This window comes from Nicotiana attenuata, chromosome 7, assembly GCF_001879085.1.
Source record: "Nicotiana attenuata strain UT chromosome 7, NIATTr2, whole genome shotgun sequence".
Lineage (NCBI taxonomy): Eukaryota > Viridiplantae > Streptophyta > Magnoliopsida > Solanales > Solanaceae > Nicotiana > Nicotiana attenuata.
Window position 1 is genome coordinate 75,696,521 of NC_031995.1, and position 62,388 is coordinate 75,758,908.

The 62,388-nt window shown below is 38.8% G+C and overlaps 1 protein-coding gene across 1 annotated transcript; it reads left to right on the forward strand.

Moving 5' to 3' along the window:
* Positions 31,495-34,766, forward strand: LOC109229322 (peroxidase 16-like). The gene is made up of 4 exons (XM_019394719.1): positions 31,495-31,778; positions 32,430-32,627; positions 33,246-33,411; positions 33,994-34,766. Exons 1-4 carry the CDS (start codon positions 31,560-31,562, stop codon positions 34,398-34,400), a joined length of 990 nt encoding a protein of 329 aa, XP_019250264.1. The 5' UTR covers positions 31,495-31,559; the 3' UTR covers positions 34,401-34,766.

Sequence of the window (62,388 nt, forward strand, 5' to 3'; positions counted from 1 at the left end):
TGAACAACTACAAAAAATAATATAATTAAAAAAAATAAAAATAATAAATAAAAGAAACCATAAAGCTGGGTTGCCTCCCAACAAGCGCTTGATTTAACGTCGCGGCACGACGCGAATCACTTTTTTGCCTCCACCTCGAGCTTATGAATTGAACCCCCAATTTGGCATCAAGTTTTCGGCTATGCTCCAGGGTGGAGGAACAAATCTAATTGGTCCAATCAACCATTGTACAATTCTACACTTCTTGGCTTTTAGATGAGGTATGTAGTCCTGTCTTTCTAGTAAGAAAAATTCTAGAATATAGGCACCTTGTTCCTCATTCCTTGACTTCTCAATCGGCTCGGATGACTCTATTTTCATATCGTCATCCAAGCACAATGTAGAAAAACGTTTGGAGTGAGGACCAATGCGCTCACACACATGAACTTCAGGACTTTCAGCATCCTCAACATCAATGATACTAGAGTCGACAAAATTTGTATCCTCAATGTCCTTGGCTGACTCTAGTCTCACTTCTTCAATATTGACATCTTCAAATTCTAGTTGGCTAGGTTGTTGATGTTCTACTTTGACCTCCCCAATTAATACCTCAAATTCATGCTCTTCTTGGCTGCTATCATCAATATTGGATTGTTGAGCATTAAAAGCTCCAACCACTTGACTCAATTGAGCCTCCAACTTGCGAATAGTTGCCTCTTGCCTTTCTATGTGCAATTGTTTCTCATTGTTTTGTTCCAGAAGGCACTTTAGCATATCCTTGATCTCCTTCAAGTTCGCATTCCCAGGTTCTTTGTTCCTATTAACTTCACAAGAAAAGGTAGAACCATCATAGTAAGGGGTTGGGAAAAATAAGAAATATAAGCACAACCGTGAAGATGACCATTTTTACCACCACACACATCACACACATTCCACAAATAAGAATGAGTTGGTGCACATAACTCGCTCTTAGGAACGTTTTGAAAATTTTGCCACGGGTGGTTTCCTTCACAATATGTATGGATATCAATAGTAGAATTATCTACACCTAAATTCCCATAATTCCAAGATGCCATGTTTCTCAAATCGATAGTTATATAAAAAAAATAAAAACAAAACAAAACAAAAGAAAATAAAATAAAAGTTCAAACTCGTAACCTAGCAATATATACAGCTACAACTACACCGTAAGTTCCCCGGCAACGGCGCCAAAATTTGATCACACCCAACTCTAGTCCTAAAAAGGATAAGCGGTCGCTGCAAATATAATCCTGTTTACAAGTCCGGAGCCGAATCCCACAGAGAACTAAGGCTTAGCTATAGTTGTTCAATATCGCTAAGAAACACAAGTCCAAACAATTTTCTAATTATAAAGATTATAATATTTATTTTTATCTACTTAACTAACAAATCTAGAAAACCGTAAAACTATCAATTAACAAGGATAATGATTGGAGTCAAGATTAAGGAGGTCTAGAGTTATGATTTCCCCAATCGTCGGAATCCTTCCCGCTACGTTTTCTATAAATTCGCCTAAGTATTCTCTACCGATCATGAGCGCTCTGACTGTCGTAATTCTTTCCCGAATAATTACCACAATTTACTAGACGCACTCTCCCGAGTTACGCTAGCTGGCTTTGTTTATTACAGCTCACTTTAGATTGCACCCAAGGCTTCCTTATCCCTAATCCCGCCTTTAAACCCGTAGTTATAGATCCCTCTTATACTTTGGGAGTGATGTTGTTCAACAACTACCTAAATATGCACTCTCTCCCGAGTAATACATACTAAATAGGCACAGCTAATTGATAGCTCTTCAACCAACCACAATATAAACGTAGTTGAACAAATAGAGAAAAGCTACGGCTCAATTATATAAAGACATAACAAGAATTTGTCCTACAAAAGGTTCTATCAAAACTCTAGATAACAAATTAGTTATTCATAATAGTATGTAAAACTACAATACTAAAAGTCATAACCAACAATGAAAAATAGGAAGAGGAAGGAAAAACTCGTAGAAGAATTCTCAGCATTGCTCCCAATGTGTTCTTGGCTCCTTAGGTCGAATCTATGTCTCAAATCTGTCCAACCTGTGTCAATAGTATGTCCAACCTCTCAAAATAGTGTTTTTACATGTATTTATACCAAGTAGGGTCGGGCCCAGATAAAGAAACCCATTCCTGTGCGAACTAGGACTTAGCTCTGTAAAAATTGGACAGCTGCGCCGCAGGCTGCGCCGCACCATGCGGCGCAGTAGTGCATTTTATCTGCAACTTCATATTTTCGCATCAGGCAGCATTTTACATTGCTGCGCCGCGCCTTGCGGCGCCCCATGCGGCGCGGCAGTGTAATTTTCTCAAAGTGAACTTATTTCGTGCTCTTTTAACATCCGGACTTGGTACACGACCTCCGAACACGATCCCGGCTTAATGTATTGGGCTTTTACTCAGACTTCAAAGCTCCTAATTGATCAATTTAGCTCCAAATTAACTTTTGAGCTCAGGATCACTTCCTGCAAGGCATAAAACACGTACTAAGTGCAATTCACTATCATTTGAACTCAAACGCACGTAAAAAATGCAGTCATTGGTAAGTAATACTACGGCTAAAACACGGGTTTCTAGCCTAACATCAATACTCTCAATTTGGATCCTTTATTTTGACTTGGCGTGCAAATAATATATGCAACATTGGGCGTTTGGACATAAGCATTGTAAAATTCCAAAAAAATGTGTAAAAAAATTTCGAGTGAAAATGATATTTGAAAATTAGAGTTGTGTTTGAAAATGAATATAATTTTGGGTTGTTTTTGAAGTTTTGTGAGTGATCTGAGTGAATTTGCGAAAAATAGTTTTTTGGAGTTATTCAAATTTTCGAAAAATTCCAAAATGCATCTTCAAGTGAAAATTGGAAATTTTATGAACAAACGTTGATTTCGAAAAAAAAATGAAATTTTTTCTTAAAAAAGTGAAAAAATTTCTTATGTCCAAACGGGCATCAATATTAGTAATTGAAGAAAACCGAGATTTAAAATTAAGAATAGATAGTAATAGCACTTTTTATGGAACAACGAAGGATACATTTGGTTTCTAATATTTCTTTTGTTAGGAAATTTTCAGAATTAAACTAATGGCTATGGAATATTGTTCTTCAAATGTAAATTTTAGTTAATTAGAGCCGAAATAACAATGATGATATTAGTAATATTAAGAATAATAATCATGACTATAGACGATCAGGCCTTTTATCACTCGCTCTAGCTTGCATTTGATTGCCACTTCTAAGTAGTTAAAGCAATGCAGCTGTGACGAGGAAACTCTAGGATCTCTAGGAATTACAGGCTCCAGATAAACAAAGAAATTCACAGGACCATAAAGACCTTCACAAATAATTTACCTCATGGTTAACAAGAGAGTAAACTAACTCGGATAGTCCACGATAATGACTGTCACTATAGAAATATTGCTTTATAATATGCTTAGCTCTCACCTAATCTATGCACAGTGAATCAATTCCCAAAGTAATTAAAGAACTCTCCAAAGAGTTGTTTCTTATGCGCATATCTAGGATGTGAAGTTTGTGAGTTTCTATAGTGTCTTTAAGTTAATATACAATAGTTAATTGAGTTTACAGTCTAATATTATAGATTTTTAATGAATTTCTTAATATATAGGGTTTCTATATATATATATATATAGGGTTTAGGCAAAAACTACTAAGTTGCAGTGAACTCATATATGTTACACTTACATCCGCCTCTGCCGATGAGTAAGTATGGGTGTACAAACCAAACCGGAAAACCGCACCAAACCGAAAAGTCAAACCAAACCGATTAAAAAACCTGACTAGGTTTGGTTTGATTTTGTTTGGTATTGAGTAAATAAAAAACCAAACCTACATATAAATATATAAATTTTTATATATACTGTATATAGAATTTTGTTTATAAGATGTCTAGAAATATTTGAGATCCTCTCACGAGATATAATATTTAACAGAATTATAAAGTACATTCATTTTTATTTACTTTAAATAACAGATTTTATTACTTTCTTATTATGCGTTCTTGAAATGCGTCAATCATCTCTTTGTTCTTTCATATTCATATGCCAAGATTTTCTTATATCTTTTTCGAATTTAAAGTGGTATTTCGATAAATTAAAATTACATAGAAGATATCATTATTTAAGTATCATATTGATTTTTATGTCTAATTATAAATTCGATTAACCTTCATAGCGTATATCAACAAAAAATTATTAGTAGATGACTAAGAAAATAAACTATTAATTTTTTTTCCCATAAGAACACTTTAATAAATCATATGTTTGTTAAACTATCATTGGTGCTAGTAGCTTTATTACTTATTTATCTAAAGAGTCGAGAATAAAAATTTACTTAAAGATGAATATATCCAAGTCACTGCCATTGTTGCTTGTTAATCTTGTGAGTTGTAATAAACATGTCTGTTTCGATCAAATTGGCACGTCTTTTGTTTGGAGAAAACAATTATTTGGTCCTATTGTAACTGTCAAGCATGTGAATTTCAAATGATTGGACCTGGATATATTAAATTATTTCCCGTCAATATTCCTCATATATAGCTGAAGTTACGTGTCTTAGTGATCACGTCTTGACGTTGAAAATTAGGGCATGCATCGTCGTGATGTGATATGCGATTGGCTGACTAACGATGGAAAGAAGTTGCTTAATATTAAATCTAAAATTTGGGTCTTTTGGGTTTAAGTTTTAAGTTTCACAGTTCATTTAATGTATTAGGTTCAAAAAATTGTTAGCTATACTAACTAATAAATTTATATACATGTACAAGGTTTGAACTTGAGCAATAGTAAAGTTGTTTTCGTGTGATCTATAGGTCATAAATTTAAGCTGTGAAATCAATTACATATGCTTACATCTAGATTATCAGGGCCGGCTGGAGGGTCAAGCCATTAAAGCAAAGGCTTTAGGTCCCAAGCTTTTGAGGCCCCATTTTTTTAAATTAATAATATAGTTTTTATAGTTAATTTTTCTTAACAAAATATTACTATTGACTATTGTATGGTAAAAAGGTACAGTATAAGATTTTTATTAAAAAATGAAAGAGAACCATTTAGCCATGTGATTGATGGCGGCCGTTCAAATTTTCATTCTAATAATCAATATTCTTTTCTTCTCCTTTCTTATAAGTAATAAAACTTGTACTGTCTGCTTTTCTTTTATCATTCCGTAAAACTGTTTATTCTCTCAAAAATAGGGAAAGGGTATTGAATAAATTAAATTATGCATTTTTTTTCCTTAAAGTTTTCAAGCATTGCAACAAGCAAATTGAAGCAGTGAAATCTTGTAGTGATATCAAGTTATCAACTTGTAGAATCAGGTTATATTATTCTAAATTTTTTATTATCTTATAATTAAATTCTACATCTGGTAAGATATAAAATTTTCCTTATAGGTGTATATTACTTTTTATCGAATATCAGAATTCAAACGTGTCAACTAGGAAAAAAAAATGAAATTACTCAAAACACACAAAAAAGAGAGGAGAAAATTTTTGTCATTAAATAAATTGTCAAGTGAAAAAAATATATAAAGAGAATCGAATGTAAAAACTTATTAACAACTTTGCATCTTCAAAAATCTAAAAAATTTACTTTAAATACAACAACAACAAGAACAATAACCCAGTATAATTCCACTAGTGGGGTCTGGGGAGGGTAGTGTGTCCGCAGACCTTAATCTACTCTGAGGCAGATAGACTGTTTCCAATAGACCCTCCGCATTCTTCCCTCCAAGAACTCCCCACCATGCTCTTGGGGTGACTCTAACTCACAAAGGGTGTTTACCACCATAGCAACCCACTTTGTATAAATAAAAATACATACGTGAAAGGACCCCATTTTTTCTTTTTATTTTTTAATTTTTTAATTTTTTTTTGCAAAAGAGATTAAGACCTCTTAATAAGTTTTGCTCGAGGCTGCCAATTTTGTTGAACCGCCCATGTAGATTATTTACATCACATCCCTTGAGATGCGGCTCTTTTCCATACCCTCATAAATACTGGATACTTTCTTCAATGGACTGCAGTTCATGTACAAGGTTTGAGGTAAAGTTAGAGAGTATATATTGAACATATAGTATATTATGCTCCTGTTAAAAAAAAACAAATAAAAGAAAAAACAAAATGAAAAAGAAACATTTATTATTTCTCCACGCACTAATGGTTTCTTCCTTATTTCACTCAAAAACTCAGCTGATTATGTAGAGGTTGAGTATTTTATTTCTTTACTTTATCAGGAAATAAAGATAATTGATCGGGAACTACTCAATAACAAGGCAGGCAAAGGCAAAGGCAAAAGCAAAATTTTGTTTTGGATCACCAGAGTCGTCGGAAAACGGCCGAAAGTTTCGGTTTTTCAACGCATTAAAATCGATCGGTCGGACACAAATTTCTGACTGAATTTATCGGAAATCTCTGACGAAACTCGAAAGTGGTGGGACTTTTTTTCTTAAATTTCCGACAAAAGCTATCGGTATATTTTCGATCGAATCCGGTCAGAATAATTAAAATTAAAAATATTTTTTATTTGAAGTTTCCGGCCAAAAACGATCAAGATATTTAAAAATTAATATTTAAAAAAAAATTTATGACTGATACGGTCAAAAATATAATTTTTTTTAAAAAAAAAATTTATATCGATCACTAGAAATTGAGATGTTTAAAAAAAATACTTTATTTATTAAACTTATTAATAAGCTAAATTCTTTTAAAATAAACTTATTATATATATTCACGCATAATACTTGGATGGTTTCAATATTAATAAGTTATGTATATGTCAAACACTTTGATTAATACAACTTGGCTTTCTAAGATTAATAATTCGGCCAAATAAGTTCAAATCTTAAGAGTTAATTTTTTGATAAATTACTACTAACATTAATATTAATTAAATAAGTCTCATGATCTTATGTCTCTTTTGCTTAAGTTAAATTTTGTTAGTTACATTAAACTATTAAAAGTAGTATAGAGCTGATATTCAAATTCTTTTACAATTATTAGATATTGGAATGATCTCTAACATTAAGTTTACTATTTTTGAGAGAGTACAGGGTGGTTGGTTAGGTTTTTGGCAAAATTAAGTGGGCGTTTGGAAATAAGAATTGTAAAATTCCGAAGAAGTTAATTTTTTTTAAAAGTAAAATTGTATTTGAAAATTAGAGTTGTGTTTTGGATATGAAGACAATATTTGGATTGTTTTTGAATTTTTGTGAGTTATCTGAAGTTGAAATTTTGTAAAAAATAATTTTTCGAAGTTTTTTAAAATTTTTAAAAAATTCCAAAATTCATTTTCAAGTGAAAATTAAATTTTGTATGGTAAAACACTACTTTCAAAAAAAGGGGAAAAAATGAATTTTTTGTATGGCCAAATAGGCCTTAAGTAGTTAATTGTTGGAAATGTTCACTATCTATAACATGGCTTAAGGAGGACCCTAAATGTGCGCTTTGTTTGTCATTTTCTGAACAAATGATTATTCCATTGGGAGGCACACTTGGTCACTACGCGCCTCATTCTTTTGCTGTGTTCTGTTTGGACTATCTCATGTGCCTCCAATGGTTTTATCCCAAATGGCTGATCCTACTAAATTCCTAAGATAATGACAGATTCATGTGTTTATAATTGCTTCAAAATTCCAACCAGGAAAAATGATATTTCAGTCAAAACATTTTGAGGTGGCATTTCAATTTTCAATAGAGAAAATAAAGAAAAAAAAGGAAGGAGAAGAAAAATATGACCCAAAAGTTTCTTGAGTAGAGCTTTATCTTGCAAATCATATTTGATAAACTACTCAAAATTATATGCATCAAGAGGTACTTTTAAAATAAACACTTGATTTGTAGTTTATTGGAGTATTATTTTTGGCTATTAGTGAAACTTCATGGGATTGAAACCATAGAAAGTGCTTTTTCTATCTCGTTGTATTGACCACACTAGATAGAAGAGGGGATTTAGTATATAAGAGCTTAACTTGACTAGTATATAGTATATCAAAACTAATCGGAAAAAGATCAAAGTACAAACTAGTAGAAAAATTAGTTTGCGGAGAAAATATGATATCTAAAGTTTTAATTCAATATGCTACACGTAATTTGAACTTTTAATAATGTGAAAGTTATAAAATAACAGTATTTATTAGTAGTAGTATTATTTGGTTCAAACGCACACGCAAGTACACCATCGTCAAGTAATAAAATTATAAGTAGTGTATCGTTCCAATCAGTACTTGTGATTGTACTAAACTAAACTATTTATAAATTATTCGTTCAATTAATTTTTGGAGAGATGATTGTGATTTTACTTACTACAACTACTGCAAAATTAATAATAAAGCAAGAAGACAACATTACGAGCAAACCACACAAACAACTTAGGAGCAAGATCAATGAGATGAGAATATTTCAGTGTTATGGGATTAACATCTATCCTATTGAATTTTCGATTGAATTGACCACTTGGTGTATCAAGTTTGTTGATTAATATAGTTTATATTGCTTACGAAGTTCTTTCGACGCCTCGTTCGCCTATTTAAAACGACCCAATACTTATATGTCTAAAGATTCAAAATGACTATACTGCATGTGTAATTCCTGCACAAATAATCAAGTACTACAACTAGAATATGTCTATCCTAATCGCGTATTTATTCTCCAATACCTGGATTCAAGAACTTATTATTTAATCCTATATGTAATCTAAAGTTATACTGTCGAGTTCTACTATAGTTTTGTAGATAGTATTCTATTATTAGCTATGCAGTAAAATAATTAAGAACAAGATTAAATAAATAAATCAATATAACACAACCAAGCAATTTCAACAACCGTTAAACTTAGACAATTAGAAACTACTCATAGTCCTAGAATAAGAAAATTTTATCCCCTCATAGTCATAAGAACAATCACGATAGTGTTTGAAAGCATAAAACAATAAATACTAGAGAAAGAGATGAAGGATGTGACGATTCCGTGCTCCAAGCATGTTCCATAGCCCTTGTTGTCTTCAAAATAAGTCCAACCCCGTCTAAAACAAGTTTATGGAGTATTTATAGGGTAGGGCTAAAGTGTCCAAGTCCAAAATCAAAAAGTAGACTATTTTTTCTCAGACGAGGGGACAACAGTGAGAGGCGCCATATTTTCAAATTAGGGCACCGTCTGCCGTCTGAGGTGCCAAGATTTGGGCATGGGGCACTATGATCACGTCCAACTATGCCTTATAAAAAGGACTCTGCGGACGTTGCAAATATAACCCGAGTATTACGCCCAGGGTCGAATCCACAGAGAGTTAACCTATCAACCACTATCTTCAGACCCACTAATTCTTCAGAACCAGCTTCCCAAATATTCAAATCTCAGTTGAGTGTTCTTTAACAACTAGCTTGCAAGTAACTAAATAACTGTAAACTAAACTAATAAGGCTGTAAACAATTATGTGGAAAAGCTAAGGCAATGATTTCCCCTATTGATGGAATCCCTTCTGTTTATGCTCATACAAATTTACCAACACATCTCTATCAATCATGAACGCTAATCTTACCGCAAATCTCTCCCGAGTAATCACAGTAATTTACTATTGCACTCTCCCGAGATACACTAGCTTAATTTATTTAGCACGATTCACTTTAGATTACACCCAAGGCCTCGTTATCCCTAATCCCGCCTTTAAACCCGCAATTATAGATTCCTCTAATAATCTAGGAGTAGTGTTGTTCAACAATACCCTAAATATGCACTCTTTTCCAAGTTATGCACACTAAACAGCTAATTGAGGATCCTGTCAATTAACTACAACAAACACGAAGTTGAACAAATAGAGATCAAACTAGCAATTTATATTCATATAAACAAGAAGTTCATCACCCAATAGGTTCCATCAAAACCTTAGACAAGGAATTTAGCTACTCATGGCTATGGGAAAATAAACTAAGATTGAATTCATCATAAAAATCAAAAGAAAAGAAGAAAGATGTTTAGAGTATTCTCCCACAATGGTTTTCCTTGCTAAGAAACCTTAAAAATCAATACATGCCTCTCTTGGGCGAAGTCTAATGTTTTAAACAGGGTTTAGGTCTAAAAATCCCGTATTTGACACTTTGACCCCTGAACTTTCTGCGCCTGCCGCGGTTCTGCCGCGATCGCGGTAGAACCGTGGCCAATCACCCTCGCGGAATCTCTGAAGTTCTGCAGCTGCTTCCCACCACGGTTCTGCCGCGGTCGCGGTGGAACCGCGGCCAAACCAGTTCTCTAAATTCTAAGGGCTAGCAGGGCGTGGCTTCATTGGGCATTTACACATTTGGCCTATTTTCTCCAATTTTTGACTCCAAAACTGCTCCTTAGCCTTCCTTGTACATATATCACCTGCAAATCATGAAAAGCACTAATAAGAGCATTTTGTTATCACTTTTAGCATTAAAACTCCACAAGAAGGTGATTATTTAAGGTGTGATTATAGTCAAATTCACCTATTATCAACACCCCACACTTAAACCTTTGCTCGTCCTCGAGCAAACTAAACCACACTTCTAGGCCTAACTGCTCAATGCATTGCCCCAATTTATGTCACACCTGCTATTGTCAAAGATCGACCTAAGCGGTGCACAATCATATCTCAAATGCAGACTCTCATGCCAAGACACACTTGTGCTCACTCTAATTACTCTAGCAGACGTGAAGACTCACTTTTTCTTCCTGAGTCACATGCGCTCATATAAACAAAATTTGAGAGAAGTTCCACACACATAAAATTCAACAACAAGGAACCATATATAGAAAGAATTCACTCACTCTCAGCGAAGAGCATTCACATGCCACACAGACACACCATAAGCTTGCCCCTAATGTAATACTCCACTAATCGAGCCATTCAGTCAAAGATCAAGAGGTCTTTATAGGTTGTAATGTAGGCTAAGGGACGGGTAGGATATATTTGGATATAGTGACTAACCTCCCTAAGCACTTTTAATACACACTTCCTTTTGTTTCACCTTCATGTTCAACCCGATCATTATTCCACATTTTGTTTCACTTGTGACCCCCACTTTTCTTTAGGTACAACTGGCTTCTTCTTTTTCTTTTCTTTTCTCTCTTTTTTTTTCCAGATTTATTGTACACTGCCAGTTCACCAACCAGAACCTTCATTCTTGATTCCCCTTTTTTCACTAACTCTCTCCCACCCCACACTTAGACTTTTGCATATTCTTTAGTGATTCAAGTGCTTCTAGGAGGTAAAGGTTCAAACAATTACCTTATTCAAACACAACAATTTAGATCATTACAGGGTTATCAAAGAACAGGCTTCAGGCTCAAAGGGGGTAACACTATGGTAATATGCACAGGTGGATTCACAAGTATAAAGGGTTGCACAAAGAAATGCCTCAATTATCTCTAAAACCAACCGACTTCTATTTCGCTTTGCAAACACACAGGTCAAGTTCTAGGTATCATATGCAAGCATAGGATGCAAGTAACAACTCACACACACTTTGCATGTAACTCATTCCGAATCAGTTCATCGACACAATCATACGAGTGTTCAAGCCAGACAAGATGTGCAAAATTAAGGCATATATTATGAGTCCACAAACAAGCTTAGACGTCCACTCTCAAGTTCTTTTCTTTGCATGTGTGCACATTTGGGGTTACATTCTGACCTTCACCCATCTAATCCTAAAACTACAAAAGAAAAAATCTACCTAACCCGGTTCAAGAAAAACCCTTGGAAAAGAACCGTGGTCAAAAGAAAAACCAAGGGGGAGGTACTACACTACCTAAAATAAGAAAATAAAATAAAAAAAATTCTACATGGACTACTTCCCTCAAGAGTATTGTCCACCTAGTCCGTCATCAGGAAGAGTCCTCTACAAGTTTTGTTTTTTTTTTCTTTTTTTTTCTTTTTATATCTGACTTTGACCCTCAAGAGACCCGTCAACAAGTGTCCGTCATTGGGCCAAGTCAGCTACTCCTAATATAACACACTCACATATATACAACACATCACTCTAATGCTACAGCACAACAACATACATCTATATACATTACAATACACAGTTAGAGCAAGTCTCCCACCCCACACTTAAAATCATGGCATGTCCCCATGTCATATCAATAAAGTAAAGAGCAAAAGGGTGAGACGACTTCCCTGAGACTCAATCCGAGTCGGAGACGGTGCTGGGGTCTACATGGCAGGCCCTCCCCAATGCACGTAACCAAGCCATAAACCGGCTCTCAGATCTAGCCTGCCTCTGTGACATGGCGTCCATCCGCGTGTGTAGACCATCCACCGAGGTGCGGAGATCCGCGACCTCTTCCTCCAAGGAGCGTAGCATAGGCCGGGAGGACTGTGAGCGTGATAGGTCTGCTCCAGAATGGGGGCGCCGAGAGGGCCCGACACTGTCAACAGACCGCCTAGATGGTGCAAAAGGAACCGGATCATCCTCCTCATCATCAATCTCAATTGTGGTGCGTGTACCCCTGCCCACTCTGATGCCAGAAGCTTTGTAAGCTGCTCTGGGAGGAAAATCTCCATCTGCAGGATTGGTGGGGGTGTTTCTCATCAAGCATAATGTGGTTACCAAGGAAGGGAAATAGAATCCCTTTGTCAGCAGCGGTCCCCGTAAGACCATTTCATCTCCAATTACCCGGGCCGCATCAAAATCCTTCCCTGTCACAAAGCACCAAGTCAACAGTGCCCTATTGAAGTTCACGTCCGTGGTATTGCTGGATGGCAGGAACCTGCTACAGATAACAGTCAACCAACACTTGGCCAAGTGAGTGAAAGAGTTAGAGTTGAGGGTTATTTGGTCACGTATCCAAATGGGCTGCCCCCCTATGCAAAGTACATCTGTCATGACCTCCCATGTCACCCCCGACCTGTCATGGTAATAGTCGATGTCACTGGTGACCGGAGGCAGCCGCAACACCCGGCGAATTGTTTGAATTTGAGCACTGACCACCATACCCCGAACAATCACCTCCCTACCCAAGTTCAATGGGCAGTTGGCATAAAATTCATGAACCAGCATCTTGTTAACTGGTGCAGGGTAAGTAAATAGGAATTCCATTTCCCGCCTCCGTATTTCTTCATACATCTCCACTTTTTCGGCTTGGAGGGCTACCCGATCAATCGAGATCTCATGGATAAAGGTTTTTGTAGCCTTGGCGTTGAAGTTGTCCTCTGCCAGTTCCGATTGAAATCTGGACTCATCATAAGCAGGTTGTTGGGATGTGCCTCCAGAGCGCCTCTGCCTTTTGGGAGCCATGTGACCTGCAAATAATCAAACAAACCATCAACATATGCCCTAGCTAGTGCCAATAAGATGGTTACTCAGACTTCACCACCCAATGACACCAAATATTTCCCCTTAATTCATTCATAACAACCTCCAAAATAGCCTCATAATTTTCTTACCACTTCCGGCATAATACACCCCACACTTACTCCTTTCAATGTTACACATGACATACAACACCACCATATAACAAATACCACCATACCAACAATCAACTACACATCAACAACCATCAACTACAATATCCCAAACCTAGGTTGGGCTTAAACACCCCAAAAATATACAACATAGTACCACAATTTTCGGCCAACACATGACCCAATACCATACTACACCACAAAAATCTAGTTTAGGCCTCCAAACCACCAAAACAACTTCACAATTATGTAATAATGGAAACCCAATTAATTTGGCACCAAACAACCTCACAAACATCAACTACAACAACTACAATAAGGGCAAACATAAAAGAAAGCAAAAAAAATTCAAATTACTACACTACTCCTACTAGGGTTTAAGCAAAAATAATAATTTAACAAATTACACTACTTAAAAGAGAAAGAAATAGAGAGAGAGAAGGATAACTTACTTGAGTTGAAGAGGTGAAGGAATGAAGGTGAGTTAATGGAGGTTTGGGGAGGAAGGTTGTTGTTAATGGAGGTTTGAAGAAGAAGAAGAAGGGGAGTTGTAGGTGAAGAGAGAGAGAAAAAGGAGTGGGATGGGGATTGGGGCGGAATTATTGAGGGGAAATAGAAGGGGGGGGGGGTTTGAGGGTGTTAAAAAAAGAAAGAAAAATAAAAAATAAAAAAAATACTTACCTGGCCGCGTCTGTGACTGCCGCGGTCGCGGTAGAACCGCGAGCAGTGAGATTCCGCGAGGCCTTCTGACCGCGGTTTCACCGCGGTCGCGGTAGAACCGCGGTCGAGGCCCTTCTCTGATTCTAACGCCCTTTTTTTTTTAAAGGTTACAATTACAAAAATGTCATGGGTTGCCTCCCACGTAGCGCCTGATTTAATGTCGCGACACGACTCATGTGAGCGAAATTAAGGTTCGCTCGACCTCTGGGGTTCATTCAAATGCAGCTCGGTCATCTCCTTAGGCTCGTTCATGCCCACATACAATTTCAGCTGCTGACCATTGACTCTAAATGTACGAGAGTCATCTTCAGTAACAACTTCCACAGCTCCGGATGGAAACACTTCAACCACGCGAAATGGTCCAGACCACCTTGACTTTAGCTTACCCGGGAATAACCGCAGTCTTGAGTTATAAAGCAATACCCTGTCCCCAGGTTTGAAATTTCGTTCAATGATGTTCTGATCGTGAAGCCTCTTCATTCTCTCTTTATATAGCCTTGTGCTCTCAAAAGCAAGATACCGGAACTCCTCTAGCTCATGTAATTCAGTGACTCTCGACGTGCCTGCAGCTTCCAAGTCTAAATTCAGCTGTTTCAGTGCCCACCACGCTTTACGTTCAAGTTCTACAGGTAGGTGACAGGCCTTCCCAAACACCAACTTATATGGTGACATACCAATTGGTGTCTTGAAAGCTGTCCTGTAGGCCCATAGTGCATTATCTAGCTTCCTTGACCAGTCAGTTCTTGTAGCATTTACAGTTTTTGTCAATACGCTCTTGATCTCTCTGTTGGACACCTCAACCTGTCCACTGGTCTGTGGGTGGTAAGGAGTAGCCACCTTGTGGCGCACATCATATTTAGCCAACAACTTCTCGAAGGCCCGGTTGCAGAAATGAGTGCCTCCGTCGCTGATAATTGCACGCGGTGTCCCAAAGCGGGTGAATATGTTCTTCTTTAGAAACCCGACTACCACCTTAGTATCATTGGTGGGTAATGCTGCACCTTCCACCCACTTGGACACATAGTCTACGGCAAGAATGTATTTATTGCCATAGGAGCTGACGAAGGGACCCATGAAATCTATCCCCCAAACATCAAACACTTCCACCTGTTGAACTGGGTTCATGGGCATCTCATGACGCCTGGAAATGTTCCCGGTGAGCTGACATTCATTACAGCCCTTAACCCATAAGTGAGCATCCTTGAACACCGTTGGCCAGAAAAATCCGGCCTCTAGCACCTTAGCTGCTGTCCTGATTCCTCCAAAGTGACCGCCATACGCTGAAGCGTGACAAGCCTGCAAGACAGAAGATTGTTCGATCTCGGGGACGCATCTCCGGATCATGTTATCAAGGCATATTCTAAACAAATAGGGCTCATCCCAGTAATACCATTGGCTTTCACGAAAGAATATCTTCCTCTGGACCGATGACAAGTCGTGAGGAACAATACCACTGGCCAGGTAATTAGCATAGTCTGCATACCAAGGCGCTTCCTGATGAGTGGTAACGAGCAGCTGCTCATTTGGAAAAGTTTCCAGAATTTCCTCCATTTCTACTACATTTTCAGCTCTTTCAAGTCGTGATAGGTGATCAGCGACTTGATTTTCAGTGCCCTTGCAGGCACGAATTTCAAGATCGAACTCTTGCAATAGCAACACCCAACGAATCAGGCGTGGCTTAGAGTCCTTCTTTTCTATTAAGTATCTAAGAGCTGCATGGTCAGTGTATACGATTACCTTGGATCCTATCACATAGGACTGGTACTTGTCAAAAGCAAATACCACAGCTAGCATCTCCTTTTCTGTCACTGTGTAGTTCAACTGGGCTCCACTCATCGTCCTACTAGCATAGTAGATTGGGTGCATCAATTTGTCCTTCCGCTAGCCCAGCACTGCCCCTACCGCGTAGTCACTAGCATCACACATTAATTCGAACAGTTGCTCCCAGTCAGGGGCAACGATTATGGGTGCTGTGACCAGCCTTTGCTTCAACTCCTCAAAAGCTACCCTGCAATCATCAGAAAATACAAAAGGGTGATCTTTCTCTAACAACTTACAGAGAGGGTTGGCGATTTTGGAGAAGTCCTTAATGAACCTCCGGTAGAATCCGGCATGTCCAAGAAAGCTTCTTATGGCTTTGACTGACGTTGGTGGCGGCAGATTTGCTATGACATCAAACTTTGCTCTATCAACCTCTATTCCTTTGCTTGACACCCGGTGCCCCAAGACTATGCCTTCTTGTACCATGAAATGGCACTTTTCCCAATTCAGCACCAAGTTAGTCTCGATGCACCGTTTCAGCACACGCGTCAGATTCACTAGGCAGTCCTCAAATGAGTTCCCTACCACTAAGAAGTCATCCATGAACACCTCCGTTATATCTTCTACCATGTCAGTAAATATGGCCATCATGCACCGTTGGAATGTGGCGGGTGCATTGCATAGGCCAAAGGGCATCCTCCTGAAGGCATAAATTCCGTACGGGCATGTGAAGGAGGTCTTTTCTCTATCCTCAGGGGCGATGGAGATCTGATTGTACCCTGAGTACCCATCCAAGAAGCAAAAGTGTGACCTCCCTGCCAATCTATCCAGCATTTGATCAATGATGGGAAGTGGGAAGTGGTCTTTCCTGGTGGCTAGATTCAACTTTCTATAATCCATGCAGATTCTCCAGCCTGTGACGGTTCTTGCTGAGATAAGTTCATTGTTATCATTCTTCACCACCGTCATGCCACCCTTTTTAGGCACACATTGAACTGGACTAACCTAGCTACTGTCAGAGATTGGGAAAATGATTCCCGCATCCAACCACTTTATCACTTCCTTCTTCACCACTTCCTTCATATTCGGGTTCAGCCTTCTCTGATGTTCCCTGGAAGGTTTGTGCCCCTCTTCCAGCAGAATCTTGTGCATGCAGTAGGCGGGGCTGATCCCCTTGATGTCTGCCATGGTCCACCCAATGGCAGTTTTGCACTCCCTTAGTACTTGTAGAAGCTGTTGAACCTGCACATCTAACAAACCAGATGAGATAACAACAGGTAATGTGGAGTCAGGACCCAGAAATTCATACCTGAGGTGGGTTGGCAATGGCTTCAGTTCCAGCTTAGGGGGTTCCTCGATGGATGGCTTAGCTGGAGGGGTCTCTCTCTTTTCTAAGTGTAAGGGCTCAAACTCCAGATTTCTCTCCCAGAACCCTTTACCTTCCAGTGCCAACACCCATTCCGCCAAATCCTCACCATTCACTTCACCCAAATTTGCCAAGCATGCAGCAAGGGGATCCTCAACCGTCAACGCCTCATCATCAGACTCTACAATTACATCCACTGCATCAATAAGAGAACAATTTGCGAACTCACTTGGTCGCCTCATCGATTTCTGCACATTGAATATAATTTCCTCATCATTGAGCCTCATCTTAAGCTCCCCAGTCTCGCAATCAATCAAAGCTCTCCCCGTGGCCAAGAAAGGTCGTCCTAAAATTATAGGAATTTCTTCATCCACTTTGCAATCCAAGATTACAAAATCTGCAGGGAACACGAATTTCCCCACCTGAATAAGCACATCATCAAGGATCCCAAATGGACGCTTAACAGTCCTGTCGGCCAGCTGCAACAACATAGAGGTAGGTCTAGCTCTCCCAATGCCTAACCTCTTATAAATAACCAGGGGCATGAGATTAATGCTGGCCCCTAAATCACAGAGTGCCTTAGCAAAGGCATAGTTCCCAATAGTGCATGGAATTGTAAAACTACCTGGATCAGATAGCTTTTCAGCAACAGGTCTAGATACCACTGCACTACAGGTCTGAGTAAGTGTCACTGTGGACAAGTCTTGAAAGTCAAACTTCCGAGACATCAAGTCCTTCATCATTTTAGCGTATCCCGGCATCTCCTTTAAAGCTTCAATCAATGGAATGTTTACCTGGATTTGTTTGAGCATCTCCAAGAACTTTTTATACTGCTCCTCCTTTTGATGCTTGGCCAACCTTTGTGGAAATGGTGCAGGAGGTCTTTTCTTCCCAATCACTTGAGATTTCTCTTTCTCAGCTACTGTTTCAACTACTGGCTCAGCTACTGTCTCAGTCTCTTGCTGCATATTCTTTTCTTCAGGTGCGGGCTGGACTGTTACCTCTGTCAATCCCGTAGACTCATCCAGCTCAATGGGCACTGGAATGAGTGTCTCAGCCTGTATGTTTTCTCGAGCTCTCTCTTGCTCAACATCTAGATCCCTGCCATTCCGGAGACTCACCGCCATCAGCTGCTTTGGGCCCTGATCTTTTGGATTGATTTGGGTATCTGCAGGTAATGTCCCTTGAGGACGATTGTTAAGTGACATTGAAATCTGGCCCACTTGTACCTCAATATTTTTGATAGCTGCATCATGTGCATCCACCCTTTCATTTATCTTAGCATTGGACCCAATAACCTGCTGCATCATTGCTTCAAGTCTTGCAAACCCGTCTTCCTGTCTTCCACCCTGCTGTTGCTGAGGTGGGTGGTACCCTTGCTGCTGATTGTTGTACCCCTGTGGTCTAGGATACGGTGCCATGTTGTTGGGGGGTCTCATGCCTCCCATGTTTCCGGCGTTATACTGTGGCTGCGGTGGCCTGTACTGCTGCTGAGTCTGCTGACCCCAGTTCTGATTACCTTGCCTCTGACCCCCATAGTTAGCCACATAGTTCATATCTTCAGGGTGCTGATGATGATGATCATGCTCTGTATTCCAAGGATTACCAATTGGCTGGCTAATGCAAGATGTGCACAAGCCCCCATTGGTAGTATCTACTATATGAACCTGCTGCTTCTGCCCTGATTCCTCCACCTTTTTGGTGAGGATGCTCATTTGTGTCAAGAGAGTCGCCATATTTTCAGCCATTGTATTAGAAGGATCAAGAGGCACTGAGTGCACCACTGGAGTGATAGGTGCATTCCTAGATGTCCAACCCGAATTCTGCGCCATCTTGTCGAGCAAATTCTGACCTTCTCTCCAAGTCTTGCTCAAGAATGCCCCACCAGCAGAGGCATCAACGATATTCTTCATGCTGTCTGACAGTCCCATGTAAAACCGTTGTCCCAACATCTGTTCTGGAACACCATGGTGGGGACACATAACCAACATTCCTTTAAACCTGCCCCATGTCTCGTGTAGTGTCTCCATTGGTTTCTGTTTGAAACTCACAATCTCATCAATTTGTTGAGCAGTTTTGTTGGGCGGATGGAACTTGTTGTGAAATTGCTTGACCAACTCATCCCAAGTTTCTATAGAGTTTATGGGGAGCGAGTTTAGCCAAACCTGAGCAGCTCCTGTCACCGAGAATGGAAACAATAATAGCTTGATTGCTTCCGGAGTCACGTTGGGTTGCCTTTGAGTTTTGCATATAGACAGGAAGTTCTTCAAGTGCTGCTGAGGATCTTCTGTTTGTGTCCCAGAAAAGAGTCCCTTGTTCTGCAACAAGTGTAGCATGTTATTTGTGATCTGGAACGATTCAGCTTGTATTGCGGGCACAACAATGGCAGTGGCCAGATTGTCAGCTGTGGGTTGTGCCCAGTCATATAGTGCACCCTCAGGCACGGGAGGTGCCAATTGCTCATTCCTGACGTTTCCGTTGGGGTCGTTTATGTCGCCCATGTCAATTTCGAATTTGTGTGTTTGTTGGGGTTGTTGAAGTCTTTTGTTGGCACGATTCAATGCCCGGAATGTTTTCTCGGGGTCTGAGAGTCCTTCAAGTAGTTCTCCAGTCCTCGTAGAATTTCTAGGCATACACCTGTGCACCCAGATCAACAACCGTCAAATTTTCAATGAAAAAGTTGGTAGAGAGAAAACTGACTACAATAAGAATCTTTGTATTTCTGTCAATGGCAATTGATAATTCCGTTAACTCCCCGGCAACGGCGCCAAAATTTGATCACGCCCAACTATGCCTTAGAAAAAGGACTCTGCGGACGTTGCAAATATAACCCGAGTATTACGCCCAGGGTCGAATCCACAGAGAGTTAACCTATCAACCACTATCTTCAGACCCACTAATTCTTCAGAACCAGCTTCCCAAATATTCAAATCTCAGTTGAGTGTTCTTTAACAACTAGCTTGCAAGTAACTAAATAGCTGTAAACTAAACTAATAAGGTTGTAAACAATTATGAGGAAAAGCTAAGGCAATGATTTCCCCTATTGATGGAATCCCTTCTGTTTATGCTCATACAAATTTACCAACACATCTCTATCAATCATGAACGCTAATCTTACCGTAAATCTCTCCCGAGTAATCACAGTAATTTACTATTGCACTCTCCCGAGATACACTAGCTTACTTTATTTAGCACGATTCACTTTAGATTACACCCAAGGCTTCGTTATCCCTAATCCCGCCTTTAAACCCGCAATTATAGATTCCTCTAATAATCTAGGAGTGGTGTTGTTCAACAATACCCTAAATATGCACTCTTTTCCAAGTTATGCACACTAAATAGGCACAGCTAATTGAGGATCCTGTCAATTAACTACAACAAACACGAAGTTGAACAAATAGAGAACAAACTAGCAATTTATATTCACATAAACAAGAAGTTCATCACCCAATAGGTTCCATCAAAACCTTAGACAAGGAATTTAGCTACTCATGGCTAGGGGAAAATAAACTAAGATTGAATTCATCATAAAAATCAAAAGAAAAGAAGAAAGATGTTTAGAGTATTCTCTCACAATGGTTTTCCTTGCTAAGAAACCTTAAACATCAATACATGCCTCTCTTGAGCTAAGTCTAATGTTTTAAATAGGGTTTAGGTCTAAAAATCCCGTATTTGACACTTTGACCCCTGAACTTTCTGCGCCTGCCGCGGTTCTGCCGCGGTCGCGGTAGAACCGCGGCCAATCACCCTCGCGAAATCTCTGAAGTTCTGCAGCTGCTTCCCACCGCGGTTCTGCCGCGGTCGCGGTGGAACCGCGGCCAAACCAGTTCTCTGAATTCTAAGGGCTGGCAGGGCGTGGCTTCATTGGGCATTTACACATTTGGCCTCTTTTCTCCAATTTTTGACTCCAAAACTGCTCCTTAGCCTTCCTTGTACATATATCACCTGCAAATCATGAAAAGCACTAATAAGAGCATTTTGTTATCACTTTTAGCATTAAAACTCCACAAGAAGGTAATTATTTAAGGTGTGATTATAGTTAAATTCACCTATTATCACACTACAGGAGGCGTCATTATTGGCACCGTGGGCAAAGTAGGGCGCCATCCAGGGCGCTGACTTTCCCTTGCATTGCGTCGTTGTTTCTCTCGTTCTTCACTTTCATATTCAAATGTTTCTATACATAAAATCAATTTAATTAAGCTCAAAATGTCGCACAAATATCATTTATACTTCAAAATATAAGGCAAACAATATCATAAAATATAAAATTATAGCTAAACATCAAGTATTTCAGAAAATAATATTTACACGATAGATGCAAGAGCTCTTGTACCCTTAAGCAAAAGTTAGAAACCTAGTGAAACTAAATGTATATTTTATTTATTGATTGAAAGACGTTATAGCAGTTTTTTTGGTTATAACAGTTCACTAATTGAAATCAGGGATGAAACTACAGATCTACTTACGAGTTCGACAGTAGAACTTAATAGCTTTAGTTAGTAAAAATTGCGGGCGCCCCTCTTTAACCTGTAGCCGCTTTGTCTTTTTGTTTGTATCCGTACCCACTTTTAAAAACTTTAAGCTTCCCTTTATAACTGAGAAACTTCAGCTCTATAGCTGAAGTTTCCGGGTTACTAAACAAAAACTTCAGCTCTTTATAACTAGAGTTGAAGTTTCCGGGTTACTAAACAAAAACTTCAGCTCTAGAGCTGAAGCTTTTATTTTATAACTAGGAAACTTCAGCTCTAGCTGAAGTTTTTATTTTATAACTGGCAAACTTCAGCTTTAGAGCTGAAGTTTTTATTTTATAACATAAAAACTTTTCAGTTACAACACAAAAACTTGAAATTTTTATTTTATAACTGGAAAACTAGAGCTGAAGTTTTTANTTACTAAACAAAAACTTCAGCTCTAGAGCTGAAGTTTTTATTTTATAACTAGAGCTGAAGTTTCCGGGTTACTAAACAAAAACTTCAGCTCTAGAGCTGAAGTTTTTATTTTATAACTAGGAAACTTCAGCTCTAGCTGAAGTTTTTATTTTATAACTGGCAAACTTCAGCTTTAGAGCTGAAGTTTTTATTTTATAACATAGAGCTGAAGTTTCCCAGTTACAACACAAAAACTTCAGCTCTAGAGCTGAAGTTTTTCAGTTACAACACAAAAACTTGAAGTTTTTATTTTATAACTGGAAAACTAGAGCTTGAAGTTTTTATTTTATAACTGGCAAACTTCAGCTTTAGAGCTGAAGTTTTTATTTTATAACATAGAAACTTCAGCTCTAGAGCTGAAGTTTTCCAGTTACAACACAAAAACTTCAGCTCTAGAGCTGAAGTTTTTCAGTTACAACACAAAAACTTGAAGTTTTTATTTTATAACTGGAAAACTAGAGCTGGAGTTTTTATTTTATAACTGGAAAGAGCTGAAGTTTTTGTTTTATAACTGGAAAACTTCAGCTCTAGAGCTTAAGTTTTCCAGTTATAACATAAGAATTTCAGCTGGAAACTGCTTAAGTTTTTATTTTATAACTGGAAAACTTAAGCTGGAAACTGCTTAAGTTTTTATTTTATAACTGGAAAACTTAAGCTGGAAACTGCTTAAGTTTTTATTTATAACTGGAAAACTTAAGCTGGAAACTGCTTAAGTTTTTATTTTATAACTGGAAAACTTAAGCTGGAAACTGCTTAAGTTTCTATTTTATAACTAGAAAACTTAAGCTCTTTATTGTATAACTAGAAAACTTAAGCTGGAAACTGCTTAAGTTTTTATTTTATAACTGGAAAACATAAGTTGGAAAACTGCTTAAGTTTTTCGGTTACAAAGACAAAAAACTTCAGCTGAAGTTTTCCAGTACAAAAGAAAAACTTCAGCCCCGTGGGCTGAAGTTATGTGAAAAAGCGGGTACGCTTGCAATTTTTTTTGCAAAGCGGGCACAAGTTAAAATGTGGCACAAAAAACGGGTATAGATGCAAATGCCCCTTTAATTAGGACTCTATATTTGTAATGTTAAAAAATAAAATAATAACCCTCTTTGTCATCTGGCACAATATTCCAATCAAATTAGGCCCGTATTTTACTTTCTTATTTGGTTTGACCCACTTTATATATAAGTAAATTATTTTCATCACTAATTCTTTTTTTTTCTCTCCTTCATTGTCGATGACTTTACACCCCAAATTTCTCTGCCATTGTTGTTCGATTTACTTTGTTGATTTGTGTTTCATTTTAATCATCGAATTTGAGCTAGAAAATTGAATCACAATTGGCGGGTGTCCAAATCTAAAGTTGAATTTTGCTATAGTGAGACTTGGAACTTCATTAATGGAGCTTCAGAGCTTGAAGTTCAACTCAGATTTTAAAATCTACTCTAAAATAACTAGGTGAAATTAAAATAAAAGCTTGTAGTAACTTGAATCCAGAGTGCTATGTTGATTGAATTTGATTAATGTTGGTTTTGAGAATCATACCAATTAATATTATATAAAATTATAATAAGTGTATATTGTTGTATAATGCTATATACTTGGAGTGTAAACACTATTATACAGCATCGCTCTTTCTGTTTGCGATTTGTATTGGACTTTGGTGTAGTGGTCCGTCTTTTAAGTAAGTTCCTCTTTCACTAGTTTTATTGCATGTTTCTGATTTTATGTTTTGATGTCTTTCCTTTTGCTTTTGTTTTGGTTACATTTTGTTTATATTTTTCTTTAGTTCGTTTTTATGTTTCCTGTTAACACTATTTTTGCTTTTCCGTGTGGTGAAATACTAGTACATTATTATACGTCAGTCTATATAAAAATTTATACACCATTAATTATACATGTACACGTGCAATTAAAATTGAAATTAAAATTTTGTATTTTTTCTTACTTTTTTCCTCAAACAATCCAGCTATGTATAAAGTCGATTCCCTTGTTGATTTTTTGGCCAAATCACGTACTGTAGCAGGAGATTCTATCAATTTTTGTTTCGCTTTATGCTCTTTGGAACTTGGAAAAGAAGAAACGTTAGGTTTTCTCGAGTTGCATTGTGGTTTTCTCTCTCTTCGCTCATGCTCTCGGTGCATGGTAGTTAACCTGCGCTGACTGTTCTCATCCATGGCGAGCGGAAGAGGACGGGGATGGGGACGAGGGCGTGGTAGGCCAAAGAAGAACCCCATAGCTATCTTTGGTAGCTCTGTGGGTGCTCGAACCCAAGCTGATGGAAAGGAGAAGGATCAATTAGGCACACCTTCTCATAAACAGGTGGTGCAGGAAACTGGAATTGCAATGAAAATGACGAGTTGTGAAGCGGGATCTTCATAGACAAGCTCTAGTGTTAAAAAGAGGCTAGACCTGAACAATCCTCCAATAGAAACTGGAGTCAATAACCTCGAGGAACACCAGATCCAACTAAGGGAACAATAATTTCTGGCAATGAAACAGTGAATCCTGTGCATGCTGCTAATGGAACAGTGATTGTTAAGAATAATAGCCCGATAGGGCAGTTGCCGCGGATCTTAAAACATGGACAAATCTATTTCATAAGAACAGAGCAGTTGAGAATGGTATGTCGTCGTCTTACATACTTCCACAAATTATTGATGGCCAAATTGTAGTACAATTAGACAAAGCTGAAATTGATCTAGAGACGGAGAAATGGAGAAGTGGAGAAGTGCACTGATAGCTTATATCATTGGGGAAGTGCCTGGTTACAACACTATGAAGAGGTATATTGGGCTGAATTGGGCAAATGTTGTTGAGCCTGAGTTATACCTACATGAGGAGGGCTACTATATCATTAAATCTAAAAATGAAGCCGACATGCATGAAATCTATTACTCTGGGCCATATACGATCAAAAAAGACCTATTATCTTAAAGCCTTGGACACCAGACTTTGATTTCAATGAGGAGTTCCCTACTGAAATTTCCTTGTGGGTCCAATTCTCAAAGTTGCCTATGAACTATTGGGGTCATGATTCTTTAAGCAAAATGGCTAGTGCAATTGGGACTCCTATCTATGCAGATGAGTGTATTGCAAAGAAAACTAGAGTGTCTTTTGCGAGGATGCTAATAAAAGTAAACATCACTAAAGAGTTTCCTCTAGAGTTGTGGTTATGGATCCTAATGGTAGGAAATTCAAGCAGCTAGTCAGATATGACTGGAAACCTGAGTATTACCGGAAATGTCTATTGGTGGGGCACATGTGTGGAGTAGAGCAACGCCAAACAATCAGCAAGAGAAGCAACCTGTAAGGAGAAGAGAACCTAAGAAGGAAACAATGCAATGGAGATACAAAGGCCCATTGAATAGAGGAGACAATCATGCCAATCAACCAGGGGACCAAGCTTAGCAACAAACACAAGACATTCTTCCTCAGCAGAGCAAAGAAGGTCTACAGGGCAGAGGAAATGTGAAGATAACTGTTGGAGCTCATACACAAGAGAAGCAGGGCAATTTTCAAACTCCTATACAATATCATAAGGACAATTTGAATGCAAGGGTAAAGCTGCAGAAACTATGCCTGAGTTGAATATGGTAAATTTCCTAACACTGTCAGTTATATTAGTGAAAAATGCCTTTGAGCCATTGCAAAGTGGAAGTTGGATTGTAAACACCTTACCACCTGATAAGGGTAGGGGTCACATGACTTGCTAATGAAGTGAATCTTCTGGAATATCAGGGGTGTAAATAAGAGATACAAACAAAAACAGTTAAAAAATATATTAGTATCTAGAAAATAAAGTTAGCTAGTATAGTTGAAACTAGAGTCAAAGAACATAATGCATGCAAGGTGATGCTAAATGTAATCCTAGGGTGGAACTCTTTGACAAACTATCAACATGCACGAAATGGAAGAATGTGGCTCACATGTGATCCTCAATGGTATACTGTTACATTGTTGAGAACAGAAGCTCAACTTATACATTATTTAGTGCAGGATAGGTAGGGTGTGGTGGATTGTGAAATTACAGCTAGCTGTGGATATAATACTCTGCACCAAAGGAAACAACTATGGGAACCTATAAAGGAGTTAGCAGTAAGAATCACCAAACCTTGGCTGCGATGTGGTGATTTCAATGTTGTACTATACCCTAATGACATACTTCTGGGCAATTCTATTAGCTATACTGAAATTCAGGAATTTGCTGATTGCCTGACTTCACTATCACTGAGTGAACTGCCTTGGACATAGGAGTATTACACGTGGTCGAACAAGCAACATGGTGCAGATAGAGTGTGTAGCAGGCTTGACAGAGCATTTGGTAATTTTGAATGGATGATGCACTGGGGTCATATGACTACTGAATATGGGTTGCCATTTATTTCTGATCATGCTCCCATGACACTAACATTACACTTAGCTTCAAAGCATGGCAAAGTACCATTTAGATTCTTTAATGTCTAGGCTGAGCATGATAGTTTTATTGACATTGTGGAAAGGATTTGGAGACAGTCATATGCTACTTGCCAGATGAAGAGTGTTTGGATGAAGCTGAAGGCCCTAAGATCATATTTCAGAACTTTGAATAGTGAACAATTCAGAACTACATGATAGAGTGGAATTAGAAAACATACATGAGAAGATCAATATAACATGTAATGATACACTGCTTGAAAAAGAAAGGAGCCTCTTACAGAACTTTGAAAAATGGCCTCTCATAGAGGAAAATGTATTGAAATAGAAATATATAGCAAAATAGATTAGGCTTGGTGATTCAAACACCAAGTACTTTGCAGTTGTCATGAAATAAAGAAGTCAGAAGAAATAGCTAAATGAAATCGTGGTCCTCACAGGTGATAAGCTTACTCACCCTGACAGCATAAAGCAGGAGATCATTGAGTTTTATAAGTCACTAATGGGATCAGCAGCCCACTCTCTTCCTTCTATAAACAAACTAGTTATGAGAAATGGACCAGTCCTGTCACAACAGCAAAAGATTGCTCCATGTGCTGAGGTTACTGATCAAGAAATCTATGAAGGATTATGTGCTATTGATATTGATAAAGCACCAGGAATTGATGGATACAATGCCTACTTCTTTAAGATAGCATGGGTGATCATTAAAGATGAAGTTACTCAAGCTGTCAAAGACTTTTTTATCATTGGGAAATTGTATAAATCTCTTCACTGCACTACTCTCACACTGGTGCCTAAAATATCCAGTCCTAATACGGTCAAAGATTATAGATCGATTGCCTGCTGCACCATACTCTATAAACTCATATCTAAAGTGATAGAAGCCAGGATACAACAAGTCATTGCATCTGTGAGGCACACGATGGTTTCATTCCTGGCAGGAGAATAGCTGATAACATCATACTAGCACATGAGCTAGTAAAGGCATACATAAGGAAACATATTTCTGATAGATGTATGATCAAGATTGATCTTCAAAAAGCCTATGATTCAGTCGAGTGGATTTTTTTGGAGCAGGTTCTGATAGTGCTGGGATTTCTTATGAGATTTGTAGCATGGATAATGGAGTGTGTTACCACTGTTAACTATACTATCATGATAAATGGTGAATCCACCCAACCCTTTGATGCTGCTAAAGGTTTTAGGCTGGGAGATCCTATCTCCCCTTTCAATTTGCCATAATTATGGAGTATATTAGTAGAAGTCTCAATGGTCTCAAAGAAGTGAAGGAATTTAGATTTCATCCAAGATGTGCCAAACTAGGGATCACACATCTTAGTTATGCAAATGACCTTTTTTTATTTGCTAGAGGTAACCTTTCCTCAATCTCTTCCATTCATAGATGTTTAGCCAATTTTCTCAAGTATCAGGGCTACAAGCAAACCTGGGGAAAAGCTCAGTGTACTTTGGTGGAGTCCCTCTGACAGTAAGAATGGATATCATGCGAAATTTAGGCTTCACATTAGGGGAACTGCCTTTCAAATAGCTAGGTATCCCATTCGCAACAAAGAAGCTTTCATTGACACAGTGGCAACCTTTGATAGAGAAGATAGTTGCAAAGATCTCCTCCTGGACAACAAAGAAATTATCATATGCTGGTAGAGTACAGCTTGTTCAAACTATGCTATTTGGTATTCAATCCTATTGGTCGCAGTTGTTTACTTTGCCTTCAAAGGTCTTAAAGATGATTGATTCATATTGCAGAAACTACATCTGGTCTGGGATAAATACAACAACAACAACAACAACAACAACAACCCAGTAAAATCCCACTATTGGGGTCTGGGGTGGGTAGTGTATACGCAGACCTTACCCCTACCCCGAAAGAGTAGAGAGGTTGTTTCCAAAAGACCCTCGGCTCAAGAAGACAAAAAGACAAAAGAAGATAATATTAGTAACACCACAGAAATAATATGAAAAAAAAATGAAAAATAAGAACAACATGAAATCAAGAAGAATGATACAAAGCAAAAGCAAAAAAGTATTCCTACCAAACTAGTCTCACAAAGTGATGGCATAAGACAAGACTCAACTACCTCCTAACCTAAAACCCTAATACTCGACCTCCACATGTTCCTATCAAGTGTCATGTCCTCGGAAATCTGAAGCATCGCCATATCTTGCCTAATCACCTCCCCCCAATACTTCTTAGGCCGCCCTCTACCTCTTCTCGTGCCCTCCACAACCAGGCGTTCGCACCTCCTTACCGGAGCATCTGGGCTTCTCCTCTGAACATGCCCGAACCACCTGAGCCTTGCTTCCCGCATCTTGTCATCAATGCGAGCCACGCACACCTTCTCCCGAATATCATCATTCCTAATCTTATCCATCCTAATATGCCCGCACATCCACCTCAACATCCTCATTTCTGCTACCTTCATATTCTGGATATGCGATTTCTTAACCGACTAACACTCGGTCCCAACATCATGGCCGGCCTAACCACCACTTTATAGAACTTACCTTTGAGTATTAGTGACACTTTCTTGTCGCACAATACTCCAAATGCTAACATCCACTTAATCCATCCTACCCCGATACAGTGTGTAACATCCTCGTCGATCTTCCTTCCCCCATGGATAACCGACCCAAGGTACTTGAAGCTGTCTCTACTCGGGATGACCTATGATTCAAGCCTCACATCCACGCCCACTTTCCTCTGCTCAGCATTGAACTTACATTCAAGGTATTCCGTCTTTGTCTTACTAAGCTTGAAACCCTTTGATTCAAAAGCTTGTCTCCAAACCTCCAGCCTCTCGTTAACACCGGTTCGCGACTCATCAATCAGAACTATGTTATCGGAGAATAGCATGCACCATGGCACATCCCCTTGAATGTGATGTGTTAACGCGTCCATCACCAGGGCGAATAGTAACGGACTGAGCGCAGAACCTTGGTGTAACCCCATAACAACCGGAAAATCCTTAGAGTCGCCTCCTACTGTCCTAACCCGAGTCTTTTCCCCATCATACATGTCCTTAATCGCCATAATGTAGGGAACCGACACGCCTTTAGCCTTCAAGCTTTCTCCAGAGAAATTCTCTAGGAACCGTGTCATACGCTTTTTCTAGGTCAATAAATACCATGCGCAGGTCTTTCTTCCTATCTCTGTACTGTTCAACCAACCTCCTAACTGGTCTGGGATAAATGTGATCACAAAAATGCTCTGGTAGCTTGGGATAGAATATGTACACCTAAGTCCAGTGGGGACCTAAACTTGATTAATTTGTATCTACGGAACAAGGGTGCTCTAGCTAAAGTCTTTTAGGATGTAGCAAGCAAGCAAGATCGACTATGGATAAGATGGATACATGTTTTCTACATCAAAGACAAATACTTTGAAGAGGTGGCAATTACCTAAAAAGCAAGTTGGATGGTGAGACAGATTCTAAATGCTAGAGCAACACTTCAAAAAGTGCATCATCATCATCATCATCCAAGCAAGAGTATGATCAGAAGCTTTTACTTGCAATTGTTGTGAGACAAACCAAGAGTTATCTGGAAATGCCTGATGTTTCAAATAATTCCAGGCCAAAATCTATATTTACCATGTGGCTACAAATACATGGGAGATTGCTTACTGTAGATAGGTCGATGGGGACTAGTTGTAGATCCCAGGTGCTCTTTATGCCAAGACCATGATGAGAACGGGGAACACGTGTTTGTCAACTGAGATTTACTAAGGAGTTGTGGCATAGAATCCTACAATGGATGCAAAGGCAGGATGTTGCTAGGGATAATTGGGAACAACATATGCACAGGGTTGTACAATATGCTAAGGGTAAACACAACGAGCACAAGTCTTTAGGATGGTATATGATGAGATAACTCATTCCATTTGGATAGAAAGGAACCTGCGGTTGTTTGAAAAGAGAAGCAGAGGAGCTGATAGTATTGCACGTGAGTTAGCCTACATATGTAACTTACGAGCCACCACTGGGATTAGTGGCATGGTACAACATTTATGTTTTGATATAGACAGTTCGTGTAGGCTTTAAGATTTTGCCAGATTAATAGCTGCTGAGTTATAAGCAGGCTATAGATATGTAAAGTTTACTGGTGATTAATACAAAAAGTTATTAGTTACCAAAAAAAAAAATGGGAGTGTATATGATTGATTTAAGCTAGTTGTGTGCAAAGAATAAAAAATCATGGAAAAACGCAGTAGAAGATCTGAAAAATCAATTCAAATGAGAAAAACGTTGATTTTTTCGGACCTAGCCTATTATCTTTGAGCTATAGATTTGCAAAGTGTGTTCAAGTCATCCGGTTGCAATGTATGTGCGTGAGCTATACTTATGTATAATTTTCTCTTAAGAATCTATTTAACATATATAAATAATTTATTCAGAACCTAATAAGTTAGCATTTTCTAGAGTTATGGGATCTAAAGAGTAATGTATTCGTAAAATGAATTATTCTAGGACACGCACTTGGTACTACTTCATGCCTTCTTGTGTGTTCAACATTCTCCTTCCTATCTATTGGCTGAGGTTGTAAGCCATGAGATACCTGGGACAACTATTAGTTTATGTTATTTAATGATCCAATGATTCAAATTGATCTGCCATATTAATAATTTTAGTGATGAAAGAATGTTAGTAATAAAGTAACCTCACCATAACTCAACCACAATCTCATTGAAATCGTGTTGAACAAATGGCCAGAGTGTATTTTGCATAAGTCCAACCTTAATCTAACTGCCCACTTGGATTTATGTCTTTATTTTGTTGGTAGTCAAGGCCTTCTAGGTATGTATAAATACAACACTTCAGCAGCCCTAGAAAATCATGTGATACAAACAGTTTTCTCAAAGAAAAAATTAAAGATAAAGCAAATAGAAGAATGGAGAATCAAAGAAAAAGTTTGCTGTTTCCTTTGGTTATTGTTCTCTTTTTCTTGCTGAATGCTACTGCTTTTGCTCAGTTAAGAACTGATTTCTATAAAAACACATGCCCAAATGTTGAATCTCTGGTTCGTGCTGCGGTTAGACAGAAATTTCAGCAGACTTTTGTTACTGCTCCAGCAACTCTCCGACTCTTCTTCCATGATTGCTTTGTCCGTGTATGTACTTGATTATTTTTTTAAACCTTATTATAGTGTGGTTGGAACGACAGAAGTTATTTTTTTCATGTAATATTTTTTAAAAAATGATTTCCATGCAAATATCTTTTTTTTTTTTTTGTGTTTGGTTGATTAGTGAAAAATATTTTTCAAAAAAAATTTAGTGATTAATTATAATATTAACAAATCGAAGAATTATTTTATCTTCTTCTTTATCTTTTTTTCATTATTAAAAAATTAAATGAAAGTACAGTGTACTTTTTCCGGCTTAGAACGCTAAATATACTTTGAAAACAGAAAACTTCGGAAAATACTAAAAGCTAAGTTGAAATTTCTTTTGTTCCAAAATCTAAATATTCACAAAATGTTCAAGAATTTCCTAAATAATAAATGTAATATAAAAATGCTGCAATTTGCTAGTTCTTTATGCTCTCAGATATTCAAAAAAGATATAAATTCTGAAATAGTGTACTTTTTCCTTGCTCTAGAACCAAAAATAAAAATCATTCCCTTGTTATTTCTGTGCATCGCCAACATAATTAGTTCCCTTTTCTCTAGTATAAAACGTTTTATGTGTTATATATGTCATTCAACTTTTTATGATAATTTTTCTTCTAACATATATAGTATATATTTGTCCATGTTAATTAGGGGTGTGATGCTTCAATGCTATTGTCATCACCAAATAGAAAAGCAGAGAAGGACCATCCAGATAATCTTTCATTAGCAGGTGATGGATTTGACACTGTTGTCAAAGCCAAAGCAGCTGTGGACAAGGATTCCAAATGCCGTAACAAAGTCTCATGTGCTGATATTTTGGCTTTGGCCACTAGAGAAGTCGTTTCTATGGTAAGTGCATGCTTAAGTTTATTTAACTATTATTGATTTTCATAGTAGTCATGACCAACAGCATTAGGTCTCGATCGGCTTGTTGGTAAGATTGATAATTAAGGTAAAAGCTTCAAGCCCAATTTTTTTTTTGGTGCACCTTCCACACAAGCATTACCCGAGGATCATATTTTGGAATTATTAATAAAATCAAATGAAACTTGGACGTAATACATGATCACACACATTTACTTTGAACTTTGAAGCAATGAGCATAGTAAAATTTGTTGTTATATGTTCAATTAATTTCCAGTTCAACGATTCAGGACTTTTTTATTCTCTCTCTCTTTCTCTTTCTTTTCTTATTTAGACATTTTCCTTTTTGCCGAGATACTGAGGGGGAAGTGTAAGGATAATCATTTTCAGGGATGCTTTTTAAAGATTAGTCAGTACTTATTTCGTCGTGAAATTTCAAACTAAAAATTTGAACTTCAGGACAACTCAGAACATCTTTGTACTAAAAAATTAAATTAAAAAACTAAAAGTCAGGACGTGCTGGTCAATTCCTATATAGCAGCTTTTTAAAGTGGCTGCATAGTGTCATTTCTACAATACTTAGTGCCCTTATTTATACTGTAGACTGGAGGCCCATTTTACCAAGTGGAATTGGGCCGTCGTGATGGGAGAGTTTCTACATTAGCAGGAGTCCAACATCAACTTCCAGGGGAAGGATTCAACCTAGATCAGCTCAATACCATGTTTGCCAGACATGGCCTTAGCCAGACTGATATGATTGCATTGTCAGGTATGGACTAAAGTTATGCACTGAAAGTAAAATTCTTATATTCCCTAAGTAAATTGATAGTCATTTTATATTTAAAGTTTTTTGGCATAGATTTATACAAAAGTTGATAGTCTTTAGAGGATTAGGGTGCATAGAATTATCTTTTTGCTATGTTGCATAAAAACTATTTTTAAATTTAATATATCAATTTTTTGTTGACCAAAAAAATAAACAGAAGAAAAACCTTACAACAATATACACTTAACTTCTTTTTAAAATTTAGAAACAAAACTATGAATTTAAATTTAATGCACCAATTTGTTTAAAATATATTTACACAAACAGGTTAATTAAAAGGATAATTGCAAGTATAACATTGATAATCTAAAATAAATAATAACTAATCCTGTCATAATTTTTTTAAGAGAAAGGGTTTATGATTTTTTTAAAGCGGATTTAGGGTTTAGGGTTTAAGGTTAAATTACAATAATAATGTAATTTATCTAACTAACCTGTCATAAAAGGTTAAATTACAATAATCATATAAACAATTTATTATATTGTCTTCATATATAACTCAAATTATCTTTTTATGTCTTATAGGTGCACATACCCTTGGTTTCTCCCATTGCAGTAAATTCTCCAAGAGGCTCTACAATTTCAGCCCAAAAAGCAGAGTTGACCCGACTCTAAACCGACAATACGCCGCACAACTCAGGCAAATGTGCCCAATACGGGTTGACCCGAGAATTGCCATTAACATGGATCCAACAACACCAAATACCTTTGACAACGCTTACTTCAAAAACCTTCAACAAGGAAAAGGTCTTTTTGTCTCAGATCAGATTCTGTTCACTGATCCAAGATCAAGAAACACTGTCAACTTTTTTGCTTCTAACAATAATGCTTTTAACCAAGCTTTTGCTACTGCCATGATAAAGTTGGGTCGGGTCGGAGTTTTGACCGGTAACCAGGGTGAGATCCGATTCGACTGCACTAGACAAAATTAGAGGAGGATGCATTTTGTCGTTTTTCCTAGAGAAAAGAGAAGAATTCTTTATTTTCTTTTAACTTTATTTTACTAAAATAAAGCATAATGCTATAGTTATTTTTCGTAATAATTTTCTCTCATTTATATGATCATGGGATATGTAAGAGTTAGCTTCTGGCTCGTTCAACACACAAGATGATTGCGCTCCAACTCACTCAAGAATGGAATAACATTGGTCCATCAACAAGCTAATTCAGACCTTGGACGCAGTATGTTGTAACTCGAGAATAAAATTGTTTTTCTTCAATTTAATTATTATCCATTTTCTCTAAATCTATGATATGTATATTCATTTTCAAATAAGATTGTGATGCCAATTTGACTAGCCGCAACTTTGAGTTCTTTTCTGAAATCAAGAAAAGACCAATAGCTTGTGATAAAGAGGATAATTATTAGAGAAAATCTTAATAATTTTTTTATAGATTGACAAATGCGTAAGTGTTGCTCCCAAACGCACACGCAAGTATACGTGGTCGACAAGTAATATAGGATTATAAGTCCAGATATCGTACCCACAGGGACTTTTGATTAACTATCAACTAAATTAAACCAAACAATTAATCTATTCAAGTGACTTCCAAAGTATGAATATTTAACTAAAGATATTCTAGAGTAGAAGACTAAGAAATTAAAGAAAACAAGTTGGCGAATTATAGAGATGAATTCAATGTGAGTGTATATTCTAAAGCTATGGGTTAGCTAACAATCCCGTTGAGTTTTTTACCTAAATTTTCTAATTAATTTATCTAGTTTATTGATTGACGGAGTTAATATTGCTCGTAGCCTTCTCCCGAAGTACAACTCGCCTATTCAAGCTAACCTAACGCCTATATTCCTATGGAATTAGGATTAACAAGAACGCATTTATAATTCTACAGCTCACCTAGTCTCTGGGTCGCCCGTGCTGCTACGCCCAATGGGCCAATAGAAATACCTGTACCTGTGCACAAAATGCACAGCAAGTGTAGCATGAGTCGAAAAACAATGTGTACTCAGTAAGTATCCCGCCTAATCTCGAAGAACTAGAGACGAGATGGCAACTTCGACACTTACTAAACTGGTCAAATAATAATAATTATTAAAAGCGAATGACTCACNAAGCAATCAAATAATTAAGCGCAAGATTGAATAAATAAACCAATATGATAAAATAATAAGAACAATTCAAGCTTCAAACTACAACGTTCATGTAGCACCCAAAACTCTAGAACTAATAAACTATGAAATTAAAGGAAGAGAAGAGAAGAGAAGAAAAACTAGTTAGAAGGCTCCTCCAAGCGTGGTGTGTGTTCCTCCACGTGAAATTCCCTTCAAAGTATGTAGGATCGCTCTAAAGTGGTGTCCTCCCCTCAAAAAATATGTTTAGTCTTGCTTTTATACGTGTTGGATAGGTCTAGGGCCGAATAAACCGTGTTCCGGGCAAAATAGGATAAAATTCGCGTCACTGGCGCCCAGCCCGGCGCCAGGCGCCCTCCATAGCGCCCCCATACTTGTGCATACTGTTTTCAGCGCCACAGGTGGCGCCAGGCGCTGCCTGTGGCGCCCAAATGGCTTCCTTTTTCGATTTTGTTCGTTTTAGCTCAAATCTTGTACGTTTCGCCCCAATTGCTCCCGAATTATTCCTACACATAAAAACCCATTAAATTAACATAAATCAACACATTTAACATCCCAAATTCACGAAACAAAAGTAAAATATGAGGCGATATACATAAAAATATATATACTTTAAGCTAAACATCAACACCCCACACTTAGACTCTTGCTCGTCCTCAAGCAATGGGACTATCTAATAGACCCCCAACTACGTACAAGGTTCAATCATAGAGGAGCACCTTAACTTTTAACCACACACTATACCCTTGACTACGATCAATACCGGCACACAAGCATGAACACACAAAAATTCACATTCTTCCCGTTTAAGCAAGCCCAAGTATAACCCTTCAGTTCAACGAATTCCGACAACCTACTTGTCACCACCCAACCTCAAGAGCCGACTTGCAACCACTAAGCACCCTCAACTCATGCACTTACCCAACAAGAAAGTTTACAACATCACCAATCATTCATGAGATCATGTGCTCTTACCAACAAACAAAAGAGTGAATATAGATAGTCCACACATTCAAATATACTTTTGAATATAGATTAAGGGCATCTCACAATTTGAACAAAATTCGCTCACTCTCACAAAGAGTTCATATGCATCCCGTGGTCGTACCATAAGCTTGCCCGTAGTGTATATCTCTACTAATTTAAGCTAGCCAAATCTAGGATCAATTAGGACTTTTAGGTTGTAATGTAGGCTAAGGGACGGGTATGATACAATTAGAAATAGTGGCTAACCCTCCTTAGCACTTTAATACACTACATTCACAATTCAAGCACATATTCTTCTCAACCAAATCACTTGCCATATACAACATAGCCCTCTTTTCAATTAAGCACTTCTCTACTTTTCACTAGCACAAATCAATAAGAATTGGAGGTGTTTTATGTTTCTACATACTTTTCCTATCATTTTTTTAAAAAGTTTTTCTTTCTCTTTTTTTTTCTTTTTCACACACTCCATACAATAAAGTTCATCGGCTAGTGACCTTTAATTTCAACTTTAGTGCACCAACGGGCCCTTCCATGGTTCCACTCGAAAACTACTCCCCAATATCTCACCTTACTTCTTTTAGCGCCTAAGTGCCTTAGGAGGTAAAGGTTCAATCAATATCAAATTAAGAACAAAATAGGGGTATGGCTTGTAATGTGGGTGCCAAAAGAAAGGTCTATAGGCTCAAAGGGGCTATCAACGGAAAATTTTATTTTTATGTGACAAGCACATCCATGATCAAGCAAGAAAATGCCTACGTCATCTCCTAGATTAGCACAACTTACAATTTCGCTTCAATTAACATACGGGGCAAGTTCTAGACTACACAGGATAGCATAGAAAATCACAATTCCTCGCACACACGTTGCACATGACTCAATCAAGACGGTTCTATTCAACTCTCAAGTCAAGTAAGCACACATAATTAAGAAATTTAAGCAATATTGCACTATGTGTCATACAAGTCAAACAACTGAGAAAGAGCATCACAAAATAGGCTATTTAGTTTACTTAGGTTTAACAATTCACCAAATATACGGAAAAACAGAATGTATGGCATAGCCTAATGTGCCAGCATCAACCATGTCAATGAGTATCTCAGAGCGACTCAGTTTTTTCCTAAACTACTCCTAAAAAAAATATAAACAAAGTACCCGGTTCGAGCTACACCCTTGGAAAAGAACCGGCGCCCAAAGAAAAACCAAGGGATACTACCTAACTATCCTAAAAACAAAAAATCTTTTTGGTGCTTTTAAATCGGACTTTATCCCTCAAGAAAATTGTCCAAAAGATCCATCGTCGGGAAAAGTCCGAACTTTTTCTAATTTTTTTTTTAATTTTTTTTACCTAGACTATTTCTACTACGAGTTCTAAAAGAAAAACTAACTTAAAAAATAATTTTATACAATTACACTTCAGAAAGTAGTTTACCCACCTGACACTTATATTATGCATAGTCCTCGATGCATGATCATAGAGAAATATTAAAACAAGGGTGAGAAATACTTCCTGAGACCCTCTCGGACCTAGCTCGGACATGATCCTCAATCTTAAGGGTCGGGACGACCCCACACTTAAGCTCAAACATGCTCCCCAGCTTCAACTTCAGGTACTCAGACTTCCCCTACTCTGCAAAAGAAAAACAACACAAAATTTGACACTAAAAAAAATAATCAATAAATAAAAGATATACAGGTTGGGTTGCCTCCTAACAAGCACCTTATTTATAGTCGTGGCATGACTCTATCACTTTCACCACTTTTCCTTCCACTTTGAAGATATGAATTGCGTCCCCAATTTTGCATCAATTGTTCTATCACGTTCATGGGGCGCTGGTGTGAAAATAAAGGAACCACGCAATAGGTATCACATCTTGCACTTCTTGGCCTTTAAGTGAGGAATGTCGTTTTGTCTCCTTGACATCACAAATTTCAGAGTATAAACACTTTGTTCCTCATCCATTGACTCCTTCATATGCTTGACCAGATCAATTCCCATGTCACCAACCAAACACAATGTTGAAAAATATTTAGAATGAGGTCCAATACGCTCCAACTCCAAAATTACATTATTTTTGACATCCTCAATTTTGAGCTCTTCGTCAACCTTGGCATCATTAATAATATTTTGGTCGAATAGTTGGAATTCCTCTTTCCGCTCCATAAGTTGACCAGTATCCACAACAATTGGTTGTAGGGCATCAGACGCCTCAACCTTTTTATTCATTGATCGTGCAGGTCATGGATATCTAAGCCAAATTGGTCTATCTCTTGCCTGAGCTGAATTCTTCCTTCTATTAGTTGTTCTGTCATATTTGAAAGACCATCACGTAGAAAGTCATGAGATTTTATCACTTGAGCTTGTTCCTCTAGCCAAGATTGGCTCACTATATCTGCTTCTTCTAAATTATCTTCTGGTGGAAACTCACTCTCTTCAGCCACTTCCTCCGCCTCGGCCTTCATTCTCATGATTGTTGCACTAATTCTTTGTGTAGCCTTTCGAGTTTCATCTTGTTGCTCGACTACTTGCCTCATCATGTCCATAATGCGAGTCATGCTTTCCATATCCTCCACTTCCTTGCTCCTATCAAACTCATAAACATTATTAGAAACATTATAATAAGAACTCTGAGAAGGATAATAAGAATTAGGACAACCATCCCAATGGCCACCTTGACCACCACACATATTACAAAAATTCCACACATCAAATTGAGATGCACAATTTTGCCACAAGTGTGGTCCTCCACAATATGGACAAGGATCACTATAATAAGAATAACCAATGTTTGACTAATTCTCATTCCAAGATGCCATGTCAACAAAGATAATAAAATATTACACTAAGATAAAAAAAAACTTGAACAGGCAAAAAGTAAAAATCTAATTTAGTAGAATAGTTAATTTCTAAGTCCCCAGCAACGGCGCCAAAAACTTGTTGCTCCCAAACGCACACGCAAGTATACGTGGTCGACAAGTAATATAGGATTATAAGTCCAGATATCGTACCCACAGGGACTTTTGATTAACTATCAACTAAATTAAACCAAACAATTAATCTATTCAAGTGACTTCCAAAGTATGAATATTTAACTAAAGATATTCTAGAGTAGTAGACTAAGAAATTAAAGAAAACAAGTTGGCGAATTATAGAGATGAATTCAATGTGAGTGTATATTCTAAAGCTATGGGTTAGCTAACAATCCCGTTGAGTTTTTTACTTAAATTTTCTAATTAATTTATCTAGTTTATTGATTGACGGAGTTAATATTGCTCGTAGCCTTCTCCCGAAGTACAACTCGCCTATTCAAGCTAACCTAACGCCTATATTCCTATGGAATTAGGATTAACAAGAACGCATTTATAATTCTCGTATAATAACCAAGCAAGGCGATTAGGTATATTCCTATCCTAACCGCAAATCCGCTCCCCCTAAGAGTTAAGATCTTGCTCTACTCAATCTTATATGCAATCTAGAATTCCCTCTCCCGAGTTCAATCCTAGATTCGTAGATAGTATTCAATTGGTGATCAAGCAATCAAATAATTAAGCGCAAGATTGAATAAATAAACCAATATGATAAAATAATAAGAACAATTCAAGCTTCAAACTACAACGTTCATGTAGCACCCAAAACTCTAGAACTAATAAACTATGAAATTAAAGGAAGAGAAGAGAAGAGAAGAAAAACTAGTTAGAAGGCTCCTCCAAGCGTGGTGTGTGTTCCTCCACGTGAAATTCCCTTCAAACTATGTTGGATCCCTCTAAAGTGGCGTCCTCCCCTCAAAAAATATGTTTAGTCTTGCTTTTATACGTGTTGGATAGGTCTAGGGCCGAATAAACCGTGTCCCGAGCAAAATAGGACAAAATTCGCGTCACCGGCGCCTAGCCCGGCGCCAGGCGCCCTCCATAGCGCCCCCATACTTGTGCATACTGTTTTCAGCGCCACAGGTGGCGCCAGGCGCTGCCTGTGGCGCCCGAATGGCTTCCTTTTCCTATTTTGTTCGTTTTAGCTCAAATCTTGCACGTTTCGCCCCCAATTGCTCACGAATCATTCCTACACATAAAAACACATCAAATTAACATAAAATCAACACATTTAACATCCCAAATTCACGAAATAAAAATAAAATATGAGGCGATATACATAGAAATATATATACTTTAAGCTAAACATCAGTAAGCTACATAAACAAGACTTTAGATCGCTTGTAGGCCTTGCACCAAGGGTATCCAACTTGTGGCTTTTGCAATCAAATGGATAGGTTGATAAGCTTTACTCAGTAGAAAGTTAAGTCAAAAGTTTCATTAAATTATTCTTTGATCAGATAATATTATGAACTAAAAGGTCAAAAAGTTTTGCAATTTTGTACAACGAAAAGGGCAGATGATCCTTTTCTTTTACGTATTGTAACTACAGGTTCGTTGGATTTGAAAATTCTCATCAGCTATATTATGATAATTCAGAGAAAAGCAAATGAAATTTTATTTCGTTGCATGTATTTCACACGCAGAACTAGAACCTGTCTATGTTTAACCTAAATTTGGTTAATAGGCAAAATCAATTAAATTTATAAATTAGGCCATAAGCAATTATTTCAATCCAATTCGGTTGATCTTTGCCAATAAAAAATAGATGAATGATCTAGTAATTATAGACGAGAACAATATAATAGCAATAAAGAAGAAGTAAAGAAAATTCTTATTGATGATCCTCTAAATTGATCGAGACAATTCAAGGGAAGAAGAACAATAATTTTTGTATAATAGCAGTATGAGTGTGTGAATTCGAATGGGTTACAAATGTGGAAAATTTATAGAGTAAACCTAGTAACTAATCCTTAAAATTTTGTCCCCCCCGTTATGAGTATCATTGGTTCGTTCCATGCATTACGCCTGGTGAATTTATAAGCCAAAGAGTAATCTCGAATATTTTGAAATCCGTTAGTTTATGGATCGTCTTATTTGTTTACCCTCAAAATTGGATAACAATTAAATTCATGAGTGGTTTTACGGAAATTTGGATTAAATTGATACAAAGCGATAAATTGAGTAGCAATTGAAATGAAGTATGATAAAGTAAGTTCAAACCACATGAATCGAACAGTTACAGCCTTGGGTGGAGGGCCACCCTTGAACTGGTTGAACTTCGATCATTATCAGGACACAGATTAAATAAGAGTTTAACGAGAAAAGTAATATATTGCTTCTGAATGATTGTTACCATGTCTTTTACAAGTAATGAGACCCCTTTATATAGTAGGGGAGTCCTACTTTAGGTACAATTCTATAAAAGGTAAAAATCTCCTGATTTGCCGGTTCCTTATTGATACGTGCCGAGATTCCTGCAGTGATATCCGACCGGTTACATATATTTCGGCCTTCCTTTATTTCGATCTTCTGTTGGTTATACCGGCAATGTTTCCTCGAGCTCATTCGGGGTCAGGGTCGATTCCGGGATCATGGACTCAATGTTCTCGAGGACAGACACTCTAACCTCGTGTTTTGGTTCGATGAGATTCGGGGTCGATCTTCAACCCCTCACATTCCGAGCCCGACCTGTCATGTAGTAGACGAGCCCGATTCGACCGTATACATATAGTTCCCTCGTTTTTGGTAGAGTAAACGATGAGAAACGATATGAGCTTCCGATTCTCACATCGATACTTCATGTCAGAAACAAAAAAATGAACGAAACGTATCGTCAATCACGTCTTAATGGCATTAAATGCTCGTTAGTTGCTGGTTGGCCACTTCCTGGCTTTGAACCGTTGTTTTAAAATTAAAAATACCCCTTCTTCATTCATTCAAACTTTACATCCAAACCTTCTACTCGTGTTCCTTAGAGATCACTACATTTTCTAGCACTTGTATCTTGATTTCTTGAGGTCTTTACAAGAACTTTCGCTTGTCTTCACTCCAAACCATCAAGTGTACCCCTTTAACTTCCTCTTCTTCATCTTTTACCCTCCATTTAAAAGAAAATGGCGAAGACTTCAAAAACAGTCCCCCAAAAAGAAACTACTTCTACATCACGGTCGGTCGGTGAGGAACCAGCGGCGGAACCTCCTCTTAGCACGTTCATCCCTTGCGGGTGTTCGGTGACCGACGAGTTTAAGGTTGAGAAACCTTCACCCGTACCGGACTGGTGCGAGAGGGTCTCGAGGTACATCTGCTCGATCATAGAAGAAATTCTTCCTATGGTAAAAAAAGACTGCAACTGGGTCGGAAGAGATGTGGTGGTTTCCGGGCGCGAAGAAAATATCACTACCCACGTTGAGGGATAATTAAGTATTTACACTTATCCCTTTACGCTAGGCCCGTTGGACCCGGTAATCATCCAATTCTGTAAAAGGTACGACGTGTGCCTTGGTCAGATCCACCCCTAGTTCTGGAGGGTCATCATTCTTCTCCGGTTCTTCGTGAGCAAGATTGACGGATGCCCATTCATCGTCGACCATCTGATGCGCCTATACAGTCCCCGACTCTTTTGGGGGGACTAATTAAAATTGCGCGCGGGGCTAGTAAAGCCTCATTCTCGAGAATCAATGAAGATCGGGATCAAGGTTGGCTTGCCCTATTTGTGTGAGTGACAACCTCGGACCTGATCCTAGCCGAGCACATGCCGTTCCCCGCGAAGTGGAACACTATACGTAAGTAAAGTTTCGTTTCTCCTAGAATTTTATCTTTTACTCTCTTTTTCATCTTTCTTATCGTTGTTTGGTGGCGATGCAGTTGTTGCTCGGGTCCCGCATGCAGTTCCTCGACTCAAGGAGTGGGTCGAGGGCATTGTGTCACAGAAATCGTATTTCGGGTGCACATGGAACGATCTTTCGAAGGGCCGGTAAGAGGCCCGTTCTTAGGGTGAGATTCCTTTCTTGAGTGGACAACACTTGGGTTTCTTCCATGCTGCTGAGCCCTTACTCATTTCTTTTACTTAGTAGATCTTTCCAAGGATGTCGTAATGAGGCCTCCATCTGGTGATAAGGATTGCCCCGTCGAGTCCTCTACTCCAAGACAGGGTGAGGAGAAGAAGAGAAAAAGGGCTCCGAGTTCTCCGAACTCGAAGAAGAAAATACTGAGAAGGTGGCTGGTGCGCAAACCCAAAGAAAGCACCAGCTCTAGCTCCCATTGGACTCACTCCATCGGCTGAGGGATGAGTCCGAAGAAGAAGCTTCCGAACTGGTGGCCTGCATACGGGTCTACACCGAACTGCCTCAAATTAGGGGGTCCAATGAAGAAGCAGTGGTCGAGGCCTCCGAACCAGAGAGGGGCAAGGCCGTTTTGCCCCAAGTTAGGGAGGCCGGCAAAGAGACTGCAACCCGTGCTTCTCGGGTAGAGGGCAATGCCCCGAAGGATGTACTTGGAGTGATAGATCTCTCTGAGTCCCTTCGTTTACTGATTCCACGATCAGCGAGGCCTAGACGCTGAGAGGATGCTCCAACAAGGGGCCCCAAGGGGTGGCAGACCCCTTCCACAACTTTTTTAATGGTTTAGACTCTACTGCCATGGAGGACGTCATCGGGTTGGGTGACTTACCATAGCCAAGGAAGGGTCCATCTTCAGGAACCAGCGGGCCTTCTTCAAGTCCGAAACTAGTCAACCGATTCCCAGCTCTGAGTGAGAATCCTGACCGGAAGCGGTCGATTATCATGGAGGATGCTCGAGTCCTCTCTGCCCCCGTGGGGGTTGCCAGTTATCTTCTGGTGACTGAAGAGGATCAAGCCAAGACGAACGAGGTGGATGTGCCCTGCCTATTCAACGACGCCCAACATGCGTTAAATCGGGTAACTTCGGATGCCTCCTGATGACTTCTATTTTTGTACTTAGATTAAGTCGTAAATAATCATAACTTTTTTCCTTTGTGTTTGTAGGCCTCGATGCTTCATCATGAGACTTTTCTTCGATATTGGGAAGAGTTAACTCAACATGAGGCCGAGACTCGAGAGCTTATTGAGAAGAGGGATGCTTACAAACTTCTCAGCGAGCAACGTGAGGGGGAGGTTAAGAAACTCTAAGCTGAGCTACAGGCGGCTCGGAAGGAGCATGCTGACCTGGTCGAGCAAGTAAGAAGAGTATTTGAGGTAGTGAGACGGGTCAGATATGGTGGCTAACGGTCCGAACCCGCAGGTCCAAAAGAAGCTTGATTAGATCGAGCAGCTCCGGGCAGAGGTGGATGCGGTAAAGGCCGAGGCCGAAAATGGAAAAAGAACATGGACTGCTTGGCCTTAGAAAAGGAGACTTCTCGGGCACATTTAGCTCCGACGGAGGTCCAGCTTCAAGCTGTAAAGGAAAAGGCCTTGGTGCAGGCCAAATAGATAGAGGAGCTCTAGTCTCAGCTAAATTCGACCGTCTCCGATCGAGAAAATCTGGCCTAGGAGCTTGGGACGGCCAAGTCGGAGGCCAAAATAGTTAAAGTCAATGCCGACGAGATGGTGGCCATTTATAAGACCGATGCCGAGGTGGCTCAGGGTCGAGCAAAGGATATCATCAAGCACGCGAAAGTGGCAATCTCGAAGGGAGGCCCTTGAGAAAATTCATGCTCGGGGTTTCGACTTATCGGACGAGATTGAGAGTGCCAAAGAGCTCGAAGCCAAGACCAAAAAATTGGCCTATCCCGAAGATGACAAGGAGTCTGAAGATTTGGGCGAGTCTGAGGGTGGCGAAGTGTCACGCCCCAAACTCGGGAGGCGCGACCAGCGCTCGATCGAGTGAACCCAACCGAGCAAGCCTCATCACACACTTTCTACCCAACTCATCATGAACGAGGTAACCATGATTCCTTCTTATTTAGGCAAGGAAAGGTAGTACATTCAACAGTGATAATTCATTATATAATACGAACATAAACCGTAGTTAAAGTTAGATTCCGAAATTCCCATAAAGTTACAATTTATAGATAGCATGAGTTTAGAATTACAAAATGGTTCATGGACCCCTCAAACACCCGTACATAACCCACATATATGTCTACGGAGCCTCTAAAGATGTAAGAAAAGACAAGCATGACAGTGCCGGCAACAAGGCCCCGGCTATACCTCAAAAGTAGGAGTCTATAACAAAAGATGCGTAATCTAACCCCTTGAAGGAGAAAGGGGCTCACCAAGACTTCGGAAGAAGGTACTCCGCTACACGCGATCAACACTATCTGCAATGGAGCCACCTACATTCATTTAAACAAATGTAGCGCCCCCGGCAAAAGGGACGTTAGTACATGGAATAGTACTAGTATGTATAACTAAATTCCATCTAGTTAGAAAGAACTTTCATACAAGAATAAAGCAATCATAAGTACTGTAGACATGTGATTTTTGACCATCCCCAAGATTTTTTATATTTTAGCATGTAAATATTTAATGTAAGCCTAATATAGCTATTTCAGCCATTTTTGACTTCTTTCCTTTATTTTCGTCATAAAAATGAAAAATTACAAAAAAAATATTTTAGCTTACGTATCTTTCATAAATTTAAATAAGAATTATACAAAAATAGTACCTTATTTTTATCTTTACATAATCTTGAAAATAATAAAAATATATAATAGTTTCATGTTAGATTTTGCATTGTATAGTATTTTTATCTTATTTTAAAAGGAGTCAATTAAGGTGTTGGATCACAATTTTAAGAGTTTTAGAGCCCAATTCTTGGCCCAATTCGGATTAGTCTGAGTGGGGCAGCTCTAGAGTGGTACACCCGCCAAGATGCTAACAGGTGGTACACGTGGGGCGGTGTGGCTCAGGCTTTTGCCAGGCACTTTCAGCATAATATGGAAATCGTCCCGGATCGCAGGTCCCTCGCCAAGATGGAAAAGAGGCCAAATGAAAGCTTTAGGGAGTACGGGCTCAGATGGAGAGAGCAAGCTGCCAGAGTCGATCCTCCGATGGAAGAAAAAGAGATGGTCGACTACTTTCTTCAAGCTCAAGAACCAACTTACTTTGGGCATTTGATCACGACTGTGGGTAGGCCTTTTAATGATGTGGTAAAAATGGGAGAAATGGTAGAAGAGGGGCTGAAGTCTAGCAAGACCATGAGTTATTCTGCTTTAAAAGTCACAACACAAGCAATTCAGAACGACACAGGAAGCTTGCTAGGTTAGAAGGAACACGATGATGTTGCCATGGTTATTTTAGAGTCACGACATGGACCGAAGGGCCCACCTCACCAATATACCCAGCCTCAACTCCAACACCAAACCTATCCCCGAGCTCCACATAATCCACCTCAGTATTATCCTCCGAACAATGTCCGGTTATATGTCCAACCACCAGGTCACTCCCTATGGCGAGCGCCAGCACCGCATAATGCATTCGTGCCTTCACAACATTTTCGAGCACCCAACAACCTAGAAAATAGGGGCAGGGAAGAGAACAAAGGCAAAGAAATAGTGTCACGCCAATTGGGGAGTCCTACACAAGCTTATTTGAAAAGTTAAAGCATTCTGGCATGATTGAGCCGCTCCTCGGCTATACTCCAGACCCATATGCAAAAGGCTTTGATCCTACTGTACGATGCATGTACCACTCTAATGTCCAAGGGCATAGCATTGAAGATTGTCGTTCTTTGAAAAGGGAAATAGAAAGAATGATTCAAGAAGGGGTAGTTATGATCAATGACAGTGACATGGAGCATGGGAATCCTCTTAGGAACTTGTTGACTGAAGTTGATGAAATTGAAGTTAATAATGGTCTTGGCAATATTGATGCGGAACTCAGTGGCTAAGATGCCGTGCTTGGTAATTGGAAAGCCGCTCCATCTCTTGGCTAGCTGGAGAGGAGTCTTGGTGGCTTATTTTGTTGTCATTTCTGTTGTTCGGGTTATTTTCAGGGTTGTAATCCGGATATTATCTTGTGACTCAAGCCCTTCTATCATTTTATTTTTCCTAGTTTGTTTAGTCGTAGTAGCTCGTTTAGTGTTGTCTAGGTTTGTTCCAGGGTTGTAACCCCAGTTTAGTTTGCTTTTTTTGTTGTTCAAACCCTTTCACCATCTGTCTAATGCAATTTTCTATTATTTCTAGTCATTTTTGTTTAGTTCTCTTTTCCTTTTATAGTTCTTTTCCTGTTGACCCTAGTGACATGACATGCACGCGTAATGCTCAGACTGGTCTTAAAAAGTTAGTTTAGTCATGAAGCAATGAAACAATTTTGAAGATGATAGGGACATTTGAGGGAAATAAGTAAAGGCATTTTGAAAACACTTCCAGCCCAAATTGAGTGAAACTGGGGCAGATAGAACATAAAGAACCCTATTGAAATGCATCATATCGCATCGGGTTGAGCTAACGTCAAGTTTGCCCAAATTGACAGGGGCCGTTCGTGGTAATGAGAGTGAGGGTGTTGTCCAACGGTGCTTTGTAGTCGACAGATGTAGAAGGTGAATATGTGGATATGGTTATCAAGTCTGGTACAATCGAAAGATGTTATAAATATTTTCCTTGGTTCGTTTAATTGTGTTGTTGTACTTGGCATGTTTTGGAGATTGGAATGACGAAGACATTTTGTTCTGCTATCTAAACACTTTATCATTCGTTACCCCTTTGAGCCTTATTTGTTTTCTTTCATACCCCTCTTTCGGAATCAGTAGCAAAGATCAGAAACACAAGCGTGAGAGATAACTAAAGGAAAAAGAGAAAAGAAAAAGAATGAAAAGAGAGAGAAGAAAAAAAGAAGAAAGAAAAGAAAAGAATGAAAAGAGAGAGAAAAAAAAAAGAGAAAGAAGAAAAGAAAAGAAAAAGAAGAAAACGAGAAGAAAAAAAAAAGACGAAACAACAAAAGAAGAGGAAGAGGAAGAAAAAGAAATGAAAAATTACAACAACAAAGTAATTTCTATGACATGAACTGCGTTCGACCTGATTCCTTTTAAGGATACGTAGGCAGCCTCACGGTTCGGTCCCATCAAAATAAAAATCCAAAAGTCCCCAAGAAAAGAAACTAGCGCAGAAGTTGTGGTTGTGCAAGAGATTTGATTCCGAAAGTTGTAATTTTGAACCCATTTGAATTGTTTTGAGCCTTTTGATACCCTTCTTTCTAACCGCATCCAAAAGCCCACATTACAGTCCAGAGAAAGACCTTCGGATCCGTCTTTGAGAGATGCCAAGGCGAGCAAGTAGAGGTGAATCATATAAGGGGCAACACTCCGGTCCAAACAAGGAAAATGAAAAAACGAGAGAGTCTTATTGGTGAAAACCCTCACGGGCACCGTAAGGCGATGAAGGCTGAGAGAAATAAAAAATGAGAGAGTCTTATTGGTGAAAACCTTCACGGGCACCATAAGGCGATGGTGAGTTGAGAAAAAGACCAAAATGAGAGAGGCTTGGTGGTGAAAACCCTTCGGGCACTAAAAGTCGAATAAGGATTGTGAATTAGATTGGATAAGCGGAGCATTGAAGCCCAGTTTCACGGCAAAAAGGTACGTCAAGAGCGGAACATCAGATTTGCTTAACAGAATAGGCCGCAGGTGCATGTCATGGTCATTAGAGTTGGTATCCACATCCGATAGGTTTCTACTTTGTAGTTTTCTTGTTAGGAATCATCTCTTTCCTTTACTCTGTTCCTTTTGTCTTGTTTACTACTTCTTCCTGAGTCCGTTTGGTCAGAACAAGTGAGAAATGACTTTAAAATTTGCCACTAGCTTTCCAATTGCACAAAGCGGGATCTGGCTGGCACATCAAAGTGACATAAGTCAGGAAAGAACAACGTGCGCACTGAGTTGGTAACAATCAACAAGCTTTGGGATTCATGCGAAATACTAAGGTTTGGTATATACCAATTCATGAACAATGCAACAGATAGAGGATGTTGGGTGAACAAATCAAAGGCATTCTCTGTGATGAGGTTGACAGAGAAAGTAGTTAACCAAATGACAAGCAAGGTCTTCCAAGCGGAAATCAAAATTATCATGGCTAGTGAAGGAGCAATAGACCTCAAGGCCAAGGCTAGTGGTTTCAGTCAAGAAAGAACAACATACACTGAGTGGGTGGCAATTGACGTGCTTTGGGATTCATGTGAAACACAAAGGTTTGGTGAATGTCAGTTCATGAGCAATGCAACAAATAGAGGATATTGGGTCTGAACGGAGAAGAGGTATTTTCTGTGATAAGGGTGGCAGAGAAAGTGTTAGTCAATAAGCAAGCAATATCTTTCAAGGTGAAATCAAAGTTAACATGGCAATTGAAGGAGCAATCGGCCTCAAAGTCAAGGCCACAAACCAACCACCATGTTTAAACTCATAAGTTTTCTTTGACTGAAACATGGATGAAGGCTATGTTCATATCAAAGTTCGGAAGCTTGAATTTTTCAGATGTAATGCCCTAATGCTGCTTACGCAAAGGCTATTGAGAGGATTACACATCACCCCTAGGAAAAACACTGCCTAGTCTGGGTTTTCAAGTTATATTTTGTTGTAGGAGATGAACTTCCTAAATTGAGAGTTCATTCATAGGAGACGCACTTCCTATTTTGAGTCATTAAAGTTTCACCCATAGGAGATACACTTCCTAAATTAAGTGTTCATTCATAGGAGACACACTTCCTAGTTTGAGTCATTGATGTTTCACCCATAGGAGATGCACTTCCTAAATTGTGAGTTCATTCATAGGAGACGCACTTCCTCGTTTGGTTCATTCAAGTTTCACCCATAGGAGATGCACTTCCTAAATTGAGAGTCCATTCATAGGAGACGCACTTCCTAGTTTGGTTCATTCAAGTTTCACCCATAGGAGATGCACTTCCTAATTTGAGAGTTCATTCGTAGGAGACGCACTTCCTAGTTTGAGTCATTGAAGTTTCACCCCTAGGAGACGCACTTCCTAGTTTTGGTAGGTTATATTTTTGTTTTAGGAGATGCACTTCCTAAATTGAGATTTCACCCCTAAGAGACGCACTTCTTAGTTTGAGTCGTTTAAGTTAGGCCCTAGGAGACGCACTTCCTAGTCCGGTTCATCGAAGTTTTACCCATATGAGACACACTTCATAAATTGAGAGTTCATTCATAGGAGACACACTTCCTAGTTTTAGTCACTGAAGTTTTCACCCCTAGGAGACGCACTTCCTAGCCTTGGTCATTTAAATTCACCCCTAGGAGACGCACTTCCTAGTTTGGTTCATCGAAGTTTTACCCATATGAGACACACTTCATAAATTGAGAGTTCATTCATAGGAGACACACTTCCTAGTTTAAGTCATTGAAGTTTTACCCATAGGAGACGCACTTCCTAAATTGAGAGTTCATTCATAGGAGACACACTTTCTAGTTTGAGTCATTGAAGTTTCACCCATAGGAGATGCACTTCCTAAATTATGAGTTCATTCATAGGAGACGCACTTCCTAGTTTAAGTCATTGAAGTTTCACCCATAGGAGACGCACTTCCTAAATTAAGAGTTCATTCATAGGAGACGCACTTCCTAGTTTTAGTCACTGAAGTTTTCACCCCTAGGAGACGCACTTCCTAGCCTTGGTCATTTAAATTCACCCCTAGGAGACGCACTTCCTAGTTTGGTTCATTCAGGTTTTATTTTAGCAGACGCATTTGCTAGTCAAAGTTTCTTGGTTTTACTCGTAGGAGACGCACATCCTGGTCTAGTCATTAGTTTACTCTCATCATTGCATCAATAGTATAAGTGGTTTACAATATTGCTAACAACTCATAAATATTCCTAGTGCAAACTGGGGCAGAAAATTTCGTTTGTTTTGTTTGATTTGATGAAATCAGGCACCCACCTGGAGAACAAAGGAAGATAGCACAGATTTCAAGGGAAAACAGTTCAAGCTTCGAGGAAAAATAGTGCAAGTATTAGCAATCATGCGCCTACCTGGAGAATAAGAAAATTCACTTCAGAACACAATTCAAGTTAGCAACAAAAGAAGCTCGCGGCAAGAATGCGAGTCAGCAGTCCGAGGTGATCAAAATAAGTTAGCCACAATGAAGAAAAAAGGAGAAGGGCAAGAAGTTAATCCAAATGCAGAAGTTGATGAAAGATATGAGCTGCTTAAGACATGAATGAAGTCACAAGCATGGTATGGTGTCCGGGTTGGTCCGAAAAGCTGAGGCAGGATGAACTAGCACCTGCAACTAGCAAGCGCCAAGGTTCAAATCTAAAGTCTGCATGAAGAACCATTCAAGACTCAAGATCAAGCTTCAGAGGACTTATAGATAGGAATCTTGTAACTCATAGTTGTCAGGCTTAGCTAGTCTTTCTCATTTCTTTTGATTTTGATGTAATAACAGGACCGCGGACCGGAACCTCGGCGGAACGGCACCTCGACTGGCTCTCCATCTTGGCATGCGCCATCATCTCACTCACTTCTGAACTACACGTGGCCTGATTCCTTTATAGCCAAGGATATGTAGGCAGCTCAGATACCAGGGCTCGGTCACATTCCCCCTTTCTCTTAGTTTTAGTCTCTCCAAATAAGGGTCGGGTCAAAAAACCTGTCTAGTCGTTCTTTGTCTGAAAATACTTCGTTTTTCCAGTCAAAGAGGGGCAGCTGTAGACATGTGATTTTTGACCCTCCCCAAGATTTTTTATATTTTAGCATGTAAATATTTAATGTAGGCCTAATATAGCTATTTCAGCCATTTTTGACTTCTTTCCTTTATTTTCGTCATAAAAATGAAAAATTAAAAAAAAATATTTTAGCTTACGTATCTTTCATAAATTTGAATAAGAATTTTAGAAAAATGGTACCTTATTTTTATCTTTACATAATCTTGAAAATACAAAAAATATATAATAGTTTCATGTTAGATTTTTCATTGTATAGTATTTTTATCTTATTTTAAAAGGAGTCAATTAAGGTGTTGGATCACAATTTTAAGAGTTTTAGAGCCCAATTCTTGGCCCAATTCGGATTAGTCCATTAAACCTAGGGACTCTTCTAGACTCTTTTTTGGAATAAAAATAAATAAAAAAAGACCCTAAGAACTTAACACAAAAAGACCTAGGGACTAATTGACAAAATACACAAAATACACCTAAACCTAGACTCTACCTATAAACGAATGCTGAAAAGAAGAAAACATAGAACCCACCCCCGTTCTTGTCGTCATCTTCCTCAACCCGTACCCCCTTTTCAAAATCGTTCTTCTTCCTCCATCTTCAAGACACATGAGATCCGCCATTATTGAGGAGGATATACAACGTTCATCTTCTTCACAAAAGTAAAACAACCACACACAACACAAACGACCCCTGATATCATCTCCTTCACCCCAACCCAAGCCGCCTGAAACCCGCCGAAAAACACTCACTCACGACCACCCATACCCAAGAAACCATTGCTGCTGCTTCTTTGAATGCACACAGCAGCAGCCGATATATTCACTTCTATGTCGGACGGGTTTAAAACTAACAGTGTCGTCATCGTCGTGGCAGTAACGTCGCCGACTCCGGTAAGTTTGAGGTCTGGATTTGAGTCCGTTCGAGGTCAGAGTCCGAGGTTCGCCGGCGCACGCGGTTCAGGTTCCAGTCGTCGTAGGCCATAGCTATTTTGCATCAAAACAGAATTTGTAACGTCAGAGGTTCTCGTTAATTGGAAAAGCTCTGTTTGTTTTGGTCCGGACAAAGTCATTGCTTATAACCTTATTGCTTATCATAATACCCGTCACTGTTTTTCTGTATTTTCGTCGCAAGGCATCTACGCCGTGAGTGTTCATCGCATAAAGCAGGATATGCTATTTTGGCAGTAGCAATTATTTTCACTATCCATGTAAGTTCATTAACTCCTTTATAATTGCATGTTACTTCTGTCACCAGTATGGTTAAAATAATGTGAAAAGTTTGTTTTACTTTGAATTCTTGTGGCTAGTTGCTGCATTTCATTTTGTTCACGGATACGCTAGCATTCATGTCTAGGATCTGTTTGTCCCTTTGTATGTGTAGTTGTTTTTTTCATAGTTTTTTTTTGAATTTGTTCATTTAGTTATTTACTCGAATTGATTATAGCTGAACACGATGTTGTCACAATATATATATTGGGATGTTATTCATCAACTGAACTATGTCAAATTAGATTAAAGGGGTTCGGGGTGTGCATTTCATGTGACCCAAATCCAAATCCTTATAACGTTGAATAAAATGTGTTTCGGATTACGGGTGCATTTCATGTGACGTGATCCAAAGGCATATTTTAGACGACGTTAAATCTTCTTTTAAAAATGAATAAAGCGGTTAAAGAGTTAAAATTGCACATAGGTTCAAAATGTTTTAAAATCAGATAATCATGCGAGTTATAACAGTTGAGCGACTGTGCTAGAACCACGGAACTCGGGAATGCCTAACACCTTCTCCCGGGTTAATAGAATTCCTTATCTGGATTTCTGGTTCGCGGACTGTAATACAGAGTCAACCCTTTCCTCGATTCGGGATTTGAACCGGTGACTTGGGACACCATAAATCTCCCAAGTGGCGACTCTGAATTTTCAATAAACAAAGAATCCCGTTTCGATTGTCCTTTAATTGGAAAAACTCCCTTTATATTATACCCTTTACGGGGGTATAGGAAAAAGGAGGTGTGACAGCTCTAGCGACTCTGCTGGGGAGAAGAACCCAGAACTGCGGTTCAAGGTTCAAGAATTCGAGCTTAGATAAATTGTTATATTTGGCTTTATCTGATTTTGTTACATGTTTTGGCCTAATGTGCTAACTGTTGCTTTTACTGCTTTGATATTCTGTGAATTGTATATAATCTGCTCCGAAACCTTTCCTCTCTTCGAGTCTTCTAAATCATGGAGAAGGGTGCACTTCGTGTAGCTTCTCTTCTGTTAGAGACAATTCCCAAATTTAGAACGAGGTTCGGACAAGTTGCAAAGCCGGCGAAGCTTCTGTATTCCCGGTACGCTGCCCCCCTTGGCTCGAGTTGTCCGCTCGGGTAAGCCAGGTCTAGAACAATAAACCCAGGTTTTAAATCTTGAATAAGTCAGCCTCATGCCGGATCCCTAGTAGGAACGCGTGTTTGCATCATATGCATTTGACTTAGGGGACTCAACACAGGGGTTGGGTCCGTCTAGGACAGGTATACCCAAAGTAACAGACCATCCTGATGCATCCTATGTGCTACATGTTGCATTTATTCAAGGGTAAAATGGTCATTTGGCGGACCAATGATAGCTGAGGGCAAATGAAAAATAAATAAAAAAAGAAAAAGAAAAGAAGAAAAAAAAGAGAGGATGAAGTGTGAAAATAAAGCAAATAGAGCCTAGTTATGTTTTTATTACTTTTTTATTAAGAAAAGACAACAAAGAAAAAACATGAAAAATTAAAAAGATTTTGCACTTTTTCACCATTTTCCAAAAATCAAAAAATCAAAAAAAGGGGAAAAGAAAATCCAAAAAGATTTTGCATGTTTCATCATTTTCAAGAAAAAGACAAAAAAAATATGTTTTCTCTAAGTTAGTTATTTTTTTTTAATTTTCGCCCGTATCCAATCTGCCCGAACTACGCATACCTGATTCTCGTCTTTCGGGGCGTGATACGTAGGCAACCCACATAGGGTCCGGTCTTCCTAGTAAGCTTAGGTTCTTGGCTTTGCGGGGTCTTAGCCAAATTTTGCACTTCTAGCCATCTTTTGACCAAAATAAACCATTTTGCAAAAATAGCCTAAACCATGTGTCTAGTAGGGAATGTTATTGTCTACCATAGTGTTGGTTTAAGATTTCTCATACAGGTATGGATTTACTTACCGGAGTTTGAGCATGACAGATACCCCAGGGCCACTGCATTCAGAAGTTGCTTGAGGAGATTTTTATTTTATTTTTATGTCGTCTTTTACTTTCTAGTTTTATACAGTAATGTCAAGTCTTTTGTTATTGTATTTTCTGCTTTATATTTGAAAAAATGTGCTGTAACTCAAAAATCCAAAAAAAAAAAAAGAGATGTTCCATTTTATATTTCCGTTATAAGTTTTCTTTAGAATACTAATTCTAGAAATGGAAAAAAAATTTTGAGGTTGTTTTTCCTTTAGGCAATTAATATCTAGGACTTAAAATGAATTGTTTTTATGTTTCCTTTAAGTATATTAGGACCAAAATTCAAAAAAAAAAAAAGAATTTTCTTTTAGTACTTCTTTAAAAGCTTTCTTTAAGGTGTTAATTCCAATCCAAAAAGATTTTCTTTTGAGGTGTTTCTTTGGGAAATTAATGAAAAATGAAAAAATTGTTTTCATTAGAACTTTAGGATTTTTGTACATAGGAGAAAAAAGAACATACTTCATCTTTTGCTTAAAGTTTCTTCCTTTAGGCAATCAAATTGAAATCCAAAAAAACATTTTGTTTTATCTTTTTCATTGCTTTTTTCGAAATCTTGCATCAGGATATCAAATGAAAATTCAAAATATTTTTTTCCGTGGTTTATTCTTTAGATTTTCTTCTTAAAAAAAGAATCAAAAAATATTTTTCTCTTGTAGGATTTTTCCTTAATAATTTCCCATAGAGTCTTTATTTCAAAAGCAGAAAAAAAAGAACAAAGATATTTGCTCGTTAAGCTTGAGTATAGAATAGGTTATAGAACATTAAGTCTAGAAAATTCAGAAAAAGGGGGTTTTGCTTCTTTTATTTCTCTTTTCTCATCAGAGTAGTCATTAAGGTAAAAAAAAGAAAAAAAAGAGAACGATAGCTTGTTTATTTTATTCTCGATCTTCCAGAACTACGCAAAGATCTGATTCATGCGGCGTCATGATACGTAGACAACCTACATAGGGTTCGATCGAATCATTTTTTTATATTAAAGAAAAAAGAAAAGGGGAAAAAAAGAAAAAAGGGTGAAATTATGGGACGTGTGAAATGAGAGGAAAGATAAGAGTGATAATTGAAAAAAAAAAGAGGAAGGAAAATGATCAAGCAAGTGCTAGAAAAGCAAAAAAAAGAGGACTGGAATGAACAAATTGGGATGAAGCCAACTGACCTTCGTACCCCCGAAGTCATTTTAGAACCGATAACTGTGGCTAGGTGCATTGCATTAAATGTGATATTTTAGCTGTTAAATGCCCTAACGCTAACATGATGACTTCATTTGGTTCCTCTTTGTTCTCCTCATTATAGCAGAAGGGTGGTTGGTTTGTGGTTCTTAAGGTAACTCGTCCATACAAGACAAGGTCAAAGGGCAATGTAGTCATGGCTAGCAAAGACTGGTGCACAAGAGTTGTTAACCCGTCGAGGAAGTTTGTGGAGTCGGAGTTTGAATTGAAAGAGGAGGTCCAAAGGGTGAAACAGCAGATGGCAGAAATGTATCAGTCTTGGATCAGGGGGCATCCTCCACCTTCATTCCCCACTAACTACACTGAAAACCCTGCAACTATCCCACCACTATCACACGCCTAGGTTCCCACTGCTGTTGATATCTCCCCACAACCTTTTCATACTCCACCCGCCAAAACCACCTCATATACTGCTCCTTTGGCCACTCATGCTCTTGCAGCTCCTCCACCAGCTATTTTTCCTCGATCCTCTAACGAGATTGTGTTCAAAGTCCCCGATGCCCAACACTATGCTCCAGAACCAACTTTCAAAGTCTCGGATCCATACTCTCACGCTCCTCATTTTAAGGCTCCTGGTGAAACTGAAAAGCCTGGTAAGATAGTGGAGCAAGATGAGATATCCAGGAAGGTGAAAATCTTAGAGCAGTCTTTAAGAAACATGCAAGGGATAGGGAGCCAGATTAGCTTGTCTTACAAAGACTTGGGTTTGTTTCCTGACGTCCAACTGCCTGCAGGGTTTAAGATGCCAAAGTTTGATTTGTATGACGGGCACGGAGATCCCGTGGCCCATTTGAGAGGTTATTGCAGTAAGATGAGAGGCGTTGGTGGGAAAGATAAATTATTGATGGCGTATTTCAGTCAGAGTCTGAGTGGGGCAGCTCTGGAGTGGTACACTCGCCAAGATGCTAGCAGGTGGTACACGTGGGACGATATGGCTCAGGCTTTTGCTAGGCACTTTCAATATAATATGGAAATCGTCCCGGATCGCAGGTCCCTCGCCAAGATGGAAAAGAAGCCTAATGAAAACTTTAGGGAGTACGGGCTAAGATGGAGAGAGCAAGTTGCCAGAGTCGATCCTCCGATGGAAGAAAAAGAGATGGTCGACTACTTTTTTCAAGCTCAAGAACCAACTTACTTTGGGCATTTGATCACGGCTGTGGGTAGGCCTTTTAATGATGTGGTGAAAATGGGAGAAATGGTAGAAGAGGGGCTGAAGTCTAGCAAGATCATGAGTTATTCTGCTTTAAAAGTCACAACACAAGCAATTCAGAACGACACAGGAAGCTTGTTGGGTCAGAAGGAACACGATGATGTTGCCATGGTTATTTCAGAGTCACGACATGGACCGAAGGGCCCGCCTCACCAATATACCCAGCCTCAACTCCAACACCAAACCTATCCCCGAGCTCCACATAATCCACCTCAGTATTATCCTCCGAACAATGTCCGGTCATATGTCCAACCACCAGGTCACTCCCTATGGCGAGCGCCAGCACCGCATAATGCATTCTTGCCTTCACAACATTTTCGAGCAACCAACAACCCTAGAAAACAAGGGAAGGGAAGAGAACAAAGGCAAAGAGATAGTTTCACGCCAATTGGGGAGTCCTACACAAGCTTATTTGAAAAGTTAAAGCATTCTGGCCTGATTGAGCCGCTCCTCGGCTATACTCCAGACCCATATGCAAAAGGCTTTGATCCTACTGTACGATGCATGTACCACTCTAATGTCCAAGGGCATAACATTGAAGATTGTCGTTCTTTGAAAAGGGAAATAGAAAGAATGATTCAAGAAGGGGTAATTGTGATCAATGACAGTGACAGGGAGCATGGGAATCCTCTTGGGAACTTGTTGACTGAAGTTGATAATATTGAAGTTAGTAATGGTCTTGGCAATATTGATGCGGAACTCAGTGGCTAAGATGCCGTGCTTGGCAATTGGAAAGTCGCTCCATCTCTTGGCTAGCTGGAGAGGAGTCTTGGTGGCTTATTTTGTTGTCATTTCTGTTGTCCGGGTTATTTTCGGGGTTGTAATCCGGATATTGTCTTGTGACTCAAACCTTCTATCCTTTTATTTTGCCTAGTTTGTTTAGTCGTAGTAGCTCATTTAGTGTTGTCTAGGTTTGTTCCAGGGTTGTAACCCAGTTTAGTTTGCTTGTTTTGTTGTTCAAACCCTTTGACCATCTGTCTAATGCAATTTTCTGTTTTCTGTTATTTCTAGTCATTTTTGTTTAGTTCTCTTTTCCTTTTATAGTTCTTTTCCTGTTGACCCTAGTGACATGACATGCACGCGTAATGCTCAGATTGGTCTTAAAAAGTTAGTTTAGTCATGAAGCAATGAAACAATTTTGAAGATGATAGGGACATTTGAGGGAAATAAGTAAAGGCATTTTGAAAACACTTCCAGCCCAAATTGTGTGAAACTGGGGCAGATAGAACATAAAGAAACCCTATTGAAATGCATCATGTCGCATCGGGTTGAAGCTAACGGCAAGTTTGCCCAAATTGACAGGGGCCGTTCGTGGTAATGAGAGTGATGGTGTTGTCCAATGGTGCTTTGTAGTTGACAGATGTAGAAGGCGAAGTGTGGATATGGTTATCAAGTCTGGTACAATCGAAAGATGTTATAAGTGTTTTCCTTGGTTCGTTTAATTGTGTTGTTGTACTTGGCATGTTTTGGAGATTGGAATGACGAAGACATTTTGTTCTGCTATCTAAACACTTTATCATTCGTTACCCCTTTGAGCCTTATTTATTTTCTTTCATACCCCTCTTTCGAAATCAGTAGCAAAGATCAGAAATACAAGCGTGAGAGATAACTAAAGGAAAAAGAGAAAAGAAAAAGAATGAAAAGAGAGAAGAAAAAAAGAAGAAAGAAAAGAAAAGAATGAAAAGAGAGAGAGAAAAAAAAGAGAAAGAAGAAAAGAAAAGAAAAAAAAGAAAAAGAGAAGAAAAGAAAAAGAAAAAAAAAAACAAAAAAACAAAACAACAAAAAGAGAAAAGGAAGAAAGAAAAGAAAAGAAGAGGAAGAGGAAGAGGAAGAAAAAGAAATGAAAAATCACAACAACAAAGTAATTTCTATGACATGAACTACGTTCGACCTGATTTCTTTTAAGGATACGTAGGCAGCCTCACGGTTCGGTCCCATCAAAATAAAAATCCAAAAGTCCCCATGAAAAGAAACTGGGGCAGAAGTTGTGGTTGTGCAAGAGATTTGATTCCGAAAGTTGTAATTTTGAACCCATTTGAATTGTTTTGAGCCTTTTGATACCCTTTCTTTCTAACCGCATCCAAAAGCCCACATTACAGTCCAGAGAAAGACCTTCCGATCCGTCTTCAAGAGATGCCAAGGCGAGCGAGTAGAGGTGAATCATATCAGGGGCAACACTCCGGTCCAAACAAGGAAAATGAAAAAACGAGAGAGTCTTATTGGTGAAAACCCTCACGGGTACCGTAAGGCGATGAAGGCTGAGAGAAATAAAAAATGAGAGTCTTATTGGTGAAAACCTTCACGGGCACCATAAGGCGATGGTGAGTTGAGAAAAAGACCAAAATGTGAGAGGCTTGGTGGTGAAAACCCTTCGGGCACTACAAGTCGAATAAGGATTGTGAAGATAGGATAAGCGGAGCATTGAAGCCCAGTTTCACGGCAAAAAGGTACGACAAGAGCGAAACATCTAATTTGCTTAACAGAATAGGCCGCAGGTGCATGTCATGGTCATTAGAGTTGGTATCCACATCCGATAGGTTTCTACTTTGTAGTTTTCTTGTTAGGAATCATCTCTTTCCTTTACTCTGTTCCTTTTGTCTTGTTTACTATCTCTTCTTGAGTCCGTTTGGTCAGAACAAGTGAGAAATGATTTTAAAATTTGCCACTAGCTTTCCAATTGCACAAAGAGGGATCTGGCTGGCACATCAAAGTGGCATAAGTCAGGAAAGAACAACGTGTGCACTGAGTTGGTAACAATCAACATGCTTTGGGATTCATGCGAAATACAAAGGTTTGGTATATATAAATTCATGAACAATGCAACAGATAGAGGATGTTGGGTGAAAAGATCAAAGGTATTCTCTGTGATGAGGTTGATAGAGAAAGTAGTTAACCAAATGACAAGCAAGGTCTTCCAAGCGGAAATCAAAATTATCATGGCAAGTGAAGGAGCAATAGACCTCAAGGCCAAGGCCAGTGGTTTAAGTCAAGAAAGAACAACATACACACTAAGTGGGTGGCAATTGACGTGCTTTGGGATTCATGTGAAACATAAAGGTTTGGTGAATGTCAGTTCATAAGCAATGCAACATATAGAGGGTATTGGGTCTGAACGGAGAAGAGGTATTTTCTGTGATACGGGTGGCAGAGAAAGTGTTAGTCAATAAGCAAGCAATGTCTTTCAAGGTGAAATCAAAGTTAACATGGCAAGTGAAGGAGCAGTCGCCCTCAAAGTCAAGGCCACCAACCAACCACCATGTTTAAACTCACAAGTTTTCTTTCACTGAAACAGGGATGAAGGCTATGTTCATATCAAAGTTCGAAAGCTTGAATTTTTCAGATGTAATGCCCCAATGCTGCTTACGCAAAGGCTATTGAGAGGATTACACATCACCCCTAGGAAAAACACTGCCTAGTCTGGGTTTTCAACTTATATTTTGTTGTAGGAGATGCACTTCCTAAATTGAGAGTTCATTCATAGGAGACACACTTCCTAGTTTGAGTCTTTAAAGTTTCACCCATAGGAGATGCACTTCCTAAATTAAAAGTTCATTCATAGGAGACGCACTTCCTAGTTCGAGTCATTGAAGTTTCACCCATAGGAGATGCACTTCCTAAATTGAGAGTTCATTCATAGGAGACGCACTTCCTAGTTTGGTTCATTCAAGTTTCACCCATAGCAGATGCACTTCCTAAATTGAAAGTTCATTAATAGGAGACGCACTTCCTAGTTTGGTTCATTCAAGTATCACCCATAGGAGATGCACTTCCTAATTTGAGAGTTCATTCATAGTAGACGCACTTCCTAGTTTGAGTCATTGAAGTTTCACCCCTAGGAGACGCACTTCCTAGTTTGGGTAGGTTATATTTTTGTTTTAGGAGACGCACTTCCTAAATTGAGATTTCTCCCCTAAGAGACGTACTTCTTAGTTTGAGTTATTTAAGTTAGGCCCTAGGAGACGCACTTCTTAGTCTGGTTCATTAAAGTTTTACCTGTAGGAGACGCACTTCCTAATCAAGGTCTTTCAAGTTATTCTTTTAGGAGACGCACGTCCTAAATTGAGAGTTCATTCATAGGAGACGCACTTCCTAGTTTGGTTCATCGAAGTCTTACCCATATGAGACGCACTTCCTAAATTGAGAGTTCGTTCATAGGAGACGCACTTCCTAGTTTAAGTCATTGAAGTTTCACCCATAGGAGATGCACTTTCTAAATTGAGAGTTCATTCATAGGAGACACACTTCCTAGTTTGAGTCATTGAAGTTTCACCCATAGGAGACACACTTCCTAAATTGAGAGTTCATTCATTGGAGACGCACTTCCTAGTTTGAGTCATTGAAGTTTCACCCATAGGAGACGCACTTCCTAAATTAAGAGTTTATTCATAAGAGACGCACTTCCTAGTTTTAGTCACTGAAGTTTTCACCCCTAGGAGATGCACTTCCTAGCCTTGGTCATTTAAATTCACCCCTAGGAGACGCACTTCCTAGTTTGGTTCATTCAAGTTTTATTTTAGCAGACACATTTGCTAGTCAAAGTTTCTTGGTTTTACTCGTAGGAGACGCACATCCTAATCTAGTCTTTAGTTTACTCTCATCATTGCATCAGTAGTATAAGTGGTTTACAATATTGCTAACAACTCACAAATCTTCCTAGTGCAAACT

What these genes read in the sequence shown, in the direction of transcription:
- LOC109229322 (XM_019394719.1), top strand. Translation starts at nt 31,560, where the DNA reads ATGGAGAATCAAAGAAAAAGTTTGCTGTTTCCTTTGGTTATTGTTCTC. An exon ending in TCCATGATTGCTTTGTCCGT is followed by an intron (nt 31,779 to 32,429) that starts GTATGTACTTGA and finishes CATGTTAATTAG; the next exon opens with GGGTGTGATGCTTCAATGCT. An exon ending in CTAGAGAAGTCGTTTCTATG is followed by an intron (nt 32,628 to 33,245) that starts GTAAGTGCATGC and finishes TTTATACTGTAG; the next exon opens with ACTGGAGGCCCATTTTACCA.